The following is a 72,089-nucleotide window of genomic DNA, read 5'->3' on the forward strand; positions in this document are numbered from 1 at the left end:
GCTAATTATGTGCAGCTCTGGTGAATTTGTTAGTAGTGACACTTCGGGCACCCAGTGGGACTGCAACTCATTATGTGGCAATGTCCAGATATATCAGATATTATTAGCTGTCATTAATCTGCTGTGGAAACATTGAGTGCACAGCCAGGAGAGAGACCAGGAAATAGAGTAAAAATGAAGTCTGCAGCTGCCCTGGCCCCCAGAAGGTCAGAGGGCAAATCAGCAGGGGAGAAGAATACACCTTAAAATGGCCAGTGCTTAGCAGCAGATTTTTAACCCATTATAAACCAACATTTTGAAGAAGAGGAAAGACAAAAAGAAATGATGCCGTTTGCAATGTCCGTATGGCTATGCTTTACTGGAGGAAACGGGGATACGGTCTCTCAAACTACTGCTTTCTAAAGCTGTTTTTTAGAACTGCATCTCGGCAATAAAAGCGTGTGAAGAGAAGGAAGAGTGAGCAACGTGCAGGATCTGTCTCAATGCGGATGGCACCCAAGCGTAAAGCTTTGAAATTTGGCACACGTAACTCAGAATAGGATTAGTTCCTACCCCCCGCCCCCCCATTTGAATGTTGTATTTTATGGAGCCAGACCTGGCAGTAGAGAAAATCCTGCAGGAATGAAGAGCTTGCTCTCGCTGTTCATCCAGACCCGTAATTTGCCTGTATAAACACAGGAGTTTGCCTCTAGACTGCGGATGCAGTGCTGATCAGCCTCTGCTGCGCAGCTTAAAACCACAAATCACAATAGGCTGCATTTATGGCATTGATTCTGAAAAATAGTCACTCGTTAGAGTTATGCATATCTGTGCTTGTGTAGCATTAATTACACAGCTTACAGGGTGCAGAAATAAAAGCAAAAGAAAGGTTCTTCCCAGAAAGCTCCGCAGTCTTTCCAATCTCCAAGGTGAGTTGCAGAGCAATGCCCGGGACTGTAGGAAGTCCTATCTTCTTTCTTTACATCAGCTAATAAGGCTGGAAGAAACCAGACAGGCTGTAAGGCAAACGGGGTCTTCTCTGGTCTGAAATAGAAACAGAAAATGCCAAAGTAGAGGCTAGGAATCTCTGAGTTTGGTGGTGATGTATTAACTAGGCAATTTTCAGAGCAGGGGAAAGGTAACGGGGTGGTTAGTCTGAGTGTGTTGGTAACTTATGGGTGGCTTTGGCTACTGTCAAGGGGCAACCTGAAAATTCAGTGACCTTAAAATGAAAGTAAATAATGAGATAGGGGGGTTCAAATTGGGAAAAACTATAGTTTGGCAAAGAAAGTAAAAATAATCTTTTGTTTCTAAGGTTGCAAGGACCTATGGTACTTTATCTAGAAGTTGCAGTGCTTTAGTTAGGAGTTTTATACAAAAACTAAAGAAAGGAAATAACTCTAAAATTCTTCAACAAATGACAGCTTATACTTGTTTTGGGGAAGCTGGAGTGAAGTTCTTCAGTCAGTTGCTTCAAAATTTCTAAGTGAGCCACTCATCTGAGTTTCCTGAAGGAATTTGGGAAGTACTGGGTTTATTCCCATTAAAGGGGTCTAATCTAATGCATCACAATTTTTCACATACTATGATCTTTGTGTGATCTAATCTTATCCTAATGAGGATAATAACAGAGGAAAAAAATGGCCTGATGTTTTATTTATGGACCTGTCTTCAATTAGACAGACTCTGATAAACCCATGCAAAACCAACAATTGTGGGCTCAGTTTTCGGTTGTCTTAAATTCCTCACAGTCCCATGAAAGAGAAAGCAATGTTAGTATTTGGTGAAACGGCTCCCATTAATACTTCCTAACCTAGCAGCCATTCATGAACTCGGGTTCTAGGAAAAGATTTAGAAGTGGGCTCGGAAGTGGGGTTTAGAAGGATTTAGAAGTGGGGTTTACAGAAATACTCAGAAGCGTTAGGGAGCACAGCATTAGCCATGGGGCAGGTGGCAAGTACCCAGGGAAATAAAGTGGCAGCATTTTTATCATTGGTCTTGGACCTTTGCAATTGTGGTGTTACAGGAGGGTTTGTGTATTTTTATGGGAGAGTAGTGCAATATCAAAGAAGAGTTACAGCCTAATGGCATTAATGTGGGCAAAAAACCCCATGTGAAAGCCATTCTGAGTGGCGTATGAATACATTCAGTAGATTAGTCATAGATTATTTTATAGTTTTTTCTAGTGTTTATGAAATTTTACAAATATGGCATGCCTTGCCCTTTTTCCAGGGCAGGGGAATAAAAATTCATTCAAGTTGCCTTTTCCTTCGTGTGCTTCTAAGAACTGAACATGAGGTGGATCGTGTGTTAGTGGTAGGTTAATGAATTACAGGTCAGGCTTACAGTGGAAAAATTGCAGTCAGCTTCCATGGTGCTGTGTTTGCCAAATTTGCACTGATGAAGCTATTAGGGCAGGCTCACTTTCTTTCTTTTTATTTTTCATGGAGGAACAGATTTGTTATTTGCCCATCAAGATTATGCTGTCTTTTCAGTGCCTGTGTTGCTCCTTACGATCCTGCAGGCACTTATTTTCACATTTAACATGATACGCATGAGTAACCCTCTCTCAGCTGGTGGAACTAGTCAGGTGTAAAACTCAGATGTATGTACTCTGTAGGGCTGGGGCCCGAGCAAATTCCACAGAACACAAAAGCGTGTTATGTTTTACAGAAGTCTGCATCACTTCTTATTCCATTGTTCATAGCAAGTTGAATAGTTAGATTTTATCCAGATTAACCTGTATCAGCAATGCTAACAAGGATATCTGCACAGCTGCTTTTGATCTTTATAGTTCTGAAAACGGTGTGTTAATTATTAAGCTCGGTCTTTAAAAGATGGCTCGTCGTTATATACACTCAGAATTATTTTCTAAGTAAACTCCTAGGGGTAGGTTTAAAATGGTTGTAAGTTGTAACATCATGGCAGGAGAAGGCCATCACCTTGAATTTGGACTGTGGAGAGAATCAGTAAACAGAAAGTGCTGGATTGCTCTTTTTCTTGTGACAGGGAAAATTAGGAAGTATAGTGTAAAAGCCCTAACGGCAATTTTACCTTCCTGGACAAGCATGAATACCTTTAGGAATATCCTAATACTTTTTTTTTTTTTTCATGATCTACTTTGTAAAAGCTAATCATAGATTTATAGTGTATAAAGCATGCAAAGTTAGTTGTAATTAAGACTATATTCAGCTTTCTGAAAGTTAAGAAGTGACCTCAGTTCTGAACTGATGTATTTGCTGAGGAGTTGCTTTGGTGTGAGAGCTATTAGATCAGTTGCAATATTCTCAAAGACTGTGGGAAGGCCTTGCTTACGAATTTTAGGGTCATGACATCAGGATCTGATTCTGCAATTTCTCTGCAAATGACTGCAAATGGCAGGGTTCTCTCACAGCTCTGCGCTCCTTACCTCATCCAGCACTTTATAGCATGCGACTTTGCCAGCACAGTAAGTGGTGAGTGCCATAAATTACCCTACCTGATGTAAAGGGTAATCAATATTTAGGGTGATTCACTGTTTTTGTGATGTTTACTGGGAAAAAAATGGAAGGACAGATGAGTTAAGGTTTAGATTCATTGCAGCTTTCCTGATGTTCCTGGTCATTTATTCAGTATCATCATCACTCATTTAGGTGACTTAGGCTTTTGCAGAATGAAGTACTAGTTAGCATGAGTGAAGAGGGAAGAATCTGACCTGGAATTACTGAGCTGCGAGTTGTCATTAACTTTTTATTTGAAAGGATTCTGGTGCAGCTGAGACAGGAACAAGAAAATGCAGCCAGAACGATAACACCACCAAAACTCGGGTCAACGTGTTGAGACTATTTCTTGAAAAATCTAAAGATTTTTACTATATTTTCCAAAGTCGCAGATGTTGGTATTTTTTTCATAATTACTAGTATTTTTATTTCATTAGCCCTAGAAGAATGGAAATCAAGACCTTGTGCTGTTGTTCTAGCTAGGAAAAAGGTGGGAGTTTTCTGAACCCCAGAAAAATATAATTTAAATGGATAAAAACAGATTACAGAAAGACCGTTTAATGTATGTGGAATGATGAACATTTGAGAATTCATGTTTCACCACCACAAACGGTTGCAGAAATTGGGTTGCACATGTCTATCCATGTGTCTATGTGTTTATATGTGCTGAAACTGCATATTGTTGGATCAACGGTAGGTAACAATTCCACAAGTCTCCACTAGACAGTTGTAACTGTTCTTTTCAGACGCAAACAAATTATTTCACAACAAAATACAGATAAACAAACCTTACATTTACTTCAATTTCTTTTAACGAGGAGTTACATTATGTAGTACCAAAACATAATCATTTCCTAGATTTATTGTAATCCGCTTCTAAACGCATCAGGCGTTTACTGAGGTTTTGTTTCCCTGAAAGCATTGTGGCTATGCATTCAACTTTTGAACCTCGTTCTGCAGGGTGTTGTAGAATCAGCTGCCTCTGGAAAAAAAAACAAAAACAAAACAAAAACAACAACAAAAAAAACAAACTAAAACAAAAAAACCCAGAACACACAATACCCCAAAAAAACAACAAACAAACAAACAAACAAAAAAACACCCCAAAATACCACTGAAGTTTTTTCAGGGGAAAACATTTAGAGGTTCATGGGGAATTTTGCTATTCCCCTTAACAAAGCCACGGTTCTGCCCTGGTGGCCTGGACCTGGATCTAGCGTAACGCTGCATTAGGTGGATGCCCCTTCTGGATGTGTTAAAGACAGTAGTGATTTCTTTCACTTTCTTCCTTCTCTGTGCACCTGAATCTGTCCTTGATGGTGAATTTTGACGGCGTCCCTTTTGAACAGCTTTTTGTGATTGCTTCCATCCACAGGTTACTTTATTTGAGTGGATTTGCCACAGAGCACTTGCCCATTAGCAATCTCTTCTGCAGTCTGCTTTAAAATCTGCTTATGGTTATGGCCAGATAAAAGCATGTGAGGTCAGTTTGGTAGAGCGGAGACAAATACTTTAACATAAGGTTTTCTATTCTGTGCAAGCAGCTAATAAAAATGCCCGCAGGTGTTGAGAATTATCCTTCTCTTGGAGATTTCTTTACAATCTGAACCTAATCTTGGCAAAAGCTTTGGCAAGGATATCTGGCACATTAATTAAATGACTTTCCCTCCCCCACAGGTCTTATGCTGTAACTTTGATTAACCACTTCTGTGCCCAGGAAACAAACTGCTGGATAGGCATTATCAGTTTTGCAGGTGTATGGATATTAGAGATAACATGGGATTCCTCCTTTATCTGCATGGATGCTCCTTACTGTTTCAACACTACACAGCTTTTCCCCTGGCTACAGCTACAGGGATCCTGCAGGCACGTTATGAGATTTTAGTATGAGGACCTTTTTATTCAATATGTATCACTGGATGGCCTCTGCTGAGAAGTTTCTGATCCTTAGGGGGAAATGCCTGACTCCTCCAGCGCTCCCCTTCTATTTAAATGGCTTTTCCTTGCTGCAGTATCACAGCTGTGACACATCAAAGCCGGTAGCTAGTGTGGCAGGACACGCATTCCCAAATCAGCCTCAGTGACGAAAGGCACAAACACAGGTGATTTGCAGTGACAGGTTTCATATCTTACGGTGTCATTTTCATGAATGACTTGGCTAATTAAATTTAATGTGGAACAAGAGCTTGCTTACATTCTGCCAGGCTTAAGATGTTCTTACTCACACCTTACTCAAGGAACAATTCCTACTGTTGAATAAGGGCTCCAGGATTTAGCCCTCTGTTAGCAGTCTTCCATAAACCCTTTGTTTTCCTAACATGTTAAAAACCAAGGCTTAATGGTTTCACGATGACATCAGTTATCAAGATTTGTGTGGTGTTGGCAGATGTTGAATTTTCAGTGGAAAACCATTAAACAGATTTGAGTCAAGGCAAGTTTCACAACATGCACGTATTATACCAGCGGTTACATGTGTTGACTTCAGCTTTATTTATTACAAAGGAAAACAGGCCTGTACTTATACCACAACAGCAATGAGAAATTAATCTTCCCAATAGGAAAATCAGTCTTGTCTTGTTAAAGGTACTCAAAGTTACATATTGAGCATGCTGAGCTTGCAAAAACTATGTCTGCAACTTTCAGTTTTAATAAATCTAAAATTAAATGTTAAGAAAAAAAACAAGGGGGGGGAAAAGGGTGTGTGATACCTTTGTTTTTGGACGCCAGTATAAAGAAGGCAAAATTTCAGAAAGTGTTAAACGTCCATTCTCTGACAACTGTTCTTTAAAAATTTGAGCATGGGTTTATTTTTGTACCTGGTTAGATTTGTCATTTTTGAATGCTGATTGCCCATCAGCTCAGAAGACATCAGTTCTGTATTAGTTCTAATATTCTCGACATTAAAAAGTTTCTTTTTGTCATATCACTGCAAAGTTTGGCCAGTGGTATTGTCTAGACCAATGGTGGTGTCCAGACCTACGTGTTATGTTATATCTGCATAAGAAACATATGCCAAGCTTTGAAACCAAGTAAATGGGGAGAAATCATTTTTCAAATACAAGTAAGACACAATATAGCGAAAAAGACCCACGTACAAACCCAAAAAACCAAAACAACAATAACAAATATCAAAGGAGAATAGTTCCATTTTGTATGTGTGTGTGTATATAGTAACTTGAAATGAGATGGCTTCTTCTCTTTTAGTTGCTGCAATGCTTTGTTCATACATTAATTAGGACATCAGTTTGGAGACGTATTCATACAGTGCACAAAAATGTATTTTGTCTCGCTTTCTACTCAACGGTAAAAGTGTTGAAGACTATATTTTCTTAGAAACTAAACTTCACTCAGTTGTCATGAATTATTTCAGGTTCTAACATCAGGAAGCCTATAATCTTGCTCCTTCTTGTTAGAAGCTACCAGTAAAGTTGTTGTTATAATGCACCTTTGCCCCCATCAAAGTTTGTTCCAAATCTTTGATTGTCGGTGCTGCTGCCAAGGCATGAAGTTTTCTGAATGCCAAAATTCATTCTGACAGTGACTGTAGGGTTTCAAGGGGTAAATCAATTTTTTTTTAGTCATATTGTGCACTACATACAGAATCATTGGAACGAGAAGTGGGGACATTGCACTTCTCTGTGTTTAAAAGTAAACAATTTTAAAAGAAAGGGAAAACTCTAACATTCTAACTTTCTTATGAAGAAGAATTTAATTTTATATTGATTTTTTAAGATGGTTTAATTTAATACACTTTGAGGAAACTTTTATTTTGAAAGATGCAGATTTTTAAAAATTGAAATGCTTTGCAATATCACTTTTATTCAGAAAATCTTAAAAAATAATTTCATATTGAAATATTGCTTTGATATTTTGGGATTCAAACAGATTCTTAATTTTCAGCAGACTTTCACTTTATTTTCTTCCCATTTGTCTTATTTAACATTATATCTGCACAAAATAAGATCAACGTGTTTTGAACAAGTAGTGGAATTTTCCTTCAGAGGCAACTCCATTATTTTGGGTTTTGCTCCACTCTGGAACAGGGCCAAATTTTTCTGTCTTGCAATCCTGTGTAAAAGAAAACTTGACTTCCCCGGAGCTCTATTTTTCATCAGGCAAACGAACAAAAAATATCCTTTACAAGGTGCATGCAAAACCATTGTTTCTTCATCAACAGCAACTTTTCCAGCACGTGAAACCAATCACCTGATAAAAAAGGTAGGGCGGATGACAAGCTTTGAATTAGGACCTCAGTTTTCACCAGCTAAAGAGCAAACGATCATCCACAGATGCGAGCGTGCAAAAGAAAAACATTCCCTCCCCAACTTTTCAAGTAAAAAACAAATGATGAAATGTTGGATAGTTATGATTTCATGAGTTACGTGATCTCCTAATTATTACAAATGGGTAAATAGAAAGAATCTGATTATTTACACTGCTGGCCTGCACCAGTTTTATACCATTCATTATAGTCAGTAATGTTTACAGCAAAAATTTCCTAACAATAACATTTATAATATTTTAATGTGTGTGTATGAAGGGAAATAGCACATGAAAGAATTTCAGTGCAAATAAACCTCGACCGTTTTACATTTGGAACTCTGCTGTATTATTTTAGGACCCCAGTCCTCAAAACACTTATGGTTAACTTTATTCGCACAATTCCAATGGGACAACTCATATGTTTAAAGCTAAGTCTTTTTTTAAGGGTGTTCTTGTACCCTTTCCAATCCCGCCCTTCACTTCCCAACGTTCATGTGTACGGGGTGGGGTAGATGATATGTCTAAGCAGATTCCTGAACACATTGAACTGTCTCTTCATTCTCTGGAGCACGTCATTTTAATGATATAACTATATACAGTTTTGTGTATGGATGAATATATAGATGCTTGCACAAGTATTAATTAATTTATTCTGTGGGCACCAAGTAATTATCTATTTTGCTGCAAGGGCAATTTGCTGCCATACTAAGCAGAAGGCATTCTTTTGCAAAACAAAACAAGCACAGCAGCATTTTCAGCCATGTGCTGAAATGTATGATCAGTATTAAAATGTGTTAAGCATGGCATCATTATTCTAAAACCAGCCACAGAGATATAAAATGCACTGTGATATTGCAAACTGAGCACAGTTTGATCGTAGGACACCCGGGTAGAGGATTTTTGTATTAGAATATACATCGCGTCTATAATGCCTTCTTCTCTAAAATGTAATTAGGTTTTTTTATGAACTGGTAAAATATAGTACATAAAGGACTCAGGGGATTTCCATATAGCCACATTTATTCCCACATGTCTTTCCAAATCATAAATGGTTGTCTTCCTTAGAAATGGATTAGGACAAATTGCATTAGGACACGATTGTGAATCTGATTAAGGTGGAACCATGATCAGGTTTTTTCTTTTGGGCAACCATGTTTTCTTATAACAACCAGAAGACAAAAAAGCCTTTGGCAAGATGTTTCAAAGGCCTTTCTCATATGCACATAAAAGCAGTTTTCATGCTAATTCAAAAATTGGTCCACACCTATAATTTCTTTATATAGCCAAGACAAAGCTTTGGGCAAAATTTTGCAGTAGTATATATTTCAGATACAGACTTGTGGTTTCAGTAAAAGCTCGTAAAAAGGAATTTCCATGCATAATTTCCTTAAAGAGAAGACTCTGAAGGCAAGCTGCAAGAGAGGCACAAGATCAGGCATTGATTCCAAATCGGTTCAGTGAGAGGAACGCTGAGAACAAAACCATCCCCAGTGGAAAACTGACTTAATATCCTGAATAAATACCTTTTCAAGTGAACGCGCTCTTGCAAAGGCCCCAGCCCCTTCTCTTTGGGTGTTAGCATCTGACCCAAACCAAGCACATTGCGTGACGTTAGTTGACGCAGAAGGAAACGAGCACAGATATGTCTGTTGATGGGCAGAACTGCAAATGTTTGGAAAAAAAGAAAACTTGGCAAAAATGTCTGTTACTTTCTTCCCCGCTCCCCCCTATTTTTTTAACCCCATAAAGCTGAAAGGAACTTAGTTTCAGTGTTGTTATTTCTGTGTTGTAGTCAAATCTGTCAGTGCTCTGTCGCCACTCAACAGAAAACCAGGCTGGAAGAGCCTGGGAAACCCACCTTCGTTTACCTCCTTATGGATCGCATAGGAGTTTTTTGATCTCTCGAACTAACACGCAGGATTCAGCTGAGAAGTAGAACTCCGCTGCATTAGGAACTAACGTCTGTATAGGAAAGAAGGTCCCTGTCTCCAAGAGCTAGCATTTGGCATATGAAAATAAAGACAACAGGTGGGTCTAATGAATAAATTCTGGAAGCCTGAAGAGCTCCATAACCTTTGTGCTTAGTATAGTGAGTATCAGTGATATTATGCTGCCCAACTGCAGCCATCTGCTTCATTGCTAGCCTTGCTGATTTTTACATTTTTTTTCCAGTTGAGGCCAAGACTCAGAGATGTTTATTCTAAATTGTTTGTGTTTGATGACCTGATATTAGCATTGTTTTGGCAAATATAAGTAAGAATCCGAATTCTTCATGTGTCTCACGCAGGCAGAGACCAGATAAAATAAGAACAGACCTGAACTGTGGTCCAAATTTCAGGGTGTACCCATCTGAACTAGATTTTTCCTGAGGCAGGAAAACATCTAGTTATCTCTTGCCTGTTGCTGTTGGCAACTCACTCTAATTTCATCCAGAAGCTTAGGGCCTGACACGAATGCGGTTGGAAGCTTGAGCTAGTGACACAGCAAGTGAATCCTCACCAGAGTTCCAGGCTGACAGTCGTCGGGTAACCCTCCAGACTTTGCATGTTCATATAAACTGCATGTCTGAAAGTGTTATGAATCAGTAACGTTAGTTTAAAGCCCAGTTTCCCCACGTAACACTGACCAAACAAATGCAAAAACTTTTTTTGTCTTCTTCGTCCCCTGGCATTTCCAAATGGATTTGCTCACAGCTGGGACTGTGAACACATTTGGAAGAAGATGCCATTCAGAGGGACTAAAAACCAGCAGTGGTGGGGCACGTTTCTGGATTTCTTGGCTAAGCTGGGACTCAGTTCTGAAATGTAAGTATGCATGTTCTCCCTTGGAGACTTGGAAGTATAAATTTAGCTACATTTATGAACAGTAATTTTCAGCTGAAGCAGGGAAGGTGCAAAAAACCCTACCCTCACATGCCCCAAGCCCAAACCTCTCTTTTACAATATCCTTTAGAAAATAACATCTTGTCCCATGACAAGTCATGGCTTATTGTAGAGTTCAGGTCTCACTAAAATTGTTAGAAAACACAAAGTCAAGAATAATTAAAGGGAATTGGGAAATAATTGTGTTAATCAGAAATAAAACAAGCCACAAGGAGAGAAAGCAAGGGTTAGCCAAAATTGTCAAAGTTTTTTATCTATTGGAGTTTGTGTCATATTTTTTCATCAAGTTGCATATATATAAATAAAGTGAGCGAGAGACAGACATGTACACACACACATATATATGTATATAAAGAAGAAAATGGTAAGATCAGAAACACAAAATCTGAAATTAAATTATTGCACAATGTAAGAGACATTCCCTTTGTTGAATTCCCAAGCTGGATAGTCTATCTGTCATAGGAACTTACTAATTACAGAAAATTTAGTCTTCTTTTATCAGTAATAATTAGTCTTTTCTGTGGAAACTGTATTACTTTTTGGACACTTAAACACTGAGGTGGCTGGGAAGTCAGGTATTGAAAAATTTCTCTGAAAACAATTCCTTTATATGTATTTGAAAGTATATCCAGAGGTTTTCAGAGTCTTCACACCACAAAACCTAACTGACCTATTTGCTAAAATGAGGGAAAATTTTACTTTACGTTTGGTCTGCTATTTTTCATGACTTTCTTAGCTTTTATTTTAAATTGATGATTAACCATTTCAATAGAATTGGGCTTTTTTTTTTCCAAAATGGAATTTTTGTCTGAAGTGTCAAATGAACAAAATTTCAATTATATGTAATGTAAACAGTATTCATATGTGTTTTTCCCACAGATTCTCTGCTTGGAATGTTCCTTTGAGAATTAAATACTTCATACAATCAGAGCGGTTATCTAAATCATGCAGTTTTCTTATTTTCTCTGATTGGGTAAATCTTCATAAATTGCTTTCACTTCTGCCTGAAGTAACGCTTATTTTTTTCACAAAAGTATTTTCATTTCATGAATGAATTAAACTCAGCTCTAGACATAAAAATTCAGTCTCTTGACACTGTGCCCACTTTAATATTTGTGAGAAGTTACAAAGATCAAGCAAAATTCCATGTTTCCTAAAAGTGTCATGTTTTAGCATTTTCGCTGTTCATTCATAGGTACCTTACAGCTTGGCCATCACTAAAAATCTGTTCTTTACTTTCTCTACAAAAAGTGGCAAATTAGTTACCAGAAGGCCCTGCAATTCAAAGTACGTAGGGAGAGTGATTGGAAAACCCGACTCCTGGTTGTAATTATTCCTATGATTTACCTGCAGTCATGTCACTTTTATGGCACTTAAAGATATGCTATGTCTATTTATTCAGCTAATTGTCCCAATCAATTTCTGTGACAAATGTACTTCAATCCAATGGTGTTGGGTGCTAGGTTCTTAGCTAGCTTAAAGCTTTATAGAGGTAAGTCAGACAGAAAATCTGGCCAAGGTGGGGGTAGAAATGGAACAGGCCAGTATGATCCTTGGGGCCCCTTTTCGCTCTATATTATTCTGGTTGTATTCCAAATGATTTATAGTGAAGAGGAGTACCAGAAAGACTAACAGATTCACAGAATAATTCAGCTGGAAGGGACTTGAGGAGGTCGTCCAGCCCAGCTCCCATGTACAGCTCCAGTCCTCAGCCCATCCAAATGGTCTTCAGGAGACCCTCTCCAGTTTGTCCCTGTCTTTCTTGTACTGATGGGCCAAAAAACAAGGCACAGTGAGAAACCTTCTTTTTCAAGGTCATTATTCACTGTCTCTGACAACTACAGTAACATGGAGATATTTTGGTTAGGTTTATTTCATAGCATTGACCTTAGACCATCTGAACATTTTGCTATTAAAAAAATTCCTAAGTTTTCTCTGATTTCTAGCTAAGCATCAATAACCCATAACATTGGAGAGCTCTTTCTCTGTAGATATTTATATAAACACATATAGTTGCCATATCCACCCGAGATACTCCATACACCCACACAATCCCACCCATTGGGTCAAAGAGATCACAGGTGTCACTGAGGAAGACATAACTCTGTTAAAGGAGACTGTGAAGAATGTCTTGGAAGAAGGTAATCGGGTAGCAGTTTCTCTCCTCCTCCAAACAGCTGATGCGTATGGCCTGTCTGACCAGATATACAAGCCAATGCCTAAGTAAGTTCATGAATGCACCACCCACCGTTTCCTTTTGCTACCAGGTCAGCCTCACCGCTAAGGAATTCTTGCACTATCCTTTCAAAGCATCGCAGGCTCTAAATTAATTCTGTGGCAACGTCTAATACGAGTATCTGCACAACAGTGGATCTAGGACGTCCATTGAAATCGAGAGAAAACATCTCGGAAAGAAAACAGGGGTTCAGAAAGAACAGCCTCTGATAGTTGAGCTGTAAATTTTGAAAGCAACTGGGAAGAAATCATTCTGCTAAATGAGTGAGAGAAGGCCAATCACAAGAATGTATTAAATATAAGTGTGCGTGTATACATGTATATGCATATATGTGCATCCACACATAACATTTGATTTTTTTCTTCAGTATTTCAGTAGCTTGTTTCAAAAAACACAGAAATTTGGATTATCAAAAACACTTTATTTAACCATATTGCAGTTACAAAGTTATTTGTCTTAAAACTTAAAAGATAAGTTACCAATGTGGGCCAAGCTGATAATACGATTAAGTGCAAGAATTTAACGGAAGTGGTTCACATAATGTCTTACAGCTATAAATTGTTAGAAGCTGTGGAGTTTTCTGACAATACTGTTGTAGAATAATTATGGGATTAAAAAGCTGGAATAAGGTTATTTCAAAAACAGTGTAAAGTAATGTGAGCCAGAACTCTCAAAGTCCCTTAATAGGTGTTCTTAACTCAGTGTTAATACTTTATTTAACATAATGTGCTGTGCACTCTTTAAATTGTTAGCTTGGAACAGATGATTTATGTTGCTCTTGCATCCAAACAAGAATTAATGCCCTTATCCTATTTGACTGGAATTGTTAAGCACTTTTGTTCTCAGACTTATATCAGAATGATAACAAAAAACATAAAATCAGCAAGCTTTTTAATGAACATGGGGTTAATTTGAAGTGCCCTGATTTACAGATATTAGAGTAATGCTCTCTTTCAAGTATTTACTGAGGTGTGAGAAAGTTTGTGTTCCCATTCAGCTCAAATAGTTAGTATACTGCATTTTCTTTGTTTCCAAAATATTAGAAAGTGGCAGTTAAGAAAGCTATTGGAGCTAAGTTCCTTTTTTTTTTTTTTTTTTTCCCAAACAATGATATCTTTCTTTATGTTTTGAGGGAATCTGAAGCGTATGCCACAGCTAATTCGCCTGATCCTATTCAGATCTTGGTTTTGCAGGTTTCTGTTGTTTTCCAGGTGCTGCCTTTCCTTTTTTTCCCCCTCCTTTTATTAATTTTGTTGGCTAATCTTGGTACAACTGGATTTTGATAGAGTAAAAGGCAGTCAGTGCATGCACAGTTACTTGTCAACATTTCCCTAGCAGGTATGCAATATCATGTTCACCTGCACAGAAGACTTTCACTCCACTTCATTTTGGTTTAACTACTGGAACAAATGCATGCATTTTCCTTTCTTTTCCAGTCATTGTCCCTGTGTAGGTTTTGCTGGTAAGAGCAGCAGACACAATTTTCCGCTGTCCTGCTGGTGGCTAGACTTGTTCAAAGGTACTAAAGAACAGGTTCATCAGAAGTTTGTTACTGTTTTCAATTTTTATGAGCAAACTTTATCCCCATAATTTTAAGAAAAGCTAAGCTTTCCCTTTGTTTTTATGATCTGGCATGTAAAGCAAGGGATATTTTCATCTTGGCATAGTTTTGAGCATTTAAGTGATTACATGCTTGCATATGTTCTTAAAAAAGAAAGGAGGAGAAATTTTAGCCAGTGAAAGCTTCAATTGCACACAACTGAAAGGAGGAAAGTGGAAATGAAACTCAAGCCACGGCAATGAGAAATGACATTTCCTATGGGCACAGTAAAATGTAGAGGACATACATGGAAAAATTCAGTGAGACCCATAAGATGGTATCACTGAAATTGTCCTGAGATAAAAATTAGAGAATATCTAAGGCTGGGGGGATGAACACCAACAGAGAGTCTGATGCTTTTCCAAGCCCTACTAGAGCACTTCAGCTTCCCATGCTCTGCCTGACTTGTCTGAATATTCCCCAGAATATGATTTCTGATGATTGTGCAGGTTGATAGCCCACCCCAGTCTGAACTCGAGCAGGATAGGGATTGGTGAAGATAAAGAGAAAGTATGCGGTGTATTTGAATCTCCTACAATAGCTAATTAACACATCAGCAGAACTTTGGTCTCTTTGTATTTATAGCCTGATGTAGTCCTTCCTTGCTGGATTGATTCTTTCAGTCCTAAAGTATGTACTATTTATTTAACACTGCAGCAGAGTGAGATTTCAATTACTAATTTAACCTGAATATCTGGGTTTGAGAGGATGTTTCTTATAAATCAATGCAAGTTGCTGGCAAATGTACAAAGCCCCTCATATATAAAGCATATGTATAAGCATATTACTTCACTTCCTCCATGTATGAAGGTCTTCAACTTGTTCAGTGGTTGTCTCCTTACTTCCTCTGCCTCAACCATTCCGGAATAGCTAAACCGCCGACTTCAGATCTGAGAAATAAGGGAGAGATGAAACACCCACTTCTCAGTTTTGTGTCCTTCAGTTCTTACATGCATCATTTCATGTGCACGGGAAGAAATTAATTTGGAAAAAGATCTGATATTTCAGAACTACTCTATCTCCCACTGACTTCATCTGGATGACTTAGTTGTCTCAAACTGGGCTTGCAAAACTCTGGCAGTCCATAAAGACACTCTATAAAACCCAAAGTTTTGCAGGGGAAGTCCTGAAGCAAGCTAACAAATCATGCCATATATATGTTATATCAAACAGCTCTGAAGCCCTGAAAGGTTCAAGATACAGAGATTCCACAAAGTCCCTTGAGACATTTACTCTTGCTATTGGTTGTACATGCAAAACAGTCGGATACTCGGGAGATGAGAAGTAGAATGAAAGCCTGAGGAAATAGCATCCATTTCTGAAAATGTTACAATAAGTGACTTTGCCAAGGTCGCACAGGAAATGGGAGTCAGACTGTATAAATCCAAAGTTTTTAGTCATGCTAGGCCTCCGAAAGCAGCCCTTTCTTTTCTTTCAGCTGGAGCTGCCACAAACCACATTTATATTCTAGATGTTGTCCAAAAGAAAAGAGAAATGAATTTTCAGATTTTCTTTCTGTTGCATCGTCTGTTTATTACGCACAGTGTTGTTGCACATAACGCCAGGATGTAAAATGATTCAGGGACTAATGTCTTCAGTCATAATGTGGGAAAACAGAGAAGCAGTTGGAGAGTAATTTCTCACACCGTTCTGCCATGGCAGTTCTTTCTGCTATGATTTAAGAAACTACAGGCTGTGGAAAAGGTTCCCTTTGAAAGTGTTTTAAATGTCAAATATAAGATTCATTTCTATACTGCTTTAATCCAAATGCCAGAGTTCTGAGCTAAGCTATCAATCTGACCAGGACTTCATGAGCTTTGCCTATCCAAACAGCTATCTCTTGAACTGGAAGTCCTGCTAACACCAATGCGTAATATCAGCATAATTTTTAGGAAAAGATAACCTTAATTTATTTGTGATCATGTGCTGTGGCATCCTTAGGCTGATTTACTAGGGCTGTTTGTGAGACTAGTAGCTGCATCGTGCCTGGGTGCCATACACCAGAGCAATAGACTGGGAAGCCAAGGCTTTGGGAGGGAAGAAACCCTGGAATTATTCTGTCAGTGGGAGAAAAGCAGTAGGGTCAGGGATACTTCTTATAGAGATGCTAAGTCTAGAACTAATCACAGCTGTCATCATATATGGCCTCTGACACAGGGACCCTGGAGCTGACTCTGGTGCCTTATCAAATGCTGATGCTCTGCTTGAAAAGAGCAAGTCTCTGAGAAAACCATTCAGCTCTGCCTGTGAGGATGGATCTGCCATTGAACAGTATCTGTTCGGTCATTGCAAAGGAATATGTTCCCTCCCTGTGACGAAAAATATATGCCTTCCTTCAGCTCAAAGTGTGACGATTCCCAGATTTTAGCCAGGAGGTCCTAGTTTACCTTTTGATATTCGATCTTTTCCTCCATTTACTGTCTCCTTGCATGGTTTTGTCATATGTTTTAGTCCTTTAATTTTGTCATTCTTTTCTTAAAAATTTCAAATGATCTGTCCCATCCTTTAAGTATGGATGTCAAAGTATATTTCAGTAGCAGTTCTCTCATTACCAGATACAGAGGTAATATGACTTACTGCTTCTCCGGGATGTTGTCCTGTTTGTGCCATTGAGTTAGTGCAGTTAGCCACTGCAGTGCACCAAGATCCCCTTCCCCGAGGTGTTTAGTGTCCTTTCTTCTGAGCTACTGTTTCCCATCTTGCATAAGGGCTATCTTCTTTGATAGGAATTTTCAGAAAGCTGTTTCTGTGAAATTTTGGGCCTACTCAGAAAATATTTTTTGCGAGATCATCTGTACCTTTTTTTTTTTTTTTAAACCAAAAATCTACTTGATCTTATGATTTACCTAAATCATAGTGAGTCGTTTATGGTTAGTCAGCCGGTCTCTTTCCGGGAAGGGCTGCTCAGTAGTTTTCTGTGGGAGCCACATTTTGAATCGTCAGAGTGGCAACGGCAAGGAAACCTCTCCAACCACACCTCATTGCACCAGTTCTTCTCAATGCCTTTACAGTGTCTTCTAACGTGAATGTCCAGGTATGATTGTTTCAAGAAATACTGACAGATATCATTATTTCCTAAGGCTATTTTTGTTAGAAAAGACTGCGTAAAGCAAGCACAGACATTTGTTTCAGAAGTGGCCTCGGTAGTGCTCACCTGTTCCCACTTACTTCCCAGGTATGTTCTGTCTCCCAGTTGGTACAGCACTGCTCAGTCTGGGCCCACAGAGATATTGCAGGCATCTCCCCACCTCCAGCTGCAACTGCTGGTGGTAACGAGTACTTGGGATAGCAGCTCTATCTTTACCCATCGACACAATACCTCTTGTCGGTATGGGTATTATTTCCACGCAGGCCAATTTGTTTCACGTAAGCCAACCTGTTTAGGTTATGGTTAAACAAAACTGAGGTGAGTCACTCAGACGGAAATTACATTGACTGAACACGGGCATTGCCTTACTTAAATTAAAATATTTTAAAACCCCAACTAGTCAAGTTAAAGTAGTTACAGTTTAAAATAAGGTCTACAGAGACTTCTGTCCAAATACTGAGCAGGATCTGGTTTTGCAGAAGACAGTGGGACCAGAAGACCAAACACTCTAGAAAGGAGAAGATATGCTTTGTATTAACCTGTAAAGTGAAAGAACCTTTGTTTTTCTCAGACAGGACTATGCACATGCAATTATCTATAAAAAGCAGTCATACTCTCGGACAACTAACACCATAGGTATGTGATAATTTTCTCTAGTGAAATCAAATAAAAAAATAATTAAAGGTTACCATCATCTTCAAGTTTTTTTTAATAAGCAAACATAATGCCTGTGCAAGAGTTCTACGTAGGCATGGTTAAAAGAGGAAGGGAGGGATCAGATTATTGCACAAGCCGTTTGAAGTTTTCTTTTGACCACAGTTACATTCAAAGAGCCAATCACCGAATTTAATGCAGCAGGTTTTCTTCATGGGAAATGTGTCATCCTTGAAAATGAGGATGTGAAATACCGATCCTGTAAAATAACCCTGAACACTTCAGATGACTCCAGGAAGGTCAAATATTCATCCTCAGCAGCTAGATTAATGTTATAATGTCTCCAGTGCACAATTCAAGATTAGGCATTTGTTAAAGTTCTTAATTTTTGCTGATTTAGGTTTAGTACTTGGTTTTGGAAGGGAGTGCAATTCAGAAACTGATTTTTATGTGTGTTTTGGAGTAGGAACAGGAGATCTGGGAGTTGTTTCCTTTTGGTTATACTTCCTATTTTTGAATCAATGTTGATAAAAGTGAACAGACAGCTTACAGAGATCTGCATTCATGTTACCTGGCTGCTAAGCATGATCCCTTACAGATATGTTTAACCTGCTAAGAAATAAAAACACCAGCAATGCAGACTGTCACTGTTGAGCAGGTACGATAGTACATTTATGGTGTGCTAAGATTTTTCTACTATCCTAGTTATCTAGTTTGAAAAGTTTGGGGGGTTTTGGTTGTTTTTGGTTTTTTTTCTCTTTTCTCCCTCTCCCCCCCACCCCATCCCCCTTTAAGCAGGGAGTTCTGTAAAACTAAATACGAAGTGTACTTCTTCACTGCTGGCAGACGTGCCCTGTATGACTCAATGTTCAATTCTTGTGGTCAACAGCAATTAAGACTTGAAGCATGTGAATCCTGGCAAGACGCACAAGTTTAATTTTTTTTTGTTGCTTTGTCTTAATGTGTAGTTTAAATGCAATGTGATATTTGGAGAGACAGCACATCCTCTGTGAACTCCATTCAAATGCCACATCTAAAATGGGATTTTTGGAAAAAAAAAAAAAAAAAGATGATCCTATTCCTGTCTTTGGGAAGGAAAAGAAACAATCAGAAATATTTGATTTTTTTAACAGAGAAATTCTCCTATCAATCAAAAGCTAAACGAAATTTAATGGGAGGGTTAAAGGGCCCTACCTTGTTGATTTTACTCACATAAATAGTTCTATTGAGTCGGGTGAATGTACTATATCTAAATGGGCTCATTGTGGGGGGCACTGGGGGAAGATGTTAGATGGTCCTATTAGAAAACAGTGTAATCTTTGGCAATGGCAGAAGGAGTCCAAATTTCCTTTCTAACAGACAGGCTAATCAGTAGCAATTAAGAGGCAAAGTAGCAGACTAATAAAGTACACTTGTCACCAGTTGTCATCTTAGTGATCAATTCACACCCCCACGACAATAACATCGACCCTTCAAGTGCTCTAATGACCCTGAATCCCTAAAGTGACGGGAGGATTAGGGCAAAGATAATGTGCTGGAAAGGTGCTAATGAAGTGGCGGGATTACAAAATGAGCTTCATCCTTGATCGACAGCAAAAGGGAGTGTTCAGTCCCACTCCAGCAATGAGGTTCACATGGGTAAAGTCTCACTGACTTCCACATCCAGTCAGGATCAGGACCTTAATGTAATTAATTAGGGCTTTTCGTTTCTTAGTCAAATCTGAAACGTGCAACTGTGGCAGCTTTGTGTTTCCTGAATGTAGCAGATATTTCTTAGGTAATTAAGTTTACTATATTGTTTTTTCTCTTCTCTCTGAAAGTTGTATTTTGCAGACATTGATTGCTTGTGTCATTTTAACTTTGTGCAATTAGTTTTAAAGAGATTTAATTTTTTAGTAGAATGTACGTAGCTACTTTCCCATGCAGTGATTGTTTTAAGAAATGAGAAATTGAGTATGTAATTAGAATGTAATGTCATACGTTCAGTAACAAAATGGTGTCACCTTCTTATTCGGCATGACAAGTGTTTATATATATTTATAGATAGGTACTATATGGCAACAGCATTTTGAGGCACTAATACAGAAATGGTATTCTTGTAGATGTTGTTGAACATGCCATATTTAAAAATGTCCAACGTGTTTACCATATAATCAAAACAATTATATTCATTAAATGCCTTCTATCACTTGTTAAATTACACTTGCACTATATCTGTAACCCATTTCAAAAGAATATGACAATATTAAAGAAGGGGGAAAGGGTACAACAGGCCACTTCTGATATTTTAAGCCCCGGTCTTCATTAGACGTTACTCTGCTGCTTCATTGTAGCTAATTAACTTGTATATTGAAAACCCTTTAGAATGATTTGATACAGGGAGATGTGGGAATACATCGTGCTGGGATTAGCACATTTATATTGCTGTAGCTGCGTCCCTGCTGTTTGGGTGCTGGGGGAGGTAACCATTTACAAATTTAGCTCTATTAGGATCATTTTCAAGCAGTATAGATTTTACTGATAGCAATTTCAACAAAATCTGCTTTACTTCAGTGGGAGATGTAAAGATAGATAATTTGCTACTGCACACAAGAGTGTCAGAGTGTGCTCTGCAAGATTAGTCTTGAGAAGCTTTATTTGGCTGCTTTGTTCTGTGATTTTTGAGCAGTAAAAAAAAAGTAGGGGCTTCAAAATGCTGACACTAAAAAGTTGGATTTTAAAACAAGATACTGTAACACCTTTGATCACGCAAATGAAACTTTTAAATAAGTCTGTTTTTATGCCCTCTGCTCCCCTCAAGATTTTGAATTTCCTGGCTTCTACCATTGCAGTTAAGCACTCAAATAGCTAGGTGATCATGCTGTACAAATTTTTTCTTTTGCTTACTTTATACAATACAGTACTATTTATAAGTCTGTAAAATATTTCATGTGTGCTAATTAATTAAATCTTCATACAAAACAGCTTGCTGTGGAAAATTAGCTCTCAAGACTGAGACTCAAAACTCTTTTTTTTCCGATTTCAGGAGTAAAAATGAAAATTGATAGAAATACATGTGTGTGAACTTCCAAATGCTGAATTCAAGCCAAAGAACACAGCTCAGGCATTTCTAAGGGAAAAGTCATGATCAATGTGTTGCAGTATCAGTAGTACATCTGTGGAGTAGCATGAACTTGAACCAGGAACGAATGGCATTTTCTAGCTTGCCTTTAAACACATCTTTTTAATTACTTGAATTATGCTATAATGCGTTTAGGACTATTCTTAAAAATAAAAAGGTATTTCTCTTCCAGACTTGAACCTTAGCTTGTAACATTAATTTTGAGGGAGTTGCTGGGATGTGTCATTTCGCTACACCTTGGGAGAGAAATGGGGCCTCAAAACCCATTTTGTACAAGATACAAAAAGAATTTTTGGAGGGAATTGATTTTTTGTCATCGCCAGCCAGGGCTGGAAGAGAGCTGATGGTCTAGTCTAGCAGATGAAGGCAATACCTTTGTGCCAATTCTGTTCCATAGATCAATGTGCCCTATAAGGGGTAAATCCTAAACTGCAGGTGTTTACTGTGGGCTTTTGGCCTTCGGTTTGTGCAAAGACGAGGTCAGATCCTGTCACTTCTGTAAGGCTGTTGAGTTTGGTACATCCCGAATGTGAGAGGGGCAACAAGTAAGGGTGACTATGCAATAGCAATCTTTATTGCAGGAATGTAGTCTGGGTTTCGTATTCCATATCCACACATGTGAACAGGCTTTAGCTCCCTGTAATTTTCTGTTATAGACTGGGTTTTGAGCTTTCTTTATGGTCGCAGTGCATTGGAGTAGAGGCACTTTTATTTCACTTTGCTATAACATGGCGAGCCATTTTTTAAACAATACATGCAGTCAGTCCTTTATTGTGCTCAACAGATTGCCCATTCAGAGTGGAAGAGCATGAACACTGTTGCCTCCTCGGTCACCTTGCTGTGAAGTTGTAACGTAGCAAATGGCTAATGTATGCATACATGCGGCGACTGTTTTAACCCACATTTCACACCGCCGTAATCGATTCATTGGTTTCGAAGAACAAAACAAAAACAACAGCCCTTGTCCAGCTGCAGCAAGGCAAGAGCTAGGACATATGCCGGCATGAAAGAGGGGGTAGGGCAGGAGACCCCTGCCCAAAACGTTGGAACAAAGGGAGCGCAATCGCCTTGGCAAGGCGTGGGATGACTTAAATACCCTATTGTATGAAATATGAATGGGTCGGCATTGTGAATCGCGGCATGGGGGGCTCCTCCGCGTCGCTGATTAGCCACATGATTACCCAGATTACATGGGGAAATGGCTAAGGTAAATAAGGCCAGCCTTCTGTCACCTCCTCCCCGCGGCCGGGAAGGGGTGGAGGGAAGGGGAGCAAAGCCATAAGCCGCATGGTTAACAAAAATAAGGATTTCAAGGGTAAGGGCGTGAAAACGTCTTTTTGGTCAAGTGATGTATGGGTATTGTTCCTTGTTACCACACAATGTGGAAGTAAATTGCTTGGTTAAAAAAAAAGGTCTTGTATCCTCTCCTTTTTCCTCTGTCCTCCCAGTTTAAGGGACACCCATCCGGTCATGATCACAAACAGTGTGGTAGGCACAGTCTGTGTCCTGTGATCTTCTCTCCCCTTCGTAATCTTGCAGACAGATTAGCTTTCCCCTTCCTCCCCGCCATGCAGCTCTTACAGCCGTGGGGTAACACTGTGAAAACTGTTTATCCAGTCCCGGGCAGGCCGACGGGGTAGGGAGAGATTATTTTCCTGTGCTGGAGTCTTAAATCATATATAATCATCTGTATCCAAAATAAACGCAGGTCAGGGTGGAGAGATCGCACCGTCAGCTGCTTCAGAGTTTTCAGTCTTAAAATGTCTGTTTGCTATGCCCAGAGAATCAGTGGTAAACTGGACCGCAGTGCTGACGCTGCCAAAATCTCAGCTTCTGTGGGATGGTTTCAAAAGAAGCCATATCAGAAGTGATCAGCAATGCATGTGTACATGTTCACAGTATGAAATGTATAATGTGAAATACATATGTATATGTTATACACACAGATTTAAGCTGTCTCAAAAGTGAAGACATTTTTGTCTCAAAGAAGCTGTATCTTATTTTAGCTTTTCAGTTGAAAAGGGTTCTAATGTTTGTACGTCTTGCAGCATTTTTTTTTACAACCTCAACCTCCAGCTCTTTTATCCTGGGGAGAGTTAAATTGGAGGTGCTGTGCAGTGTCCCACCTCATTGCCATGGTACTGTCGGTACCTAAACCAGGATGCAGCATCCTTGCAGGGGGGAGCCCTTACGCCGGGAGGTCTTTGACGCAAGTGATGTGCCCAGCTGCAAGGCACTCAAAAACCAGCTGGGCTCCCAAAGGAGGCTACAGCTCCCTGGGTGTTTTTAGGGAGATTTTGGCACCGAAAAGTTGCAGTTACTCAGAAAACATTTAAGTGGGTTAAAGTGAGACCTGGTTCTCACTGGAACAGAAAAGAGTCAGTTTGAGGCAGTAACTGGAAACATGTTTTTGAAACGAGGGGAAAGGGGCAGTCTGAGTTCCGTGAATTTCTTTCTTTTTAGTTTCAGGTGACCTACTAATAAAATTCAGCACAAGTTTATGAATAGTTTGGCTTGGCCCGAATTTGCATTTTCCCCTAAATAAAATATTCAGTTGAAACTTTTTGCCCAACGCAAACCAGGACTACTAGGTTGAGATTAACAGTTAATGGCAAAACAGATTAAGGAATAGGCTAGTGAACAAGAACGCTAAACTCATCAGTATTCGATGGATTTGTATTCATACTCAAATAGTGCTCTAGTTATGAAAATATTCACAAATCTTAAAAGATCACAGAGAAAAAGGCGTAGCTTTCACTTCTGGTTTGATAAAGAGTTGGAAGTAAAAAATGTACTCCGTATCCAGTCTCATTGCTACAGAGAACAATCAACCAAAGTGGAAAAAAAACCCAAACCAAAAGCAAAAAGACACTCAGGAGAACCTTTTAAAAAAATTTAGTGGAGACCCGTTGCATTTAGCAGTTCATATTTCCAGTCTTTACACTTCTAAATGGTGGAGACACCTCCCCAAATATAATCTCACAGAATTTATTTCCTAATCACCAGATGGAATGCTTATTGTAGTTTCCCTAAGGTTTCTGGTGGAAGTCAGCTCCTTGCCCTTTCGTTGCTTAAGTACTAATAGCAGCGTCCTGACCAATTTGGCTAATTGTATTATTTTAGATATCTAAACTTCTCAGATTTTTCAACTCTTGCCTGAACGTGCTGAGCATTGCCACTTTGTCTAGTTATATGGTAATTGTATTCCGTCCAGGGTTGGCTGCCTGCCCGTGCTGAAGGAGTCTCTGGGTTTGTATCCGTGGATGTGTTTTCTGTAGAAGGTGCAACCTCTCGGATAACCTTGTGCTTTTTATGTACCGTATTTCATTACACTTTTGATTTGCAAAGACATCTTGAATGTCTAGAATTTTATTGAAGGTTTCTGGTGAAGTTAAATGAAAAGTTCCTGGTTTACAATCATTCTTTATTTTAACACAATTTTTTTCTTTCTGCATAGCTGTCTTCTCCATTTGCTATCTAAGGATGTCTAGACCTTTGGGCACTTGTTATTTTTATCAAACTAAATCAGAATAGTTCAGTGGAATAGAATGTTTTGTATAATCTGTATATCGTCTAAAAATGATGCAGTCTGCCATTGCATCCTCGATTTTGCGTTTGTTTTTATATACTGAAATTTTGCATGCACTTTTGGTTTAACGTAAAATTCCACTGCTTATCTGAACAGCTGTCATATTATTGGAAATAAAAGCTCAGTTCAGATCTTTCTGTTGCTTTAAAATCCAGTTCTCTACACTATTGTTTCAAGTGTTTGCCATGTTTGTGTGCTCAGGATGTGCCCGGTGAGCCACCCATACGTATGTAGTATGCGAACTAAAAGCAGTGAAGCTTCCTAGGCAGATTTCTTTCTACTGACCTGTTTGTTGTTTAGCAGATGCAGAGGAGGAGTATATTGATTGAGCAGCAAGAAGGCTGAATTGATCTGATAGTGAAGTGATGCATTTTTTGCTGAGAGGGAGATTTTTCTGATGGGGAAGGAACAAATTGACTTATTGGCTAATTGAAGGCGAGAATTGACTGGGAGAGGCAGTGAGAATTTGATGAATGTTAACTGTAGGAAAGAAGGGGTTTTCACATATATGCACAAATATTTATTTCTTTCCTCATTTATCTGCCTTTTACTTCATGTATAATGGGGATGGGTGGCTTCGCTTTGACTCTCTTTGGCACACTGCTCTCTCTTTGGATTTCTGCAAGATGAGTAGGCCTGGTGTTGTGTGAAACTTTTTCTCTTTTTAAATACGACTGGAAACATTCCCGCATTAAAGTCTGCAAAAGTTTGTCACTGTTTTTTTTCTAAAGTTGTGGCTTGAGCTTCAGTTTACTGAGTCTGCCAGTAAATGTTCTTTGTCACTTTGTCACAGCTGCGATTGCCTAATCCAGGGATGGATCTCAATGCACGTTAGGCACCAAACTCCCAATGAAATCAATATTGAATTAATACTTTTATCTTTAAATAATCTTCCAGGTTTCACTAGGCAACTCTTTGTATTGGTAGGACCAGAACTGCTTCCATAAGAATGGTCATTCTCTTTAACCCTTTGGAGAAGGGACCTTGATTTGTTCTATTTGGCTGGTACAACAGCGGTCTCACCTGTGGCAAGGGCTTCTAAGGGCTACAGTGATAAAAAACCAATTAAAATAGTAAAAGTAAAACCAACAATAGTAATACTAGTAGTAATAAATAGTTACCTATTGGTGCCACATAAATATTAATTACTCCAATGCTTAATTTAATTTCTAATTAATTTAGAATTAATTTCCTAATTTCTGTCTGGATGAGGTTGTCGTAATCTTTCTGTGGCACCTTTAGGAAACCAGAAGTGTTTTCATTCCCATTTTACAGAAACAGCATAGAAGGCCTCAAAATCCTGTCTTCTGAGGACTCTAACTCTTAGAGCGACCTCAAGGAAGTTTCTGCCCTCTCCTTGGGAAAACTGTGTTTTTAATGGGGTTAGGGAAGGAGCCTATTTGGGGAATTTTCCGTGTTGTGGGATGGCAAATGGCAAACTCCCCAGGGATCTGCGTGGTTATTGGAGCTCGGTGTTGTAATGTTACAGTAATTTCCCTCTTGCAATGACATTACCCTGGGGACTGTGGGGAAAAGGAATGCTATGGGCCGCTTTGACTCGCGAAGAAGCTGTGTCTGTCCCTCGCTCCCCTTGTACCCTTCCAGTCTGCTCAGATATGCCACGGCCTTATTTTTGTCACTGACAGATAAGATTCAGCTGCATTTACAGCAGGGATGTTGCAGAAGTGAGCTCTGCGAAGAAATAATATTAGAATTTTTAAACTCCCAAGGGGAGGAGGAAGAACCTTTAATTATCAAATAATAGGCTTAGCCCATAAACTGCCCATAAAAAAAAAATAAAAAAAATCGCCATGCACTGTGAAGGAAATGGATAAGGAAAAAGTCTTCAAATAATTTACATACAAGAAAGAATTCTTGGGTGTGGATGAGGGGTTGCATTATTTTGAAATGCATTTAGTATTTTAAAAAACAGGAAGAGTTTCACCCAAAGTCACTCGTCTCAGGCAGTCACACTTACACCTGTATGTTGTTGAAGCAACACCAGGGGGAGGTGAAGTGGGGGGAAGGTATTTAGGGAAGTTTGTGCAGCTGGAAAAGATCTTTAAATTTGAATTCTTAATGGAAAACTTATGAACACGCCAGAGCTGAACAAATATTTCACCGTGAATAATTTATATGACAATACTACTAATAATAGCAGGCTGCTGCAATTCTATGACACGGCTAGCACAGTTTGGCTGACAGAGGGAGGAGAGGTGTCACCGTCACACGATAGCTCTTGCTCTGTCTTGCACTGCCTGGGATTTCACCTTGGACTGAGCCAATCCATCATCCTGCTAAAGAAAAAAATAATGGCTGGGTTTCTCCATAAAACAAAAGAGTGTGATTGAAGGCTGTTGTACTCCGTTTTCCTCCCTAATAATTTACAAGTTTTCCCTTGTAGAAAGTGGAACCTTAGAAAGTTTCTTCCAAAAATCAAAAGCTCGCTCACAGATTGACTGTTAAATGTGCACTGTGCGTTTGTCAGGGATGCTCTAAGTGTTACTGCAGCTGACAGAATACAAGCAGGAGCTGACAGCTTCACTCCAGTTACAGCTGATTAAAGGCTGCAGGGGCCTGGGGGCCCCATCGCAAAAAGAGGACCACTGCAAATTCACCAGAGCACTTTCCAGTCTGCATGTTTTACATCGGCTGGCACGGAGTATTCTAGATACCGCACTCGGTAATCGACTTCTGCCTCCAGTTTTGGAGTGTTTGATAACAGAAACAGACCAGAAGTTAAAAATGCAAATGAGAGTTACCTTACATTATATAAGGTACATTAGGTACCACAAATGGCAGAGTAAATTTGCGTGGCGTTTGCCACGTAAATGGCATTGCGTGAGGCGTTAAGCCTCAGTGTACGCTTTAGAGCCATTTGTGGCTCTAAGGCTTGACTCAAAGCTTGAAGTTGAGTCCTCTCCCAGCCTTCTCCCTGTTTCCATACCAAGGGTGTACTTTGAGTCCTCGTAGGCTGAACACGCTGGCTGTGAAGTTTGGGAGCTCTTCCCTGGATGCTGTAACCAAGGCCAAGGTGTTCAAGTATAGCTAGGGATCCAGCATGACCTAACCAGAACCATTAGAAAAAGAAATCTCAGTATCAAAGAGTGCTTGGTGCTGTCTGGAAACAAGAGAGCGAGCACATCTCCTGCTTTTCTGAATGTTCTCATTTATAACTTCCAGCTGCTACCAGGTGTGTGGCGCTTGTGTACACTGCGCATACCTTGCGCCTTAGCCTACACCGAGTGAAAGTCTAATTGGGGGAATCTCTTTCTCTCAGTTCTGTCCCAGGTCAATTTTACACAATGAGTATTTTTTCGTCCCTTCACTAATGCAAGGAGAACATCCCAAAGAAATATCCCCTCCCAAACATCAATAATAAAATATGACTTTTTCTTTTCCCCTCAAGTTTTACTGAAATCATTAGAGAATTTTCCTTGTATTATTTCTATCGGGAGCTTTCTATTAAGCAAAACAACCACATTTCCCTCTTCTGCCCTAAATTTCAGTCTTGCTTTATTAGCACCAGAGGCCAGATTCTCAAAACTGCTGATTAAAAAAATCCATGCAATCTTTAGAACAATTTGGCAAGGTACTTTTTTAAAACACTTGAAAATAAATCACAGCTTGTGGCTTAAAAATCAGAACTGCAGGCATAAAATATAGTAAGTCAAGTAATAGACATTTGTTAGCATTTTTTTTTACATTAATCCATTAATATATTTTTAGAATTGCTAAATATTTAAAGCTCCAGACTGAGAGCTATTCCTAGGGTGATTTCTTTGCTTAAGTTGAGCTCAGGTAATGCTTTTGATCTCCATTTTCATTCACCTCACTGGAAATTAGTTTTTCGAAAATGGGTGTTTGTTGAGAGGAAGATCCACAAGATGTGCCCCCAAAATACAAGGAATTAAAATAATATATCTGTCCTGATCCCTTAATGATGGGAATTTGTTTATAATTAATTTAGACAAACTGTTCAACAGTGTACCAGTATATCAACAGAACCTTTTCATAGTCTGAATCTTCTTGTGTTGATTTTTAAAAGGCAGCCAGTAGGACCTGAGGGCTTTTAGACTGCAGAATTTAAGGAATTTGACGATTTCCTCCTACTGAGAAACAAGAACCCTATATAGGCATATTTCAGTAAGTAGGTATGTATGTGAATGGACGTATGTATCTGCATATATATTTTTATATACATATTTATTTTATTATACATATACATGTATATATAAGCTCATGTCTATAAAAAATATATACGAGGAATACAAACATGCATACACGTATATACACTTCCCTTGCCTCCTTTTCTCCCAGTCTTCTTTGAGACTGTTTTTATTTGTTTTAAATCACTTTTTGGCTCAATTAAAGCTCTATTGGACCCGTTAAATCCTGCCTTTGATGGTATTTCAGACTTATTTTAAATTAGAGATAATATAAAAAACAATAGCAATAACAGGAGAATATAATTTCCATTACTGGAATAGTTTATCAATTTTTTAAAATACAAAATAAGAGATATAAATTAGAATCCATGCATCAAAAAATGAGCTCACTCCAGAAGGGACGCACTGATGTTTTGACTAGGATTTGGACTGCCAAAAAAAGAGAGGATGAAGTGACTGGAAAAAAGAGAGCTTAGGAAAGCAAATGTGCTCTGCAGAAGTAGTTCAGTTTGCATAATTTATTTTAAATATGGATCCTCTCTGGTGTGTGAGCGCTCCCTCCCTCGCTCCCCTCCCCACCCCTTTTCTTTTAAAAATAGGAATTTCTGTGCTGCTTGCGTTCCAATATTCCAGTTCAAACAGGGTGCCTGGCAGTAGCTCGGCACCTGTGTACTTCACTACTTACTGCTGATGAGCCTTGCTTGCCGGTAATCTAGATTTATGGTAAGTCTACCCTTTCCCTTCATCTGCAAGGTCCGGGGACATTCGGGTAGCCAATCTGCCCTTAAATACGTCTCTGAGGAAATGGTGCTAATTAGTATTGGAATTTACAGCCTTCCATTTTATTGACTTGTCCTACTTTCTTCGATAATTAACTAATGAGTAAAGTAATGAGCTATGTTAGTCAGTCATGATGTTCAATTAAACAGCAAATCAATTATTGAAAATAGTTTCGGACAGCTCTTGTGTCGTCACAGAGAGTGTGTGTGTGTGTGTCTGTGCGTGCACACGTGTTTCGAACACGTGCCCTAGATGTGGCAGCGTCCCTCCCCAGAGAGTACCTGGTCATGGGGGGGACTCTGTGATCACGGCCAAACGTGACCAGTGGTCCCTTTGCCCCCGTTGTCCACCCTCTGCTCAGCTCCCCTCAACGTTGCCCTGGCGCTGCGCCTTGCCCAGCTGAGCTTCGGTGCAGGACGTCCCCAAAGCCTGAGAAAGATGAAATTGATGTACTGGGGGTTTTTAAGGCCAGGCTGGATGGGGCTTTGAGCAACCTGATCTAGTGGGAGATGTCCCTGCCCATGGCAGGGGAGTTGGAACTAGATGATCTTTAAGGTCCCTTCCAACCCTGACAATTCTATGATTCTATGAAAATAGAGACCACTTTTTGTAATGGGGGGGGCTCCAGAGGGTTGACACAACACAGGCCTGCCTGTTCACTGCTGTGACCCCTCTTGCCTCTTTTCTTGGCACGTGCAATCTTTTCCACCAGTGAGCATGGCCACCTGCCCCTGCGCTCAGCCGGGTAGCACCAGAGCAGCAAGGACTAATGCACAAGTATGAGTCCTCAAAGCCCTACCGGTCTTCTGGCCACAGCAATACCCAGAAGCAACAAGAGAGGATGGCAGGGAGTTAAGAATATTTTCCCAGAGGGCTTTTCATACCAGCCTGAGCTGCAATTGTCCATGGGAAGAGGCTTCCAGGACTCATGTCACGAGTTCTCTGCACCATGCCCATGTGGTGAGGTGGCACCAAACCTGGGGGACACGGCATGTACAGTACACTCTTATGTGGCCACTGGCAGGTCAGGTCACGGTTTGACAGGGCAAAGCAGTGACTCTGGGCCCAGCCTCAGTCCTCACAGCACAGGTGGCTTCATTCGGTGTGGGACGAGCAAAGCTCTCTTTCATCAGGTTGAGAAATAGACATTCATGATCTCCCTAATGTTTTGAGTGCGATTTTGCCTCGGAAATGGGAAGGGCAGTTTCAGCAAAGAAAGCGGCAGCGTGTACCGTCATTCAGTAGCTTGCCGGCTCTTCGGGTTTAATTCCTCCTTCATTTGAACTTTTTACCCTTCCCATTTCCTTCAGGTCTTTCGCTTCCTCCTGCCTGCCGCACTAGCTGATAGCGCTTCTCTGCCTGCTACGAATAACCGTGCGTGCTTCCAGCCTCACCCTGCCGGTGACACCCAGGTTGTTGCGTTTGTTCTTACTTTTAGTTCTGGTTTTGGTGTCAGAGCATACCACAGCAAACCTGTCCTGAAAACCCAGCAGTCCCAGAACAACTTTTACTGTCCTACGCTTTACTCATAGAAGTTTTGACTTGCCCTGTCAAAAGACCACTTAGCTGTGGGCAGCAGCAGTTTTTAGACACGGCAGTAATATTGCATTAAGCCGTTTGACGGTTTCAAAAGGCAATGAAAACATAAAAGTTATTTGATGGCAAATTTGGGCTGGGCTTAAAATTTTAACCTAACGTTAACAGATGTGCTAAACCAGAAATAACACTGCTACTGTGCTCTCGCGGTTCTGTTCGAGTAGCAAAGTGGCACAAATAGTGCCGCACTGTGCTCATAGGCTCTGTAGTCATACGAATGTGCCCTATAATTATTCATTATTAATAACAGTCATCACATGAAGATTTTTTTTTTTTTTCCAAAGGTAGCGAGCATGCAGAAAGCTTTCCCCCCCGCCTACCAAATTCAGAAGGAAAAGCAGGCCAGTGAGCAAGGTGCGTAAATACAGAGAGAGGAGCCTGAATATGTTGGCCTTAACCATCCAATTGAATAGCGATTCATTAGAGAAACAACAAGCCAAAACAAATCAAAGACAGTTCAAAAAAGGCAACATAAAGTTTCATTTCCAAACAGTTTTAATTCACTGTTTCATTTCCAAACAGTTTTAATTCACTGTTTGTGCTCTTTACTGAGAATATGCAAGGAACACAAACATTCCCATATGAATTAAATTACAATTTACATATGAATTACATTAGAAATATGAGCTACACTAAAGAGATAATTAGTGCTGTCCTGGGTTATGTGAGCGCAAACAAAATTAAATAAGAACGATTTCAAAGCCAAGTTTTGCTTTGCCTTTTCAACTAAGCTGGTTTAATCAGTGATAATGACTGAAATAAATCCACTATATATAAAACAACGCACAATGTATCATACTGTGTGAAATGCCATTACTAAGTCCCATGCCTTGGTAAATCACGCAGTCAAACAGGAGTACGATGTCACCGATACGATGCCACAGATAATTTGCCACCGCTGGGTGCCCAGCGCTGGAGGGGGTGGTCCCTGAGGCTTGTAAGGAAGCCGGACCCACAGTGGGCCAGCGATGCTGCGCTGCTCCAGAGAGAGTAACGGGGAGGGAGGGGGGAAGAAGGCTGTGGGAGTGTGTGTCGGGGATTTTTTTTAAACCGTACATATGAATGAGAAAGAGCTGCCACAGAAAAAAACCACCCGTGCTAACAGCGAGCAATGAGAGGGAGGGGAGCTGGAGAAGCGGGGGCAGCGGAGGGGGAGGCGGGGGAGCGAGGGGAAAGTGAGAAGGATAAAAATACCAAGCAGAAGCAGACTACCTGTGCATCAGTGCCTCAGCCCCTAAATAGAGCTATGGTTTATGACTGCCTCGCCTAATGAGCTAAACTCTGGTGACCATAAAACTGAAATATAATTATGACATTAAAGATGCCTATATTTGAACTTAATTATTAATTAATTTAATGAGAGAATAGGAGGCTGTAAAATTGCTAATTAAACGGCTCTGTAAAACTGCAGACGGCAGAGGATTTACCAAATGATGAATCCCACAACAGTATTTGGGCTATATCAATATTCTATTAATATACAGTATGCCAGAGGTACTGGCTAGTACGCTACTCACAGTTAAGCCGATGTGACAGGCATACAGAGTGAAAGAAAATGAAGGACATAAAATTCCAGATGACAGCAACCTTGAAGACGGTCTCTGCCCCCCACCTCTGTGGCAGTTTCTGAAATCAGTTAAATAAACTCAGAAATGCAGGATAAAAATCAATCTTACCATCGCAAATGTGAATAAATTGGCTTGAAGGGAACGACCCACCTATGGTCTTAGGCAGCGCGGTGTTGCGTCGCTCTCCGCTCGCGTGCGGGAATGGTCAGAGCTAATCTGGACTTAAGTGCAACAGAACGGGAGGGATGCAGCGTGAGTGAGCGTGTGTGTGTGTGTGTGTGTGGTGCGTGTGTGCTCGCATGTGGAAGAGGAGCCGAGTGAGAGCAAAAAATAACCGTCCCCGTGTGATTAGTGAAATTAAACTCAAGCGAACCTTCAGGGGCTGAATTTGAACCTACGGGGGACAATTTTAGAGCTTCCCACACTGCACTATCAGCATGCGAGGAATTTCGCTGTAACTGTTTGAATGGCAATGCCATTTGGATGACATTCGTTTAAAAATACAGAGGAGGAGTGCAGGAAAATGTTTTCTTTTAGCATTGAACCTCATTCAAGGAATGTCGAAAGAAAATGCATGGGGGTGTCTCGCCCTGCACGTGTCTAAATGTCAATCATGATTAATTACTGGGATAAAAGCAAAAGGAAAAATTTAAGTATCCCTTTATAGTTTTCTAGGAAAGAATGAAATACCACCGGGCAGTGTAACAGAAAAAAAACGGTCATATCATGTTAAATGTAGGAGGTATGTTTTAATACTTGCATGAATCCTTAGAACTGTTGCTTTTTACAGCTGCCACGTGGCATAGATTTTCCTTTACACATTTTGTTTGTTAAATGCCCTGTTGACAGCAGCAAGAAGGACAATTTGACAAGAAAGACCAAAGATATAATATCAAGAAAATAGGGTTAGAGGACACTCATCCCCCCACTCTAAGGAAAACTATACAGTCATTACAGTAACCTCTCCCATTTCTGGAAAATGGATGGAGGTTCTTGACGCTAAAAACAGGAGTTGTATTCCCGAGTCCTTTGTGACTTCTGGAGAAAGTACATAAACATTTAGTGCCTGAGTTTCTTCTTTCTAAGCTAGGAATAACAGCAGTGTCTTGCCCATTATCATTCGTGTTTCGGATCACTGAATGGAAGCTTGCAAGTAATTTCTGAGGAAGTGATGTCTAGAAGTTGCTTTTTATTGACTGGTTTGGGACAAGACTTTAGAAAGTGTTACTTCTTGTTTTGTTTTTGTTTTTAGTGTCCACCTTGGGACATACGAACAAGGTAATTTTGAGGACCTGTGAGCTTCATATGGTGGTCTTGTTTAGCTTATCTCAAATACTAACATAGTTTGCAGTCTCTTGGTACTCAGAAACTGCACTGGTGGGTTTTGTATGAGAATCTGCAGCTGAAGAGCTGCTGCTTTAAAAAGTCTTGATCCCAATTTAGAAAACTACTCTGGCTGGTTTCTATCTTATAATATGTGCAATTAATAAATATGAAAGCTTCTATGCATTTATTATCATTGTATCATGCCCTGCAGTTTTATAGATCCAATTCCTCAAAAAGTGACTTTTACCAGAAATAAAACCAGACAGATTTTGTCTATTGTGCGACCAGCTATCAAGCCTGCTCCTTGACTGGAAGCTTTTGTGAGATCTAAACTGTCTTTCGCTTGCTCAGGTTTCAATCCCAGCAAGACAAAGAGTGAGTTAAAAGTTGGAGCTGGTGGGTTTCTAATAAAAAGTAAATGCCAAATGACTGATCACCACCACATTGCAGGTTACACATTAAAGCATCAAAGAAATTGCCTCTGTCTCCCCCAGAGCTACCACATGGTGAACTTTATTACCGGTAGGTCGCAGTCCTTGCTAGAGGAATTCAACCTGCAGCAGAGTGGCTGGCTTGAAAGAGAAGAGAAAGAAGGGGAGAAAATCTGGGGATGCTCTTATCTCCAAACTTACCTTGATGCAGCCATTGCAGGCAGTTCCCTATGAGAAAGAAATATTTGAGAAAGGGTAAATATTGGTGAGAGTTATTGTCAAACCAAAAGGCTGTTGTTTTCTGTGATACTTACTCCCCTTCAGTTATGAGGAGATGATGGGCAGGGACCTCCTCATTGCAAGGAGCATGAGAGGTCCAGCCGACAGCTCTGAACCTGAAGTTCACGGTCATCTTCATAAGGCTGGTCACTGCAGATCCTGGGAGAAAATTATTTTGCTACTTTTCTTTGCTATGAGGCTGGTCACTCTCACCTGACTGTGATCATAGGGATGAGCGGGGCTGGCATCTCTCTGGGTACCAGCAGCTGTGGTAGAAGTGCTGCTCCCAGCCTTGTGTCACTTATCGCCCCAAAGTGGTTCGCAAACTACTAGTAGCAACTTGGCTAACACTTATATACATCTCAGTTTACAAACCTCTGTGGCTGCACATTCCATAAACATTATGGGTAAAATCCAGCAGTGGCCCAGAGCTAAACCATACAGTTGACAGTAGTCTGATGTAGTTGCTAAGCCACTTTCTATGATGCTTGAAAAGTCATGGCAGTCAGGTGAAGTCGCCAGTGACTGGAAAAAGGGAAACATTGCACCCATTCTTAAAAGGGGTAGAAAGGAGGACCCTGGGAACTACTGTCCTGTCAACCTCCCCTCTGTGCCTGAGAAGATCATGGAACAGATCCTCCTAGAAGCTATGCTAAGGCGCATGGAGGACAGGGAGGTGATTTGAAGCAGACAGCATGACTTCACCAAGGGCAAGTCCTGCCTGACCAACCTAGTGGCCTTCTATGATGGAGTGATTACATCAGTGGACAAGGGAAGAGCTACAGATGTCATCTATCTGAACTTCTGTAAGGCCTTTGACATGGTCCCCCACAACATCTTTCTCTCTCAATTGGAGAGAGAGGGATTTGATGGGTGGACTGTTCAGTGGATGAGGAATTGGTTGGATGGTTGCATCCAGAGGGTAGTGGTCAATGGCTCAATGTCCAGATGGAGATTGGTGACAAGTGGTATCCCTCAGGTGTCCATACTGGGACCAGTACTTTTTAATATCTTCATCAATGACATAGACAATGGGATTGAGTGCACCCTCAGCAAGTTTGTGGATGACACCAAACTGAGTGGTGCAGTTGACACACCTGAGGCACAGGATGCCATCCAGAGGGATCTGGACAAACTCAAGAAGTGGGCCCATGTGAACCTCATGAGGTTCAAAAAGACCAAGTGCGGGGTCCTGCACCTGGGTTGGTGCAAACCCTGGTATCAATACAGGCTGGGAGATGAAGGGATTAAGAATATCCCTGCCAAGAAGAACTTGGGGTACTGGTGGATGCAAAGCTGGACATGAGGTGACAATGGGCACTCTCAGACCAGAAGGCCAATCGTATCTCGGGCTGCATCAAAAGAAACATGGGCAGCAGGTCGAGGGAGGTGATTCTGCCCCTATACTCTGTTCTGGTGAGACCCAGAGTACTGTGTCCAGCTCTGGAGTCCTCGGTACAGAAAAGACATGGACCTGTTGGAGCAGGTCTAGAAGAGGGCCACAAAAATGATCAGAGGGCTAGAACACTTCTCTTATGAAGAGAGGCTGAGAGAGTTGGGGTTTTTCAGCCTGGAAAAGAGAAGGCTCTCAGGAGACCTTGTCGAGGCCTTTCGGTACTTAAAGGGGACCTACAGGAAAGATGGGGACAAACTTTGCAGCAGGGCCTGTTGCAATAGGACAAGGGGTAATGATTTTAAACTAAAGGAGGGTAGATTTAGACTAGATAGAAGGAAGAAATTTTTTACAATGAGGGTGGTGAAGCACTGGAACATGTTGCCCAGAGAAAGTGGTGGATGCCCTGCCCTTGGAAACATTCAAGGTCAGGTTGGACGGGGCTCTGAGCAACACGATCTAGTTGAAGATGTGCCTGTTCATTGCAGGGGGGTTGGACTAGATGACCTTTAAAGGTCCCTTCCAACTCAAACTATTCTATAATTCTGTGATAGGGGTACCTGTCAACATTGATTACCAGGAGAGAGCTCCAAAGAACAGGTGTGATTGATTAACTACTATTGGTATCACAGGCATGGGCCAGGGTCTCACTGCAATACATGTGAAAAGCGTATACAAACCCAAAGCTTTCACTGATTCTATTTCATTCCCGAGGATTTGTTTCTTTTAAATGTGATTTAAATCATCAAAGATGTTAACTTGGTTTAAGTTATCTGTTACTCTTGTTTGTGTTTGCCATTTTTTTCCCCTTTAGAAAGACCTCCCTTTTTCTGTTGGTTTTTAAGCTGTAAAATATGTACTAAATACATCCTTCAAAGTAAGCTGCATAAAGTTAATGTATTTGTTGTTGATCAGAAGACTACATTATATCTTTGTGCATTTCTTCATCCAGCTTTTTAGTTAAAGATAATTTAACTTATCTTCTTAATTTTTTACTTTTACACAATGTTAGAATATGGTTAAGTGCTGCACCTCTTCTTCATTAGGTGAATACTATTTATTATTTGGTATTTGTGTTAAACCCTATTGATACAGAACTCACAAGACCTTTACAACTGGAGGAAAAAAAATCACTTTAAAGTAGTTCTCATTGAGTAAATAAATCCTTCTTAAACTTGTTGGAGACCCCACCTGGAGTACTGCATCCGGGTCTGGGGCCCCCAACATAAGAAGGACATGGACCTGTTGGAGCAAGTCCAGAGGACAACCACGAAGATGATCAGAGTATCAGAGATTATCAGTATGGCAAAAGTTCGAATTGGATTTAAATTAACCACTGTGTTGTTCCACAAGGTGAAAATAATCAAGCTTGCTCCACAAACAAACTGAACAATGTTAGCAGTGGTGCACTATATAAACATTTTTGAACACACAGGGATCAAGCAAATTTGGGCAGCACTGAGATATTATTTTTGACAAATGACTTATAATTATGGGATACTGGGATAAGGAAAGAGGTCTGTTTATTTGTTGTTAGTTTTTCATGAGATCACACGTTTTTCTGGAAGAAAGAGAAGGGAAACAACTTTGGGATCTGCAGTCTAGAGAAAGCTCATACTTACTTTTTATTTTTGCCATTAGATCACACCTTTACTTTAATCTCTCTCCTCACTGTTTATTTATGAATAGCCTGTGAACTTTTCCATAGCCCAAATTAGATAATTATCATAAACCCTCCTCCAAATGCAAGTGCGTGGAGGACAGCAAACGGATTTCAGCTGCTGAAGCAAGCTGCCGTGACCTCTGTGGATATTTTGCTGCAGGGAATTACACAGCCTTTCAGATGATGTCACCAGGAAGGTTGAAGCCTGGCAACCCTTCATGCTTGGCATGTGCTTGAAAAATCTAGCTGGATACTTTTCTTTTGTTCCAAATCACAAACCAGGCAAGCATCATAAACAAGAATGAGTCAGTCTTTCTGCTCCCAGACTCCAAATGTGTTAATCTTTTCCTTTCTCTGTCAGTTTTGATTTAATTCTGGAGGAAAAGGAAGGTAAGAAAGCAGCCTGACTGAGGTTGACTGCGCTCTCCTGCAAACCTGAAGAACCAAGGTCTAACCTCTCCCTCTGTTTTCCAGCACTTCAGGTCTTGTCCACGCAGGAAGCAAAGGCAGAGCAGCCTTTGCTCTAGTGTTCAGAAATGGTTGTCCCACAACCCCCAGGTGCCTGGCAAGCTGCTCCACAGCACGCTTCTGCTGCCTTAGCGTGCTTTGACTATGGTTTGTCCAACCGAGGGAAGGCATCAGGATTAAAATCACTCTACAGCAGGCAACCCAGTATAACTCTTTAGCCTACTTTTTTTCTTTTTTTTTTTTCTTTTTCTTTCCTTCCCCATGGTCGTTAATTGTGTTATGCTGGAACTCAAAACTTGTTACAACCCCAGTTGGTCAGAAGAGTGTTTAAAAACTGTTCTAAATACAGTTCCCTGTCCTAGATTTCAGCGGGAATATTCATATAGTTAAAACTACGTGCTTGTTTAAATGCTAGACTGCGCTTATAGGGAAATTTTAGCCTTTAACCCCACCTTAATCTTTTGGGTTTTTTCCTTTTGTTTTGTGAAATTAGTTCTTATTTGTTCTATAAAAAGATCCCCTTATATATTAAAGGGTTACAGAGAAAGCCATGCATGACAAATATGTTAAAACTAAGAAAAAGAAACAGCAGCATAAAAAAAATGGAAAGATGTAAACCCTAGCTATAAAAAATTTAAATAATCTAAATATAGCAAAGGTACCTTACCTACATGTACATACAGTTTGAGGCAATGTTTTCTTCTGAAAGAGAAATCTGAATGTAGACTATATGACATAATTTAAGCAAATATTGCCTGGAAAAATAACAACCGTCTGTTTTCAGCAGATCCACCTGAGAAACTAAGGGTAAAAAGAGAAAGGTTAGCAGAGCATGTCAGAAATGCAGGTGTGACAGCATCAAAAAAAATAAAATCTATGAAGAATTAAAGGAAGGTATTGTAATGCCATGTTTTTTCTGATATGTAGAGATGGCTTGAAGGAGGAGAGGAAGGTAAAGGCATGCATGTCTTCTGTGAAAGGGTTCTAATGCCCGGAATGTGATTGATTCATCTGTGGCTTCAGCTTTGTGGGTGTGAGAGAAGTCATAAGAACTGGGAGATAAGTCACTCTGCATTCTGGGATGAGGGGGGGAAACCCCAAAATTCTTGAGTTCCTACCATTAGCAACAGAAGAGATGCCTGACATAGTAAATCAATTTGGAAGGATTAAATAACAATTTGGTCTTTGCAGTATGAAAAGTCAGATCCCATCTGGTATTAGTTTGCTTCTTGTTTACAAATGCCTTAGTTTGAATGAAGAATAGAAAAAAAGAGTTATTGCTCATTCCCTCAAGCACATGGGAAACCCAGCTGATGATGGTCCTCCATCATAGGCAGGTCAGCAGGATGTCATTTATAGAAGGCCATGGGTGTCTCCTCAGATAGCTCCATGTATATACATGCGCTTGGCCATGCCTAAGCTTTTCTGGTGACATGAACTCCCTTCAAACATATCTCTTTTGATGCATCTGGTCACAGTAACGTGGTCTGTTGCTGCATCACCAAATTATATTAGGACACGTGACAACAGCCACCCAACTGGATGACCTCAGCCTCGCCCTACTTTGATCTAGTTCAGTAATTTCTGGTTACTCAGGTGTATAAAACAGTTCCCAGGAGATGGCTGAAAAAAACTGCTAATGACATGGGTTGCACGTGCATTTGGGAATACCAACTGCAGTGAACTGGAGGAATTGGGCAGCACAAGTTCAAGTTACAAAGGATTTAAGTCATACACTGGAAAATATATTTCCTAAGAGCGTACCAACCCTACCCACAAGTTTAAAGGCTTATTTTTTTCCATGCTGTCTTCCTAAGGGGCCAAATTTGAAAATTCAACCCAGAAGCCAAACATTAAAGATAATAATGGGTCAATCTAACATCCTCCTTGTTGTAATCAAGGAGAAGGAAAGCTACATGTGTACACATGGTGAACAAACATAAATACTGTAATTATAGCAACGCTAACACAGATTCTCCAGCTCCACCCGTGTACCTGTAATGCCAATACATTTACACACACATTAATACTCATACAAATGAGAGCAAAATTTATTCTATTAAGAAAAGGAGGTAGTGAATGAGTAGTATTAGTTTCACATTTGGGTCCCTATTACTTAAGCCACCTTCGGGAGTAGTTTAAGAGCAGAGGGTCTGATTCTTATTTACACTAATAAAATAGCAATGTAAAATAAACTTAAACAAGGGTGTAAATTACATTTAATCTGCCCAACCTGCTACAAAAGGGATAGTAGTATAAATGAGAAACTGTCCCAGAAGCTGTCGCTCTGCAAATTGATTAATATATCAATGTTAGCTGCAATCTAGTTATTCTCTAAACAAAAATGACCTAGTGTTGTAGGAGAATGGAAGTTTCTTTTAAGCTGCTTGACTTGAATACAAGGAAAAACAGTACATCTATATTCCCTCTTCTCTGTTTTTTTCCACTTATATTGGTTGGTCTAATGAGAGGCATTGCCTTTCTCAACGTGCTTTCCTTCTCTTCCGTCTCTTTACACCAGCGCGGCAACAAGAACATTACTACCATAAAAGTATGTGTTACATTTCCAAAATGCAGCAGGAGAGAAAATTTTAAAATTCATTTTCCCTTCCCCTCTCTCCCCACGCTCCTCGAGCTCTTTTGTATTGCCACTTTTTCCTGCTCTGCTTATAGTGAGGTTTATTTCTGCTCCAGCAATGCGTCTTAGAGGCGGGTGGATCGCAGTTGTGTGTTAAATCATGAACAAAACCAAGCTCTCTCCCTCTCTCCCCCTTTCTTGTTGTCTGTCCTTTTTACTTAAACATAGCTTCTAGGTTAATGATTCATTCTTCTAAAAGGCTGCTGTGCCTACCAGATTATACTGTAAAATCTGTCATTCTGTTTATGTTTAAAATACAAGATTAAAGCAGTGGTCATGCTGAGGGAAATGGTTCTCACACATAACAAGAAAGGATCAATCCACGTCTGCTGAATCCAGGCTGTTTTAGCAGAGGCTGCCGTTTTGGTGTGCTGCCAGACCCCAAAGAAATACATGTGAGCTTTGAAACTTGGTAGCCATTCCTGCACTGAGCGCAGCAAGGACCTAAAATAGGGCTTATCACACACTCATGTACCTTTGAAAGTTACAGCAGCCTAGCTGTCTGTAAATTGCAGGAAAAGCACTCGAGAAATAAATTATTCAGGCCTAATGGGAAGTGAAAAGGTGAAAACTTTTATTACCAAGTAGCCTGTATGGTACCTTTAAAAGTATTTGGGGCTGGGAATTTGCAACTGGTACTATGGAATCGATACCCAGGTCGTATATAGCCAAATTATTAGTGGCACTAATGCCTTCTTTTTGTAGTGTCATGTATCAGCATAAAGGCAAATCGGAGCCAATGTTAGTATATTCTTTCTGTTACCACAGTGTGACTTAACCAGATCGAGTAGGTCGATCCATAAAAAATAGTTGGGTATGTAATGACAGCCAGATATTAGATTTGAGACTTGTATACACTTGAAAATTTACAAAAATAGCTCTTTTGAAATAATTGCTCTGGAACAGCTATTTGGGCAGAAAGCTGTAGGGATATTTCTCAACCATTTTAGATTAGTTATCTCAGTAAATTTCTAAGTATAGACAAGCCCTCGTGATGTGTCCTGCCAAATGGAGATTGTTCTATTCAATTAGCTCTCATTAAGGAAGTCAGAGAGGGGTAAAAGTAGACTCTCATTAAGTACAAATTTTCATATTTATTAAGCAGAAGTGAGAATACACAAATTCAATTTCACATGTGTTTTTTACTCATTGAGTGAACCAGGCTTTCTAAGGAAGCCACGAGCCCTCCCACTGGAGCCTTAAACATGTCTGAAAAAGGTTCTTTGGCATTTGAGGGACCCAGGACACTGCTGTTCTAGGTGAGGGTCTGAATTATGGTTATGAATCACAATTATGAATTATGATTATTTCAAGGGAAGGTCGTTGTGGAAGCATCTTATGTTTGCCGGTTTTTTTCTCCCCAAAATTCCGAGCTTGATTTTTAAGCAGGACAGGAAGTAGTTTTAAATAAAAGGCAATACTTTCAGGGGCAGGGAGTGAAAACGCCGTATGTCAGCTGTCAGCTTCTCCATAAAAGTCAGAGTTGCCCATAAAAAGCTGACAACTTTTCTAACTGCAGTGTTTCAAGCCGCAGTGCATTTAAGCACTGAGGAAGCAGAGTTTGAGTAGGAAATCCAGACTTTCACCCATTATATCTGTGAGTAGAAAATGACGCTATTTGGTACTCAGTGCAGTCCTCAGGAGTGCTGTGTTGAAGCTTCCCTCCGTGCTGGCACTGCTGCCGGTGACCTTCCTCTGTTGCATAATACTGTGTCTTAGAGAAAAAACTTTGTAATTCTTTCTAAAACCCGAAAGCCCCCTAAAGAAATTGCTACATGCATATGGATTAAAAGCTAGACCATTTATTATACGTATTTGGTTCCTAATTGGACATAGATTACTATCCAGGCCAGACTAAACACTTTTAATTTACCAAACTAGTGCTGGCTATAAAGAGAGGGTGAAATAAATGCTTAATATATCCTATATCATCTTTCCCAAAATGATTTCCATTTATCACCCCAGTACCTAATCAATGCAACTACATATAAAACCCACAGATTTTATAGTCCAGTAATAAGTACATGCAAATTATGTTGTCATGTAAGCGTATTGGCTCAAAAAGATGTATAATACCTATCAGACTAGTTAGCCATTATCTTAATTATGAAAGGATTATCCCTGTAAAGGCAAGGCCATAATATAATAGGAGTTCTGAAATATGAACAATCTCTAGCTATGTTTACCATTAATTCAGCCTGCACTTATACTCCCATTTCCTCTTTTCTACTGTTTATTTTTGTTAATGTTTATGTGTCCCTTTGTAAGCAGCAATATGGCACAGCATCCCATCAAATGCACTATGAAAGCTCCAAAGAGCCATCCTAAGTATATTAATCCTCCATAAAAATAAATAAGCTATATGAGAGCATTTCTATAAGGCTTGAGTGTTAGTACTGGCAGCTGGAGCATGAGGTGGTGAGAATGTGCGTGCCAACTCTGAGATTCATGCATGAAAAAGCTCTTTGTAGTATTTTTTTCTGAGATGGGTTTTATTGGTGGATTTTTTTTTTCCCCTCTTAGTAAAGATTTTTCCGTAATAAAGACACTGCCTTTATCCCTCTTTCTGTGGAAGTCAAAAATGCCTTCTGAAGGGCAGGCAAAAGTTAGGGGAGCCTGAAAGAGATCAGGTCACACAAGAAAGATGTTTCGCAGTTGGGACTTTGCAAATACAATATAGGAAAAAAAAAACCAAAACAACAAATATAAGAAGTAAAACCCCATCTCTTCCTAACATTACATTTGCTCTGATGTATTTTCTGAAAGTCGCCCAAGTATAACTATTTATTTTAACTAAAGTAATCAAGATTAATGTCAGCAGTTATGACACACGCTGTTTGCTAAAGAACACATAGAACAATTGCTCAAGGCAAGCTTCATTAAGAAATCAGATAAAATTAGTAAAACTGATTATATTTCAAAACTCAGCAGCGGCAGCAGCTCAAATTGCCATTCAGGAGTCTCCAATTAACACAATTGGTCTTGTTCACAATCAGCTTTGTAATCTCATTAGCCTATTATATTTTAATCATTGGGATAACTGCACAACAAAACTTATTTTATTTTTGCACTGCTGACGGCATAAGTGAACGTGCAACATACTTTTTCTTTCTCTTTTTCTTTCTTTTTGTTTTTTTTTTTTTCTTCCTTTCCAGAGAACAATGCAGTCTCCTTAGAGCATTATCCTGGTTACAGATTATTACCATACACTCTGTCAGTGCTAGGGAACACTGACAGCAGGCATCTAATTTGGCATTAATTGGCAGGGGACTAATTGCATAACTGACATTGCTAGGGAAACTTAGAGAGTACAAGGTAGGGACAGTACAAAGTATGAGAAAAGAGGGAGAGGGAGAAAGAGCAAACAAACGCCTGCAGACAGCTCTGTGGACACATGCACATAACTCGTTTGCCTCCTTGGTGCGCTGCCTTGTTTCATAAATGTGTTCCAGAGATATTGGCCCTTGTAAAAACACAAAGTCTTTCTGTCCTTTAGGTACTGGCAGTCTGCAAATACCTACAATACCAGTGTTTCATTGATATTGAGTATTGCCTGCTGCAATGAGATTATGTTCTATTGATGGGAACTGGGGTGTAACATAGCCATCTACAGAAAGCAATAGGTTGCCCTATTTTCGAGCTGAAAATGCTATGTATTTTATGAACTGCCTCTATCTTGCACACCAGGGATGTCTCTGTGGCTAAAGCCATAATAGGATTTTCCTAAATGATACAGAAATACAAATATTCTGACTGAGCACTTTTCTGGGCTCGTCTTATTTACCAGCAAGCTTTGATACAGTATTTTGCTTCCATCTTTTAAAGGACGTTTTCAATTTCCCATTTCCCTTATGAGTGCTTCCTGTAAAGGTGTCAATAACCACTAATTGCGTTCTGCTTGGCCAGTCTGCAAATCAAAACAGCAGAGGCAGCAAGCCAATATGCATTCAAATCCCGTTACTTGGCTGCCTCATTCTCAACTGGAAAGATATGAGAAGGCAAATATTCTTACAATTGTATGCCGGGAAATTCAGAGTTGCTCCTGTGATCTCCAAAGACACCTATGCGGCTGCTGTTAATTCCCAGAGTTTTATTTTAAGAGGGTTACGGCTGGGGGTATTTCAATGCTGTTTCTTTTATCTCCAGTCCAGGAAATGGTGTGTCTCAGAGCAAATGTAAACGGAAATAGCTCTGCAATAAGAGCAGAGGGTATGCAATAATTAAATTAGGAGCTTGCTTCCACGAGCAGGCCAGTGACAGAACATGACGATTTTACTGTATTGGTGGTCTAGGCAAGTGACGGGCGGGATTTAGCTGTTCTGAATATCATACAGTGAAAAAAGTCATTGATTCGATTAATTTTGCTCCTGTTTCATGACTTGTATGTCAGCAGAATGTTGATTTTCTTAAACTGATTGGTCATGCCGAAGTGTTAGCTGCCTAATTTCTGCTTGTAATATTCAGCCTGGAGTTTGGTTGAGAGCAGTTTGTTGTCAGTATTTGCTACTGCGATTCAAACTGCTTTGATTTCACACTGTCACAAGGGCCATTTTCCTTTTCTGGTTTTGAGGAACAAGCTTTCCAGGGTGGCTGTCCACCAACAGAAGCTCCAGAAACACTTTCCACAGATGTTTTTCCAATTTCACTTAAAATCTTCAGCTTAGGGAAAAGTTTCCACCAGAGAAATTCACATAGAGGGAAAACCCTTACAGGAAGGACCTCCAAAGGTGCCAAGAGACCAGCTCAAATCAACTGGAAATGCCGAGTGGCTGCGTGCAGGACACCACATTTCCAGTCCCATTGGGTTCTGTTCTGACGTGGAGGGGGAGCAGAGGTGGCATCCCTGATGTCTCTCCCCACCACGGCCCATTTCGAACCACACTTACTTTGGCTACCAGGGGGCCATGGGTCTTGTATTTCTGGTGACTGTAGGGATGACCCTTCCTCGTGATGCTGGAGGATGGCTGAGTCACAGGCTTTTTCTCTTGTGCTCACAGATCCAAAGGCAGCAATTTGTCCCTCTTCCATAAAGCACGTGTGCTGAGGTGCACAGCCAAGTGCAGGAAGATAAATTAGCATTGAAAGACTATTGGGAGGATGGGACATCTTTCCTTTCATCTGCTAAGTAGCATATTTGACTGCATTTATAATAATCAGACATTTGAAAAACACGAAAAGGTTACTCCATCACTTTTTGGGGGGCAATAGTTTGAATAGATGATGGATTTTGTTATCATTGTGCCTAAATAACTTCCACTGTTAGTTGCTTTTAGTTTAGTAATCAACTTGTCACCTTATACCCCATTCTGCTAGTTTTCTGTGAAAGACATAAAATACACTTAGAGATTGGACAAGCAAGCGATATGATGCTTGTTCTCAAATTGAATATTCTAAGGAGGAAAGCATTAAGATACCAACTCAAGCTCTGGCTTACCACTTCTGGAAATCACAGATGTGATACAAGTGGCACAAGTGGCTAAAGGTGAGGCAAATCTGGCACAGCTTTATTGTCATGAGATATTCAGTGATGTTTCTTTTGTTGTCGCCCCAGATTTAAGAGTTGTTGTTGGCTCCATTCTTCACACTGTATTTTGCGTAGCTCTTTGAATGAAAGCAGGCCCGGAAAGACACTGATCTCCAGACTGATGTGCTTAAACACATCAGTGTACCCATTGCCAGCCCCCCCTGCCCATACCCTGGGTGTTCTGCATTATCACTTCATTGCACAAGCCGGTTGGTGAGGATTTCTACTTTCTTGTAAAGGTTTGCTGGGATGGGAGCTGAGGCCAGCTCATTCTTAGTATCAAGTGATGCTGTGCTATGTAGATATTGCAGAGTGTCAGCCAAACCAAACTGATGCCGTTTAATGCTATAAGTCATGGTTTCTGACAGCTGCTGGCATATTGGTGTTTTTGTTTACCAAGCATATTTTGCATGAGTTGCAAAGGTGATACTATCAGTGGAAGCAAGTGTAATCACGATGGCCGGCAGAAATGCACAGGCAGCAGCAGAGCACCAGGGCAGCAGAAAGGATTGGAGCAGGGGCGGTGGGGGGAAGTTGTTGTGGTGTTTAAATGGAGTTGAATTCTGCTTCAGAATCTGTGATTGAGCATTTCTGACCTGTAAAGGAGAGCTTCTACTGCCGTCACTCACGCTGACCATACCCTTATCTTTTCCTCTGCTCCTGAGGCTTAACCCTGCTGACGTCAGTGCACCTTGGAGCCAGCTGCTTGCCAGCCACTGCAGTCAGAATATGCGTGAATATGCTCCCGCACTGCATCCGCAGGGTGTATTGGAAGGAAAGTCGATGAGGTTAAGCTGCCGCCTCCTACAACCACCCAGGAGACAAGCAAGCTACTCCCAGGCAGTAGACTAAAGTATTCGAAGCCAGGGTAGTGCCTCCATACAAACACACACTGGGCCAGCTGGGAGACGATTGTATCATCTTGATGTGAAACACCACTATGATGCAATGTCACCAGTCGCTCTGGGTTTAAGAGTTAAAGTGCATTCACTACTTAGGTATTTTCTCATGAAAATATTTGTGGCAATTCTGAAAGGCTAGCGCAGCATTATAAATACTCTTAAAAACAATCATTTATGACACTATAGACAGAAGTGGCTTTTCCTTCACGATCAAGACTTACCTATGCCCTGTACCAAGGTGGTTCAAATTTTCTTTATATTGTGTTCTTTGCAGCACCAGCCAGTCATTTTAAGCCTGGGAACACAGTTAGTACACCGCATGTGGCCAAGCTGGCTTTTAAAAGGTAGAATCATCAGGTTTCTCCCTTCAGACCTGGGCTGGTGGGGTACGGTGTGCTCTGCAGGCACGAACAGCCACGAGTGTCGTCTGCCGTGCATGCCTGGTTCTCCCACTGGGGTTGCGCAGCACGTGCGGTTCTTTGTTTCTGCCATTTTCCAGCCTCTCCCTACCAGTCTGGGCACACAACTACTCCAGAAGACCATAGGCAAAGCAAATTAGAATGATGTGCCTTGGATTTCGCACCAGCGAGCCTCAGTTCAGCTTCAGAAGTTCATTGTTAGTCTTTCAGTGCGATGTCGGCTCCCTCAGCAGCTCAGACAGCAGCAGCAGATGGGCCTAAGAGTTATGTTTCTGAGCGTGCCTGCCCCTCCTCGCTCTTCCTGTCTGTCTGTGTGCTCACATTTTGTGCTGTAAAAATCACACAGCGTGTATCCCAATGCCACCCCCAGCAGCAACAACAGAAAAACCCTGGGACTAGCGGAAAGTGTATCTGTGGGACTGACAGATACCTCAGGATCCCAGGATCCTGCTTTCTGCAGTCCCAGGTTGCATTCCCTAGTTAAGCACCATCAATATCAATACTTAATGGTATTCTCTAAGCTCAGGCAGTGAAGAAAATAGGGTTGTTATCTATCAAAGCACATTTTAGTTTTTGACAAGTAAAAAGCAGCATGGGGAATGCAGTAAGTCTGAAATGAAAGCCTAAAAGAAAACTCATATAACATCTGGTGTCATTTATCCCCTGTTGGCCTTTCATAGTGTGATATGATGAGCTTGTTCTGATTTAAGATCAGATGATTTGGTTTGAAAGAGGGGAGTGGGGGATGCAGCCAGTCTGGCAGCAAATTGGGATACAAAATCTGCTCAAATAATTGGAAACACGACAGATTTTCCTTAACTGATGCCAGTGGCATCTTAGTTTATCCATCTCTCTCAGCTGAATTTGTTAAGTGCATTATCTTATTGGTTTTAAAGTTTTCATCTCACTTATTTGCAGGGGAAAATGTGAGCAAATCAGTCATGATGGATTGCCTAATTTTCTGGGCTGAATAAACCGGTTTTATAAGACTGTTGATTCCTGGGTTATTAGTTAATAGAAACATTTATCAATTTCTCTATAGAGAAGGGGAAAAAAACTTTAACCAATGATTGCATTTTAAAACTTTCATTAATGTTTCCACATAATGCTTAGTGTTGGACATGAATATGGTAATCACAGATTTAAGGTTGGCTTGAAGCAGATTTTTTTTTGTCCCTCTTCCCTTCTCCTTTTTCCGTAGAAATTTTTAAAAAAAAGTAAAAGCAAAAGGATGTCATTAGGTTGGTAATTATATTGAGTGTTCTTTGATCAAGAAAATGGGCAGAGGAAAAGAAAGATAATTTTCTAGCTAGCAAATGTGATGCCTGTTTCTATTACCAATTTTTTTTACACAAACGGGTCCTGATTCTATGAACTTGAACCCTAATGACTTAGCAGTCTCTGTTGTCTTCTTGGTGTACTCTAGTGCCAGCCGGATGTTAAATCTGACTTCTGTGTGATGCAAGCATATTGTTAAAGTTACCTACTATTCCATGAATCCCTTGAGGTTCTTTGGTCCCAAATAAATACACAGCTTTTTGTGTGGTTCGCAATGGAACCTCTGGAAATGTTGGTTTGTTGATAGAAATCCAAGTGATATAATCTATGAAGCGACCCTATTTAAAATAAAAAAAATTAAAAAATCACTTCTTAAGGAGATGGACTCTCTTTTCAGTTTTACAAAGTGTCAGGTCTGAAAAAAAAATTTTTTAAACGCAATGTCGTCAAGCAGATGAAGGCTCGGTGTAAACAGAAGGGTGATGTAGACAGCTGACTGCATTAGATGTGGCACTACACGCTGCCCCAGCTGATGCACACAGGGAAGAAAAAAGGTCCTCTTGCCCTCATTCAGGATGTGCCTTGCCCTCACCCAGGGTGTAGTTGTGCCCATTACCTACATATTATAAAGCTCTTTGCGTAAAGGGCCTTAATGTAACTAAGAATCTTTGCACATTGATCAAACCGAAGTATCATTTAAAAAGACATCAAGTTCAGAGCAAGAATACATCATGTGTGGACTGGTGAATAATGAACTCATGTTCTAAATGAGATGCAGTATGTCCATTAAATTTTTTTAACACCTCTATTTCCATCTCCATCTCCTTTTTAACATCTCAGGTACCTGTGTTGAGCCTTGGTTCCAGAAGTGCAAAAGACACTTCCTTCGGAATAAGAATGAAGGGAGTTAAAAAACTTTTATGCAAGTAGACTTTGCTGTGAAATGTTATCTTTTGTTAGTTCAAAGGTTTCTGAAGATATAAATTCTTCACAACTGCCCTGAGGTACTGAGAATGTAAATTGAATACTTTACAATTTGTAGACTGTTCCTGCAGTAATGTGTATCTCCTCTGTGAGTGAGTGTTTGGGGATTTTTCAATTACTGTAGTCTGAAAACTCTCTGAGATTCTTTAGGGCAGAAAAAGGCTTCCTTCTCAAAGTTGAGTCACTGATGTTCAAATTAGCTGCCAAAAGCATTCTAATGATCTGTGTTCCAGATTTTGCTAAACAGGGAAAAAAATTGGCCCATTTCACCAGGGGAAAGAAAAAAAAAAACCCCAAGCCTTTCCTCCCCCACCGTAAGTATTCAAGGGTTAGGCGTTTTGCCAGGGTCAAGAGTGAGATGAATTGTTGACAATAAGTACACCTTGTTCGATAGGTCAAGGTCATTATTAAGGGATTCAAATGAACCCCTTTACATTTCCAGGGCTGTAGCATATGTGTGGCCTCCAGGCTCACAGTGTTGTTTAATAGCTTTTGCGAAGCCGTAAGTTAAATGATAAATTGGTTGAATATGTCTTTAAGCTCAGTACATTTCAAAATCGTATACAGTACTCTCGCATTTTTATATACTGTGATCAAATGCATTTTACAGAGCATAGTGCAAATGGTCAGAAATACCTGCATCGTGCCAGCTGATTATGATTTAGCAGTGTTTACTGTAGACTACTCTTGCTACAGTTTATTGCTGCTAAGGTCAATAACTAATACGATTTAACAGCTATTGCATTTCTAATAAGCAAAAGATCCAAGTGTATTTCTAAATGCAACATGCACCCAAAATAGTGCGGTTATAAACACCCAGATACTGGGGGTGATGGAGCTCCATAATATTAAGTAACTCCTTAGGACATCAGGAAGACCTTCTCTGATAGCCAGTGGAGGTGACTGTCTCGATCCATCTGATTGTCCAGGGTTGAGCTGGTTCCTGGCTTGAGAGCAGGCAGGTGGACTACTGCACCAGGCTGGCTCATCTGCAGGATCTTTCCTAAACTTGTGCATTGGTCATCTGTCTTCAGATGCATCACTGACATAATTAGTGCCCAGACAAGTTGATGTGATTTGCTTGCCAGGATTTGGGTTGCTTTGCTTATGCGGTTTCTGCACTGCAATTCGTCATTTGGAGCCACTTCTGGCTCAAAAACTGGGGAATGTTCTCTGAAATTAAAAGGCAGCAGATTAAAGTGTGACGAGAGGATGAATTTCTTGCTTGGCGGGAGGGGTAACCGGTGGGATTTGTTGCCACGACACGACACGTTCTGAGAGCTGGAAAGTTAGAAATGAGAGAGAAACTCAGTGGTACCAGAGAAGTGTTTCATTCTGGTAGCCTGTGTATGTTCAGTGTTCGTCTGCTACCCTGACACGGTTCAAAACATTTAGCAAGTATTTCTAGTCTCCTTTCAATTTTTTTCCTGCCCCTGAGCCAGTTGCTCTTTGGCTAGCATTCTCCATTACCAAACCCTGTTTTCATTCAGATCCCACCGATTACAATACTTGTAGTCCTTGGAAAAGGAGATCTACCAAAGATTCACCATTTCCTATTCCATTACTCCCTATCCACCAGTGTTAGTTTGCTCCACTACTTACTTTACCATTTACCTTTGTGTGACTTTCTAGTCATCCCAGAGAGTTTGTAGCCATTCAAATTATGCAAAATATGTATGTTGTTTTTTTTTAAAAAAGAGTACACAGCCTCCCCTTTCCAGTCAGTTTGTGAAATGATCTTATTGTAAATGAGACACACATCTTTACAGTGCGTAAATTCAGTTCACAGTTACTGATGAACTTCTCCCCACCTCCAGCTCTGCCAACAGCCCCCTTCTGCACTCCCAGTGGGCTGGTGTGGTTTTGGCCATGCCAAACATGACACCTACCCTTCTCTGCAGATCTGCCAAGGGTCAAAAGTCCTGCAGTGTGCTCTTTGTAGACCATCTGCACTCTGCCTGGCTTTCAGGTGCGTGATCTGGCAGGGGGGAGACTTGTCTGCACAGGAATTCTTCATGTGATACAACGAATGCATTATTAAGGGGGATTATAATGCAAGGAAGTATCAGAAACATAACTTTGACCATCATGTCAGGGTTTAGGCGTACCAGAAGCATTTCCATGACTGTGAAGAAAAAAAAGTCACGACTGATGAGCCTTCCGATCACTTCTTAAAAAAACTCCTGTGATAATTCTCCATTGATAATGTGGCTTTAAAAACAGGGAAATAAGGACACTGACAATTAGGTTATATGCCATGGTTAAATCCCGTGAGACCCAGGAAATAAAGAGTCAAGAGCAGTTTGGTGAACACACAGTGGGCGTGAGGATATTTTCCACACGGGTTTCCCTGCAACCCACCTTTTTAACCCTGGGTCTTTGACTTTTCTCTAGCGCTATTTAGTTGCACAAATTATCCAGGATAAACTGAGTAAGTGGGCCAGATTAGGCAGTTTGATGTGTTTATTTCTGAGTGAGCAATTTCTGGGATCTGTTAATGTTCCCCGGTCAGATTACGGAAGCGCCGACTTTCCCCCTTTCCTGAACGTGTTGGTGTTTTTCCCCGCTGGTCCCTCGCCGGCAAGGATGACATAAGCCGCCGTCGGGCCTGTTCCCTGGCAACCGTCCCATTTCTTGGCTCTTTCAGCTCCAGCTGAAAGCCAGTCCGAGTCACCCTGCACATTTCCAGTGTATCAAACAGACATAGGCCCAAGTTAATCTTGTTAGCACAATGAGGCAGTTTTCAAACATTGCAGCAAATCAAATCATCCCTAAGGACCGGGAGGGAGGGAGGAGAGGGCGGAGGGAGGCTGGGGGAGAAGGAGGCGAAGGCTAACCATCAAAGGTGGAATTAGCACGGGGGGAGCCCGGCTGCTACCTGGCCGCCGTCAGCGAGCTCTTTCGGTCAGGCACCACCGGGTCCTGCTCTTCCCAGTGCCACCTCCCTCCCCGCCGGTCCCCGCATCTGCGCCGTGCTCGGAGCGAAGGCAGCAATGGGCAGCGACAGCGAGGGAGCTCATCTATCTGCGAGGAAAGAAGCAGCTTTGATGGTTCCCCAGTGGATGTAATTGTGCTCATTACTGCCCATTTACATTTCATCACTCGATTATCGCAAATGCCTCATTACTGTTGATAAGGGTTTGCTGTTGAACTACTTGCTAACTATTCATTCCTGAGCTTCGCTGTCATCAGGCGGACCCCGTGCGAGACAGGAGGGGACTGGGGAGGGCTGGGGGAGAGGGGGGAGCACGGAGAAGGCAAGGCGGGGGGGAGGAGAGACAGGAGGTGAGAAAGGTCTTCTATCAGATTTGATTAAAGGCTGTGATTTAAATCGATATTTAATAAAGTGGCTGCTGCCACATAACGCGTGCAATTCCCCATGCAGGCAGAATCATGAATCCGAGGGCCTTGCCGCCTGCTACATAACTCAATTGGGTTTTGTGCACTGGTCTGGCACCTGTGTCCCTGAGCACAGCGCCTCCGAGGTAATGGGTTTATGAGCCGATGAACAGAGCTGATAGGTTCTAAATGGATTAACTAGGTGTCTGCAGCCTAGTGATGAATACATCAGGAAAAAAAAAAAAAAAGGAGAGAGAAAGAAAGGAAAAAGGAAAAAAAAATTGTCTGCATAAGCAGAGAGTGATAGAATGTGTTGACAGACACTGTGGCTGTCACGAGCCCCACAGGGTGAAACGCTGCTCAGCTCCTGTCAGTCAAGTGCTCTCCAAATAATGGGTGAAGATACCAGGCAGCGAGGCTTCGCAAGCCTGCAGGTGCCAGGTAGCATCACCCTGCTGCTGCTCCAACAAGTGCTGCAAAAGGCTAAAGTGGGGCATGACTCATCTCACAGCTACGGCCGGCTTGTGAGGCCCTCACAGGCGCCGCATACGCCTCTTCGGCTGGTGGGCCTGCCTTCCGTGCTGGCTTAAGCGCATGCTCAAGCCAACCTGCATGTGTATTTATATCGCTGGAAATAGGTTATTGTTGCTATTATTGTGGTCTCGCAGAGGTTCCTCAAGCAGGGTTGGATTTCTGCAGTGCTGAGCCCTGCACACAGACATCCGCTGTAGGGCAGTTGCTGCTCTTAAGTGCTTTTTAAGTGAATAAACCACAAGAGTGACGAAAGAAGTATTATCGTCTTCCCAGTTGGGGGATAGGAACCAACAGAGTAAATAATTTGCCCAAGATTCCATAGGAGAGCTGGAAATTGAACCCAAATCTCTTAAACTCAAGTCTAATGCCCTAACTGTGAAGTCATCCTTCCTCCTCTGGAAGGGGCCATGGAGTCTCATAGTCCATGATTGATGTACGGAATATGTGGTAAGTGGAAAATGAAATCAGATAGACTTTAATGCTGACCTCCGTTTACTACTATTAAGCTTCCAACAGTACAGTAGTAGGTTGCAGAATTTAGTGGAGTTTTATGTCTTTCCTACCTCATTTCATATCAGATAACAAGATACATGTTTTGTAAGCGCCATAATCTTCCACAGCGCTGCAGAAAAAAAATACAAGTCGTGTTAGCATATGCAGGCATTACACAGATAAATGAGCTGGTGTCTGTATCTACTGTCAGAGTTACACAGGAGTTAACCAGACAGGATTGAAGTAGGCATCTGTTCTTTAGAATATGTTGCATTTTCACCAAAAATTTAAAACTGAACATTTTTATTTGAAAAAGACTTCCACAGTGCTCATGGGAGTTATATTTTGTATCTTTATCCCACCATTGTTCTTGCTGTGTGATTCTCCCTAAACAGATTACATTGCATATAGTTTTCACCTCTTGCTGAGCTGCTGCAATGAATTATGGAATCCATCGGTTTCCCGTGGGAAATGAAGTCTGAAATATCAGTACTCCAGATATTTCCAAATTGAAATCTCTAGTTTAAAAAAAAAAAAGTTAAAAGGGAACCTTTTGCAAGAAATAGCAGATTTTCATTTTTTATTGAAAATTTGAGTAATTTTTAGCCTTAAATATGTGTAACATAGAAGAGGGTAGGCACCAGATAGCTTTTACTATGTTGTTGCACACAAACCACTATTTAAAACCATTGTCTGATCATGTTAAGCCATGATTTCAAAAGTCTGCCCAGTCAGGATGCCTCCAGGAGAGCAGATTCTCTGAGGATGCCGAACACAACCTCTTTATTTGAGGTATTCTTGTGCACCCACGTTTACTGATTGCTTTTGAAATTCTTGTCCCAGTTTTTACTAAGTCGATTTCTGAAAGGGGAAAAAAAAAATCAGTGGTATGAGTTACTTTTTGTTCTACAAAACAACATCTACAACAAAACTGTATGCAATTAGAGTGGTGGGAATCATTCAGTATTATTCAGACCATCTGGGTAAACTATATAATGCCATCCTGACTGTAGCAAACTGCATTCAAAAGTATTAGAAGATGCAGTTTTTTCTGTAAGGATGCATTTTGGGAAGGGAAAAGAAAGTTATGGACATAAAGAAAAAAATATCAACCAGTGGATGATCAGAAAATTATCATCTCTGTAAAGATAATGCAAACAAGCTCCTTCTCTCCAATCATAATGCTCGTCTGACGCACTGAATTTATGCGGGATTACCTTCTCATTGCAAGTTCACTTTGTATAATTCAGACAGATCTCAGCCACACAGGTAGCTGAAGATCCTGGACACAAATGTTCTTTCTGAGTTCGGAATTCTCTAAGTTATGCCTGTCACTGTTGAAGACACAAGAGATGTCATCATTATACTTATATAAGTCTACATTAAATGAACAGCTATTAGTAATAACGACAGTGCACCTCATTATGTCTATATCTGTTAAGAGTTTCTTCCTGTTGGTTAGTTCATTGTTATGAAAACAGAATAGATGACAGAATTTCCAACTGCCGCTTTGGCAATTTCCCCCTCAACGTTGAGAGGGAAAAAAAAAGGTGATCTATCCACTGGAAACAATAGTGTCGCCCACCAAATGGAAAAACTACTTTAATTTGAAAATGCCAGTGTGACAAACATCCAGTGCACCATTGGTGGACTCACCATGGAGGGATGTGGTGTGTCACGGCACGTAGTCTGTCTGGGAAGCAAAGTCAGCAGGCAAGCCTGAGGTTAACCCACCATTTACAGTTCTCATCAGAGAAAGAGGTGATTCTGAAAGAAAAAGAGACTGTGGCTAGCCACAAGGCCACCTTTTACTTAGACTTTCCTGAGAGATAATTTCATGAAAAAATTGTTAATTTTTTATGGAAATTTTCAATTCTGTTCAAATTTTGTTCGTTTTGCTCAAAAATCTGCTTTCCTATTTGCTGTTATTCTCCTTCTTACTAATGAAGGTTACTGTTTAATAATTATTTTCTTGAAATGTGAGTTAATTTTGTGGATAGATCACTTGTTCCAGCCTCAAATATACGACTGCTGCCAACAGTCTTGACATCAGTTCCTCAGTGTGAACGCCAATGTAGATAGAGTTGCAAATGTGTACACACTCAGGTCAGTGTACTTAGTACGGGAAGAAGGAAAATGTAGTTGCTTCTACTTGGCTAATCAGGAGATACCAAAGTAAGACCTTATACAGGAACAAAACATGTATCTTTTTATTTCCTGGTGCAATGTGGAAAATTTACAAAAATGCATTCTTAATATTTTCATATCAGAATGATTCGTTTCACTAAAAATATCAATTAAATATTCCTACCCTGCCCTACCCCCCGCCCCCTCCCCCCACCGCATTCCCTCCAGAATAAAGACTTTTATGGGGGAAGAATAGTTGCCTCCTGGCATCAAAACGTGGGCTGTGTGCACCCATCTGTTCAATGGAAATGATAGACCCCTGAGTCACTAAATGGTGACTCAGAATCAAAGTGAGATGACCTTGAGTTGCTCTCTGACAAGCCAGCTCTGATGCTTTTGCCACAGTTTGCAGATCGCACTTCGCCTTGCCTCCTGAAGGGCCTGATCTTTGTCTTCTGGAAGATGGAGATGCAGTCAGAAATAACTGCTTTGGGCTCACCAGGAGGCAATGTGCCATAGGGTTCCCTTTGATTTTCCCCTCCTTCTGGTCGCTGCCCTCTGTGTAGAACAGAGGGTCCTTGGCCACCCTACTACCATGATCCCTCCAGCTCAGGCCTACAAAGTCCTCTCAGATGCTTTAGCCAGCACTTGCTTCCTCTTGCTCATCCATTCCTGCAAGGAGTCTTCTGGTCTGACCCCATGAAAGACTGGGGGTACACATATGTGTGCTGAGAAGTGATCCACAAGCAACTTCTTCTGTAGAGAAATTTGGCAGCACTGAGGAATGCAAAACTGCCTCTAATATGGTTTAGGATGCACAACTACCTATAAAACAGGTGAGGGTGCTGAGGACTCACAACTCTTACCACAGGAAGAGCAGTGCGGGTGTTCAGCTCTTCTGGATCTTGGCCACGGGGTCAAATTATAGGAAGGATTTACTCATACCTCAGCTGAGAAACATTTAGCAGATGCTGCTCAGTGAAGGCATCTGGACCAAGGAAGATAATTAAACCAGGACAGAAACAAAGACAAACCTAAAGAAGATTTGACCAATTGAGTCCCTGCGTTTGCAACAGAAAAACATTTGTGCACGAAAATCCAATGGTTAGAATAAATATTTGGTGCCTACTTGGTAATATTCATGAAATGCATTTACTTGTTTAGATTTTTCCAAATCTGCATACCTAAACTTTAAGCACATGTGCAATCAGCTTCAAATTTTCCAAACAAAAATAGATCAAGAAAGCGGGGGGAGGCGGGAAATAGCATCTGCTCCTCAGCTAATCAAACCACCCAGGGAGATTGTCCGTAAACATTGCAACGACCAGGTCCTCATGTCGCTCCTTATCCCTCACATGGCACATTGCATAATGGCCGTTAACTGAAAGCAGATCATTGGAGATCACTAAAAAGTGGTTTTCAACCCTGGTAGAGTGGTCCCAGGTTTCGCTGGAGCATGTCATACAGCTTAGTCTTCCAATCAAGATGACTCGTACGGCAGCCGAAGTCCATGCGCATGAGTTTATCCCCTTGGAATACAGGGGATAAAGCATCTTGGAATAAAGCACCTCACCAGTTGCTGCAGGTGAGGTGAGAACGGCACCAGCCGAGCACCTGGCTCAGAAGCAGGCATCATCTCCCTTCCCCAAAACACCCCACCACGTCTATGCAGAGACAAGCACCTTCGCTCTTTGATTGCCTACGGATTTCTGTTGCTACAGTCATGAGAGATGATGCGTGGGGTGCCCAGGGTCTGGCAGGGAGCGGGGGCTGCTGGGGAGCCACTGTGGTGCCGGGCCGGGGCTGCCCCATGCCGGACACAGCTGGTTCCAGCTGTCTCCAATGGCCCCACCACAGGGCAGGGCTGAGCCCCACAGCCACGGGCGGGCATCATGAAGTGTGAGAAGCAGTTTTCTGAGCATCAGGGTGAGAGAAGGAGAAGAAAGAGGGGGATGAGGTGCTCCAGGCGTGAGGGCAGAGTCCCCTGGAGAGACCTTGGTGGTGCAGGTGGAGCTGTGAATGAAGGAGTGAAGGCAAGAAGGGGGGTAGGAAGTTGAAGGTGTTTTACTTTTTTCACCCTTGTTTCTCACCATCCATCTCTATTTTAGTTGGCAATAAATAAAATTCATTTTCGCCAGGTCAAGCCTGTTTTACTCGTAAGAGTAATGGATAAGAGATTTCCCCATCTTCTACCCTGACCCATGAGATTTTTCCGTCTTATTTTCTCCCCTCTGTCCTGTTGAGGCCGGGGTGTGAGCAAGCGTCTGGGTGGGTGTCTGGCCAAGGCCAAATCACCATAGAAGGAAAGTCATGGTAGCAGGAAATAAGAGAATTCTCTTGAGAAACACAATTATAACACTTTCAAATATCAGGAGGCAATCTATGGCTATATGATACATTTTATAATAAAGAAACTGGAACAAACGATCCAGTGTGTGTGCGTGTAAGCTGTTGCCTTGTGCTGAACAAAATGCCAGCTCTTCCTGGCATGCCTATGTGTCCCTTAAGAAGAGCTACCTGCCATCTTGTTTAACGAGCACTTCTGCATGTTGAAAAAGAAAAGGCAATTCCGAACTGTGCTGTTAGTGTGACATTTTAAGTGACTTCAGTGGATAGAGTGCCGAGACCTTGAAATTAAAAAGATTATAGTGTACTATTTGCTTATGTTACATGCTACTTAGAACTGTATCCCATGTGGGACTAGTGGGAAAACGAGGTTAAGAAACATGCCAATAGAGGGAAAGGTGAAGAATAAAGGTGATATGAGCTGTTTTATCCATTACAATTTCATACTAACGACAGCGACTATATTCACTGTTTATTTTTGGTGATTTGCTCCTTATTTTTACTCAAGACAGGGCTCTCTCATGGTCTCATACAATGCATAACAGTCTGCCAGCTGCATGTTACGTTTTCCCCTTGAGTGGTCTTTCTGGCAAATATGTTGTCATGTTAAAACTGGTAGTGGGAAAGGAATAGTCCTATCTTACACTGGAAAGACTTGAGGTGAGCAGGATGGAAAATGGATGGGGTAGGGCTAATGTGTATTTCCGCAGCATGATTGTCTCTGGATCTGCTAGTCAGAAGAAAGCTTGTGCCAGTAAGGAAATGGTGATAGGGAAGAGGCAAGAACTGCTGCCTGGGGAGGCAAAGAGTTGCTTTCATTTCTTGTACCCAGGGTACATGCTGCCAACAGCTCTGAATCTGGGTATGTGACCATTGCCAAGTGCATGGGAGCACCACTGTGTCCCTTCACAATCCCATTTCCACCAGATCAGGATGTGCCATTCTGCGTTTTTTAATATGTGGGCTGCAAGGGCAGTTTGTGCCTAAACAACATGTTTCGGAGTCGAAGCATCAAGTCTCTCTTTCCTTGAGTTGCAATATGCTGTAAGATACTAAGGAGATTGCAATAAGATTCCCCCCCCCTCACCCCCATTGTTAAGGCCATGCCACCTCCTGATGGTAAGCAGAGCTTAGAGCAGTAGCCAAGATGTATAGAGAAATTACTTCAGATTTATTTACAGAGACTCATTTGTGTTGAACTAGCAGTTTTCTATTGTGTCAGCAATTCTGTATTGCATTTATTTGTTACTGTGACATTAGGCAAGAGTACAATCCTATTAAACCTGTACATTACATTTCACAGAATTGTAAGCCTTTTCTATTTCACAGAATGAGAAGAAATATGAATTCTTACTGCTGAAAATTCCTGATACAGCAGTCAAGAATAAAAATACAGTCACTGTCAGAGAAGGAATTTGATTTCTTTTTCCTGTCCTTTTTTTTTTAACCTGTGTTTTTTATAATAACTTGATTCCCAAAATAAAATTTACTGGTTTGTTCCATTCATCTGGATGATAAGGAAGACACCGAGACTACTATTGGTGAAGTACTGGAGAGGAAAGTTGTCGCTCTGTTCTGTCCAGCTGGCATCGTATTTAGCAAGGAGTTTCTTTGTTTTGAGTTTACCCTCCATTTTGCAGTTAGACCACTGATGCAAGGTTTTAGAAATCGCCTGTTAGAAACCTGAGTTTAAAAATCACAGTTCTTTCTAAACACATGACGTGCAAAACCCTCTGGGTGAACAGATGGTTGCAGAAGGATGGCGACCCTGGGATTGCCCACATGTTCCCACGTGCTTGCTCTTGCTGATCCTGCAAAAACCCTGACCAGGGAGATTCCTCAGAGCATCCTCGGGTAGCAAACAGGCACCCAGTAATGGCTTAGGAATGGTTTGGTTTTCTTCATGGACGGCTAACATTTCGCAGTGGCAGTGCAGACCCATTGGAAATACCAAGAAAGTGAATGACCACATAGCACAGACTAACTTACTTCTCTTACTTTCTCTGAGTATAAATGGAGGAAAAATAGTATTAGTTCATGCAAATTCCTTCTAAAAAGGGAGGGGATGTGGAACTAGCTATAAAAGTCTCTACCACTGTGGTGAGAGTGCATGAGATCAGGGCCTGTATATGCAGCTTTTGCTCTGGTAGCTCTAATAATTAATTATCTTAATTAATATGATGGATTCACTGGAAATTATAAAGAAATGAGAACTTGACTTTCAGAGGAGACAGAGGGCTGTGCTCCTGTTCCACACGCAGGGTGGGAACCCAACTGATTCTAGTTCATTTCTTGTTTATGCCACAGCCTTTGGTGTCACCTTGTACAAATCCCGGTGTCTGTACATCTGTTTTATTTCCCATAAAAAGAAGATAATACCTCCTCCCTTTGGAGATGTTTTGTAAGGGTATGGTTTGTGAGGCACTTCAATATTAATGTGACTGATCCCATTTAATTTCTGGGGATGAAAAGCCTATCTGCAAAAGATTATAAAGCCTGTTCAAATACTTCTTTACTGACTATTTTATCTGCTATGATATGAAAGTTGTTAATAATTTCACTCTACCAACAATTTCTATCTTATCTGTAATACATATCAGTGCAAAGTTAAGTTACGATGAATTTTGGTTATAAAAAAGTGACTGTTCTAAACTTTTACTTGAACTTCTTAATGTGAGATTGTCTACAGCAATATGAACTTTCTGAGGCAAATTTTCATCTGTCATAGAACTACATACTTGTGTGCGATTGCACAAATTTACACCAGCTGAAGATCTGGCCTGTTGTATCTATGTTAATAATAATTTTACCTGAAGTTACATTAATTTTAATTATTGACAGCAAGTCATTTATTTTCTGCCATGGACTTATATCTAGCAATGCCTGAAAATTTACATCTTTGTCTCAATGTTTTTTTGTGACAAAATCATGTTTTATACAGAACTGTTGACTCGATTTGGTTGTTGTTTTCTTTTTTTTATGGGTGAATCATTACGCAAGCTGAAATCACGGAACATGTGTTTTCCCTATTATTAGTTTTAATCCTTTTCAAATGCTTAGACAGTGTTGAATTTTAAATCCCACACAGAATAAATAGTTATATCATCATATAGCTTATTTCCAAACATATATGCTGCAAAGCATACGTGCTAACATGATAATTGTTTCCATATATTTCAATGGTTGAGATATTAGATGACCTTTGAAAAAGTTGGAGGTGTATGGGGAGCTCTGTAAGAGCTAAGCAAGGTTTATCACAGCTCAATGTTGTGTCCCATATTTATTTTTGGGTACTTCTTGGGGTATTTGGTATTTTTTTATTTGGCCAACTATTTGCATAAAACCATACTTGTTTTTCTGCTTGTAAGGGAAGAATTTTATCCCTCCTAGCTCTTTAATGCAATGTAAGAAGATCTGGAGTAATACCAGAGTCTAGCTCTGGTGGATTTCGTTGGATAAAAGTTCCCTGTGGAAGCACGACTGTAGAGGCCAGCAGAAAGGAGGGCTGGGAAGGGAAATGTGGTCCCCAGGGCAGGCCCACTGGCAGCAGGGGTGTCAACAGCCCGGACAATTCTGTGGCAGCCTGGTGAGGCTTGCACAGCTGAGACACGATGAAGAGACTTGTCTAGGGCACCGTCAGGATTTTTCAAGCTCTTACACAATCCAGTATCACCAAGGTCAGAAGGCAAATTTTTGACTGCTTTCTCCAGGGTGAGTGAAGGAGGACAAGGCAGGGTTCCCTGCTAGTACTCCAGAGTTCAGGCTGAGGTTGCAACGTGCTTCCCATCCCATCATGTTTTTAAAAAATGAGTCACGGTTGCAGGTGCACAGCATGAGACACCTGGTAGATGCCTGATTCACCAAGACTCTGAGTGTTTGATCTCTTCAGCTTCAGTCATCTCAAGCTGGACGAGAAACTTGGAGCTGAGAAAGAACTCAGAGTTTCTACTCATGTTTGAAAGGGTAAAATTCATCATCTATACTGTCTGGTTTTCTAATCCATGATATAAATATCATGGTATCCCCGATTCCTTGCATAATAACGCTATTTTTCATGCACAGGAATGTCACGTCTTGAAAGAGGATATATTTAACGGCAGGCACCATTGTAGGTTTCATGTTATTAAGAAATGTTTTTAAGACTACTTTCTGTCATTCACTTTCTTTGATTTAAAGTATATGCTTACCTATTTTGAATTGTACTATTTTACCACGGATGTCTTGGGTATTAATGCAAGTTACTTTACTTTAACTATATTTATGTGTGAATACACATAGACTATTGATCTATGTTTAAAAATGAGAGGCTATATCATAGCAATATATTTTCCCTTCAGAGTAGTAGCTTATATGAATATCTCTATCAGTATTGAACACCATCTGTAGATGGCAGCTCACAAGAATGAGACATCCTAATACGGCCCCTAGTGAAATGGATCTTGAATCTTTTTTTTCATGATTTAGCATCATTGAACACTTTCATTATGACATATATAGGGTCATTGGATTCTGCTGACGGTGTATCAGGAAGATATGGCAAAAGTTACGTCTAGCATAAATCTATCAATATTTAAAACATTCTAAAAGACTAAACTACAAGCTTATACCCAGAATTAGATGCAAATTTGTGCTTGCCTACTCTGTCATCTACCTCTCCCCACCAAATATTGGGCTGTGGTTTTTTTTCCAATGTTTTGATTCCGAGCTGTTTTGAAGGAGTGGGGGTTTTTGGTAACTATTGTAAATTAAAAGCTAAACATGATTCAGTGTAACTGGAAAAATACCTGAAAAACTGTGTGTTACTTTTCAAGGAAAACCTTGTGTTTTCTAGAAAGTTAAATCCATTAGCTAAATGCTGATGAATAGAGAAATATAATGCAATGTGTAGGGGGCCTTTGGTAGATTGAGACGGCTGTACTCTAAGTTTTTAATATAATAACCAACGTAACATTATTTTAAAATGTTTTGCAGAATTTCTTAGCTGAGTGATAAATAATCCAGGGCTCAGGGAAGATGGAAAATATCTTGTGGTACAGCAATGTAATAAAGCCAGTTAAAACATGTGAATGTTAAAAAGTTTGGTTAACAAGTATTTTCCTCCCCTGCTTAAAAAGGAATAGCAGATGAGTTTGCTGAGATTTATAAAATAAAAATACATCCTCTTCAATTTTTAGTACAAAATCATCTGTTCAGAAGAAAAGCTAGCATTAAAAAGTCTTAGAAACTTTTATCTGATCATAAGTATGTATTGGTCATCTGTAAAAGATTAGCTTTTGCTAATATTTTTTATGCAATAGCGCTTGAGATCCAGCAATAATGCTACAGTTCAGAAACCACTTTGTGGTGACAGCTGGCAAACACCTTCTTTCTTAGTGTCAGTCCCAGCGATACGCTTGGAACACATGCTGGAAGATGAAACAAATACTGTGTGGACAGCTCAGAAAACTCCCAGTTAGTAATTTATTTCTCAAGACGACTTCAATTTGTTTGCTACATCAAAAAATCACCAAAAAGAATAGCATGAAACACAAAAGAAGTGGCCAACAATTGCAGTTTGGAAACAGTGTAATTCCCCTGTGTATTGCTCTGAAAATTGTTCTTTTAAGAATAACAGTGTTGTATCAGCAGTCTCTAAGACATCACTGTGAAGTTTCTGAGACGAATGATTCTCAGTGACCATAGTTCAAAAGAGAGAATGAACTAGGTTAGTGTAATGATGAGGTGGCATCAAAAAGGCCCAGAAGACTGCAAAGGTTAAAACGATCTGTCGTACAATCACAGATCGACCCACCCTAAACTAACTCTCGTAATGTAATGCCAGCATTCTTTTTTTTTTTTTCTTTACAGCTTATTAGCATTCTCATTCTTCTAAAAAGCCAGGTGGAAATTTTGTAAACGTTCGCACTTGTTAGAGTTTTCCAGAATTATTCCTGTGGCATAACTATCATGTCACAAGGAAGGTATATAGCTGATAATTGGAACAATTCCTGTACTACAGATAGCACATCTCTCACTCACATGTCCTGTGGGCCTGCACCAAGGACATCAGAAGATTTCCTGCCCTTACCACCTTTGTCCAGAGATATTTCTTTTCATGGCACTTTGGCCTCTCTTTCGAGATCTGCACTAACTGATGCTTGATTCTAAGATGTATTCTCCCTCCTTTATTTATTTTAATCCAAAATACATACACACATATATGTGTGTGTGTATAAAAAAAATTAAATATTATTAATTACAAAATACTCTTTGTAGATGTGTTTTAAAGTTTAGAATTCCCAAATAAAACAATATTCCCAACAGCATTTTCCTAGTTTAAAATGATTCATATGCATTCCCCAGAGTACCGGGAAAGCAGATAGCAGAGGCTTTTTATATACAGCGTATAATTGACAAAATCAGGTTCCTGGCATACAGATGAAAAGGTGTCCCAATTCTGCCTGATGCACTTTTTGAAAACTTGCAAGGCGTTCTTTGATTCACTGAGGGCAATGCCTTCGGAAGAGCTGGGATAATTTTGGGGAGGGAAGAGACTGGTGTTTCAGGAAAAGTGATTACTCAGTATCCAGAGATCATCTGGGAACGAAGTGAAGGAGTATGTGTGTGGTCTGAGGTCAAGTGTCCCTATTGTTCAATCTAGGCTTTCTCTCAATAATGAAGTAGTCATTCTGCAAGCTCTGCCTTTGTAATACAGCCAAGAATAGAGGAAGGTTTTAAGCAAGCATCTTGCTGGTGCTCACATTTGCCGCCATCGAATTTCATGGATGCTTAACTATTGCTTCTGAAAATGATACCTACTTCTTCTTACCTCTCCTGCCCTCTGAGGGACAGGGAAAGCAAGGGCTCCCCCTCACATGAGAAGGACGTGTCCTTTGTTGGGGAAGTGGTGTCAGGTCCAGATCTTTAAACTGGAGGAAGGTTGAGACTGTGGAGCCTGACTTGCGTGGTGCTGCAGCTATCAACTGTTAGTTTTGCCTCTGAGGCAGCAGCCACTATACCTGGGGCTGAATTAGGCTATGCTTAGATTATTTTAAGTTTTAAAAGGGATTTTCCTAAACTTCTAATCTTCTAACACTGTATCTGTTGCTTTGGAGACACAGTGAGCTGTGAGTAGAACTATTTAACAGTTTCTGTCAAAAAACTTGGAACTATAACGGCTATTTTACTTAAGTAGTTGGGGGATTCATTTGGTCTTATTTTTCTGGAAAATGTTTAGAGGCAGAAATTAATGCTATTCAATAAATGTCTTCCTTCCTTGAACAGCACTCTGAAGGTGCTAGGTTCAGTTTTAAACATTACCTCAGATAGTTTTCATAAACAAATTTTGGGAGATGGTGGCTGGGCTGGTTTTGTTGGAAAATACTGTTTCCTTTTTGTGAGACTTTATTCTAAATTATTATTTGAATATCCGTATTAGAACTCGTCTTGGGCACATAGAAGCCTTCCAGAACCACAGAAGATAGCACATTTCATGTTTAATAGTCCTAATAGACTTTTCTTCTAGGTATACCTCTAGTTGTTCTTTTAACCCTTTTATTCTTTTTGTCTCCAGAATTTCCTGTAGTGATAAGGTCCATATTTTAAATACATGTTAAATGAGACAGTATTTCCTTCTGTTAACTTTAAACAGGCTGTTCCGTGTTCGTACAAAGTGAGAAATAATGATAATTGTTACCTATTTTTTCTCTCCATGCCATTTGTGGAATGCTTTTCTTTTCTAATATCCTGATTTATTTCTTTCTGAGGTGGTAGAGTCCTAATCTCTTCTGATGCAGAAGATCTACTACATTTCTGATTAGCTGCATTGTCCTTCTCTTTCTTGGAGAGAGAATGCCATGGTGGAGTTTGTTAACAAGATCCTTGCATTGTCCTGGTCTGTGGTAAGGTTGGAGCGGGGATAATCATAGAATCATAGAATGGTTCGGGTTGGAAGAGACCTTAAAGATCATCTAGTTCCAACCCCCCTGCCATGGGCAGGGACACCTCCCACCAGACCAGGATGCTCAAAGCCCCATCCAGCCTGGTCTTGAACACTTCCAGGGATGGGGCATCCACAGCTTCTCTGGGCAACCTGTTCCAGCAACTCATCTGATTTCAAGTGCTTTGATGCAACATAAGAATAGTCCTGTATGTACTTTCTCCTTACCTTTTAAGTTTTAATGTATTAGTGAAGCAGAATATTTGCAGCTGTCAAAAAGAGTGCAGGTCTGATTCATACACACCTGTCTGAACACCAAGGGAGCAGCCACCTTCTGCAACCACAGCAGCTTTCCACCCAACTTCAAGGGAATCCTGATGATGACCAAATTATTGCAATAATCTAGTCTGCAGGGAGCGTACATAATCAAGTCTAGGTTTATATCAGATATTTTATGCCAGATTCTGCTTAGATTTAAGATGATGTTTGAGTAAAGGTGTGTGAAAGGAGAGGGAGATCAGTATCAAGGAACAGCGAGAACTGCGAGGAGCTCTCCCTGTGCCATGTTTTCCTGCACAAGGGCTTGGCTAGAGGTCCGTTTGGGTCAGGCTGCCTGCTGGAATACCCAGCCTCCAGCTGCACACCCCTGGTGCACGGTACCCCAACACCACTTTGCATTAAGCAGACTGCAAGAGTAGGCGAGAGCTGACTGACGAGCAGTAGGCTTCTGGAGCAAGAACGACTGCAAAACAGGAGAGAGATGTAAGACCTGACAAACACAGATTTCACTACCAGCACAGTCTGCTTCAGAACAGAATTTCTGCTTGTTTTAAAGCGAAAAAATGCTGGCTTTTTATCATAGTTGTAAGTCTGAGACAGAAGGTAAAAATGCTTGGATGCTAAGAAAGCTGGAGAAGTGTTTCTTATTAAAGAGGTGTTTTTAAAAACTGTGTTCACAGAGATGTTACTCTCTAGTTGTATGTTATTCAGTATCATCATAGCTAACATTGATATTACAATCCCTAGTAATTTTATAAATCCCCTAAACTAATTCACTGTATTTCTTGCTATGCTCTTCGGGTGAAATAGAAACATCAGTTCAAATATTTCTTTTGGAGAGTTAGATATTAATAAATAATACATGAATCATCATGTATTCAGGTCTTTTTCAATCATTCGGGGGGAAAGGAAAAGAGGAGGGAAAAATAAGAAGTTGAAAGTCAGAGGATTGTCTTCATTTTACAAGACAAAAATGGAGAACTTTATTAAAGTTAGCATTTTCTGTTCCAAGGTTTAGTTTTTATTCGGGGCAAGCCTTTTGTCTTGATCTACAGCAGTGAAGTGGACCTAGTTTACATCTCCTTACTTGACCACACTGATCATCAGGCAGACAGAAAAATGTACTTGCCTGAAAACTTTGCCTGACTAAAAAGGTAAAGGATTGAGTCCATGGACTAAGACAACCGTCCAAGTTTTTTCTAGAGTCGTGGTTGTTTGTATTTTCCATTGTATTTAATTTCTCCAGCCCACAGAGCAGACTAGACAAACAAAAGAAAGAGAAGTAGATCTGCAAGAATGCCACTGTTTAGGGAAAAATACTGTAGGTCTGCCCTCTTCTGGGCAATAGGGCTCCAGAGCCTGCTGTGACAGTAGGTTTTTGGTTTCCTTCATACTCTTTTACAGCCAGCTGTGTGATATTTGAGGGCCTGTGAGCTCTTGAGTAATCACGGTTACCACCAACCAGGCGCCATGAACACTAACACCTCCTCCTGTCTGTCCTCAAACTGTGAGGCTGTCCTTCCCAAACCTATTAGAAAATAAGAGAATGCAGGAATTGGAGATAAGAGGTCATAAACTCTTAAGCTTGCTGGGAAAAGATAAGCTCTGCCCTCCTTCATTGCGAGCTCCTGTGGTAGTTGGAGTGCTCCTCAAGAAATGCTTTAGGACACGGCTAACACAAATCCCAATCTCTCCACGTGTTGCATGTCCTGCACAGTAAATCTGATCTTGAATGTCATAAGACAGATGTCTTCTCACAGGTAACATAGATATCTATGTTAAGCCTGGATCAGAATGAAGGAAAAAAAATCTGAAAAGGGAAATCTCAATTTAAAGATTTAGCATAAGGAAATAATCTCTCTAATTATGATGTGCAGTTTCACCAGGATATACACAACTGCATCCTGAAACCCAGAATGAGCATTTACTCAGAGCCAATAAAAGTTAACTCTTCCTGTCTCTTCCATGAGTAAGTGAACATGAAATATTTCACTGTCTTGTTATTTTGGGATCTCTTACTCAAGTCACTTTACACACTCAGATTCTCAGTTGGAGCCATTTTAAATCCTCAGTGGTTTAGTAAACATAAAAGGGTTTTTTGTGAATGTTTCCTGCTTAAGAGCCCCAGGCGCTGGGACCACCTGGACCCAGTCACATTTGCAATGGCTTTGCAGTAGATTTAGGGTGCAGCCCATGCTGTGAAATGGCATGGTCGGCCTGCCTGGGTTTGCTCGCAGGGACGTTGTTTGGGATTATCCCAGCGCCCGTGAGGGATGTTTGCCATCCCAAATCATGGTCTCAGATCTTGTTATAATCTACCTTACTTCTGTGTTGTGAAGACTTGGCAGTTTTCTTCTCACTGAGACAGTGTTTGTCTATCAGACCTCTGACTACAGATGCAAATGTCTGGAACTAAGAACATTCCCACCCCTCATTTTGCTTTCGTGAGGCTCAGTTTTCATGGTTGCTTTCCAAAAAGACAATTTGCATATTTCATCCATTGTTAGTAAACAGATTATAAGGCACTCATTTGTGTGCTAAATCACAGCAAACTGCGCTTCGTGAATCTGATTCTCATCTCCCCTTCATTCTAACCTGGCTGAACTCCATTGATTTCAGCGGAATTACTGCTGATTTATGCTGTGAAAGTGAGAGGAGAATCCAATGATCAAATTTCCCTTTTGCACATGAGCATGCCAAAAGAAGTCCTGATTTACCATTGTGAATCTCTTCCAATATTATGCTGGCTTAACTTCTTTTGAATTACTTCACTGGAACGCTGCTGCCTAGGCCTAGGATCCATATAATTCTCTTTGTGTGCTTCTTTCTCCTCATTTTTTTTTTATCCATATATATTTCCCCACATTAAGACTGAACTTTACTGTCTGCTTTGCAGGTGTCTTGCATATGACTCTATAAGAAAATGCATTTTTTAAAATCACAAGATCAGTTCAACAGAAAATGGCTACTAAAAATGAGAAATGCAACACAACAAATCTTTGTTTCTGGTTATGTGATTATGCTGTGATAATAACCTGTAATTTCTCCCTAGTCTTTTTACAGTAGTATCTCAGTGTGCACTATAATTACTGAATGCTTTTCCTGTAACATAGCTTTGGTAATGACACGGAAATGCTGCTCTGCCTGTCCTTTTATCTTGAGAAGATAGCACAACATAGCTAAATATGTGATAACTGCTTACTCACACATAGCTGTATCTATCCCTAACTACATAAAACAGTTTTCAGCAGTTTCTTCTGTTTTTTGTATCTTTAGATACTTGTTGCAAATCCAGTCTGAAAAACGAGTATGCTTATGCATTTAAAAATACACTACAATAAAAATCAGTCAAACTTTTAAAAATCTAGGTGAAATATACAGACAAACTGATTAATGCCATACTGAAATCAATACAAGGAACTGGCAAGAGTAACTGAAAGATTTGTATGTTATGAATCTTTGGCAGAATGGAGAATTTTCTGTTTGTATGAACAGATTACACAGTTTTGTATCATGCTGTTTGCACTTACTCTAGGCAATTTACAGAAATAATATCGATGAGGAAAATCTTTGCCATGATCACGGTTTCTTATGTTTAGTAGCGGGTTTTGCACACTTGGAAAATCAGCAGGACTTACACTCCTGAATTACTGAGGTGCTTTGAAACATTTATTCTCCGTATCTGTTTGCCGTATACCCTATATATAAAACATAAGATTAAAATCAGCTTGATGGTTGTGTTTCTGCAGCTGACTTAGGTGGAAAGCAGACTCTCTCACGCAAAAGGTTCCCTCAGTTTGTCCTCTGCTAGGAGAGCCCTTGTGAAGAGAACAGGAACGCGCCGGTAGACAAGCAGGAATGATGGCTGGTTTCAATGTACTACAATTGGAGTCACCAGCACATGGGGCAAAGCGTTGCCCCACACACCTGCTACTACCCAGATGTGCTTTGAGGCACAGTTACCTGCACCCAGGATTTAAGATGTTCTAGAACACGAGGTCTCCACGTCCCTCCTTCCTGTGAAAATGGACTGACTGAAGCATAAGAAGTTAAAACGAGACCTCATTAACTTGGCCATTACAGCGCACACACTAATCACTAGAAGAAAATCTGGAAGCAGGGAAAGACTAAGAACACATTCACACACAAAAAGAAAGGACCTGAATCCTTTATAAGTAAACCATCAAGGCATCGGTTCTGTAGAATGTCAATGGTAACATTATTACAATGAAAAATAATTAAACTAGAGCAATTTGAAAACAATGTTAACATTCTGCCCGAACACTGCCTACTGAGTAACTAATGACAATTATTGCCACTTCTTAGTCAAGCTCCACACAACAGAGCTATTGAAAAATAATTTTCATGCATCCCACTGTAAGAACCACTATACTAAACCCCCCAGTCATGTTTCATAGCAGATGGTAATGTGAACACCTTTAATTTAAGTTTTGAATCTATAATTTCATATGCTAAGTAGGAAGAATAAAGATATATTTGAAATGGTAAATACTTTAAAACATTTCTTAATTTAACATGTCAACAGTATTTTAAATACTGCATCACATTTTCAAAGGAGCAGTAATGTGGTTTGTTGAGTTACACCCAACTTTGTACATTAATATTTTCTCTCTCATGTGCTCATAAACACATCTAAATTTGAACATGCAAACCATGTTTGTACAGAAATGTGGATGGATGGATATCTGGCTCCGTTAATGGCTTGTATAAATAGTACATTTGTA

At 40.5% G+C, this 72,089-nt stretch overlaps 1 long non-coding RNA gene across 1 annotated transcript; it reads right to left on the bottom strand.

The window, feature by feature from the left end:
• Positions 1-622: 622 nt before the first annotated feature.
• Positions 623-33,340, bottom strand: LOC134511642 (uncharacterized). The gene is made up of 3 exons (XR_010069934.1): positions 33,155-33,340; positions 32,954-33,062; positions 623-1,023 (listed from the first exon to the last, which is right to left on the bottom strand). It is a non-coding gene; the product is annotated as an uncharacterized LOC134511642 (long non-coding RNA).
• Between the last annotated feature and the right edge of the window lie 38,749 nt (positions 33,341-72,089).

Source organism: Chroicocephalus ridibundus, chromosome 2 (assembly GCF_963924245.1).
Source record: "Chroicocephalus ridibundus chromosome 2, bChrRid1.1, whole genome shotgun sequence".
Lineage (NCBI taxonomy): Eukaryota > Metazoa > Chordata > Aves > Charadriiformes > Laridae > Chroicocephalus > Chroicocephalus ridibundus.